This window comes from Tubulanus polymorphus, chromosome 6, assembly GCF_964204645.1.
Source record: "Tubulanus polymorphus chromosome 6, tnTubPoly1.2, whole genome shotgun sequence".
In the NCBI taxonomy this organism is placed as follows: domain Eukaryota; kingdom Metazoa; phylum Nemertea; class Palaeonemertea; order Tubulaniformes; family Tubulanidae; genus Tubulanus; species Tubulanus polymorphus.
In genome coordinates this window covers 7,736,139-7,808,227 of record NC_134030.1, presented here as the reverse complement: position 1 = coordinate 7,808,227, position 72,089 = coordinate 7,736,139, and the positions used below count along the sequence as shown (strand labels likewise).

Here is a 72,089-nt window from a genome sequence, read left to right as displayed (position 1 = left end):
TTGGATATCTATATTACAAGGTTAACTTTTTTTTCTGCCTATTCTATTACATCTAGATTTTAGATATCTATATAACAAGGTTAATTTTTTTTTACTACCTATTTTATTACATCGAGATTTTGGATATCTATATTACAAGATTAACTTTTTTTTCTACCTTATTTATTACATCGAGATTTTGGATATCTATATTACAAGGTTACCTTTTTTTTCTGCCTATTTTATTACATCGAGATTTTGATTATCTATATTACAAGGTTACCTTTTTTTCTGCCTATTTTATTACATCTAGATTTTAGATATCTATATAACAAGGTTAATTTTTTTTTACTACCTATTTTATTACATCTAGATTTTGGATATCTATATTACAAGGTTAACTTTTTTTTCTACCTATTGTATTACATCGAGATTTTGGATATCTATATTACAAGGTTAACTTTTTTTTCTACCTATTTTATTACATCGAGATTTTGGATATCTATATTACAAGATTAACTTTTTTTTCTACCTATTTTATTACATCAAGATTTTGGATATCTATATTACAAGGTTAACTTTTTTTCTGCCTATTTCATTACATCTAGATTTTGGATATCTATATTACAAGGTTAACTTTTTTTCTACCTAATTTATTACATCGAGATTTTGGATATCTATATTACAAGGTTAACTTTTTTTTCTACCTATTTTATTACATCGAGATTTTGGATATCTATATTACAAGATTAACTTTTTTTTCTACCTATTTTATTACATCGAGATCTTGGATATCTATATTACAAGGTTAGCTTTTTTTCTACCTATTTTATTACATCGAGATTTTGGATATCTATAATACAAGGTTAGCTTTTTTCTACCTATTTTATTACATCGAGATTTTGGATATCTATATTACAAGGTTAACTTTTTTTTCTGCCTATTCTATTACATCTAGATTTTAGATATCTATATAACAAGGTTAATTTTTTTACTACCTATTTTATTACATCGAGATTTTGGATATCTATATTACAAGGTTAACTTTTTTTTCTACCTATTTTATTACATCGAGATTTTGGATATCTATATTACAAGGTTAACTTTTTTTCTACCTAATTTATTACATCGAGATTTTGGATATCAATATTACAAGGTTAACTTTTTTTTCTGCCTATTTCATTACATCTAGATTTTGGATATCTATATTACAAGGTTAGCTTTTTTTTCTACCTATTTTATCACATCGAGATTTTGGATATCTATATTACAAGGTTAACTTTTTTTTCTGCCTATTCTATTACATCTAGATTTTAGATATCTATATAACAAGGTTAATTTTTTTACTACCTATTTTATTACATCGAGATTTTGGATATCTATATTACAAGGTTAACTTTTTTTTCTACCTATTTTATTACATCGAGATTTTGGATATCTATATTACAAGGTTAACTTTTTTTCTACCTATTTCATTACATCGAGATTTTAGATATCTATATTACAAGGTTAACTTTTTTTTCTGCCTATTTCATTACATCTAGATTTTGGATATCTATATTACAAGGTTAGCTTTTTTTCTACCTATTTTATCACATCGAGATTTTGGATATTTATATTACAAGGTTAATTTTTTTTACTACCTATTCTATTACATCTAGATTTTGGATATCTATATTACAAGGTTGACTTTTTTTTCTACTTATTTTATTACATCGAGATTTTGGATATCTATATTACAAGGTTAACTTTTTTTTCTGTCTATTCTATTACATCTAGATTTTGGATATCTATATTACAAGGTTAGCTTTTTTTCTACCTATTTTATTACATCTAGATTTTGGATATCTATATTACAAGGTTAACTTTTTTTCTACCTAATTTATTACATCGAGATTTTGGATATCTATATTACAAGGTTAACTTTTTTTCTACCTATTTTATTACATCGAGATTTTGGATATTTATATTACAAGGTTAATTTTTTTTACTACCTATTCTATTACATCTAGATTTTGGATATCTATATTACAAGGTTGACTTTTTTTTCTACTTATTTTATTACATCGAGATTTTGGATATCTATATTACAAGGTTAACTTTTTTTTCTGTCTATTCTATTACATCTAGATTTTGGATATCTATATTACAAGGTTAGCTTTTTTTCTACCTATTTTATTACATCTAGATTTTGGATATCTATATTACAAGGTTAACTTTTTTTCTACCTAATTTATTACATCGAGATTTTGGATATCTATATTACAAGATAAACTTTTTTTTCTATCTATTTTATTACATCCAGATTTTGGATATCTATATTACAAGGTTAACTTTTTTTTCTGCCTATTTCATTACATCTAGATTTTGGATATCTATATTATAAGGTTAGCTTTTTTCTACCTATTTTATCACATCGAGATTTTGGATATCTATATTACAAGGTTAACTTTTTTTCTACCTATTTTATTACATCGAGATTTTGGATATCTATATTACAAGATAAACTTTTTTTTCTATCTATTTTATTACATCCAGATTTTGGATATCTATATTACAAGGTTAACTTTTTTTTCTGCCTATTTCATTACATCTAGATTTTGGATATCTATATTATAAGGTTAGCTTTTTTCTACCTATTTTATCACATCGAGATTTTGGATATCTATATTACAAGGTTAACTTTTTTTTCTGCCTATTCTATTACATCTAGATTTTAGATATCTATATAACAAGGTTAATTTTTTTACTACCTATTTTATTACATCAAGATTTTGGATATCTATATAACAAGAATAACTTTTTTTTTCTACCTAATTTATTACATCGAGATTTTGGATATCTATATTACAAGGTTAACTTTTTTTTCTACCTATTTTATTACATCGAGATTTTGGATATCTATATTATAAGGTTAACTTTTTTTCTACATATTTCATTACATCGAGATTTTGGATATCTATATTACAAGGTTAACTTTTTTTCTACCTATTTTATTACATCGACATTTTGGATATCTATATTACAAGGTTAATTTTTTTCTACCTATTTTATTACATCGAGATTTTGGATATCTATATTACAAGATTAACTTTTTTTCTACCTATTTTATTACATCGAGATTTTGGATATCTATATTACAAGGTTAACTTTCTTCTGCCTATCTTATTACATCGAGATTTTGGATATCTATATTACAAGGTTAAATTTTTTTCTACCTAATTTATTACATCGAGATTTTGGATATCTATATTACAAGGTTAACTTTTTTTCTACCTATTTTATTACATCGAGATTTTGGATATCTATATTACAAGATTAACTTTTTTTTCTACCTATTTTATTACATCAAGATTTTGGATATCTATATTACAAGGTTAACTTTTTTTTCTGCCTATTTCATTACATCTAGATTTTGGATATCTATATTACAAGGTTAGCTTTTTTTCTACCTATCTTATTACATCGAGATTTTGGATATCTATATTACAAGGTTAGCTTTTTTTCTACCTATTTTATTACATCGAGATCTTGGATATCTATATTACAAGGTTAGCTTTTTTTCTACCTATTTTATTACATCGAGATTTTGGATATCTATATTACAAGGTTAGCTTTTTTCTACCTATTTTATTACATCGAGATTTTGGATATCTATATTACAAGGATAACTTTTTTTTCTGCCTATTCTATTACATCTAGATTTTAGATATCTATATAACAAGGTTAATTTTTTTTTACTACCTATTTTATTACATCGAGATTTTGGATATCTATATTACAAGATTAACTTTTTTTTCTACCTTATTTATTACATCGAGATTTTGGATATCTATATTACAAGGTTACCTTTTTTTTCTACCTATTTTATTACATCGAGATTTTGGATATCTATATTACAAGGTTACCTTTTTTTTCTGCCTATTTTATTACATCTAGATTTTAGATATCTATATTACAAGGTTAACTTTTTTTTCTACCTATTTTATTACATCGAGATTTTGGATATCTATATTACAAGGTTAACTTTTTTTTCTACCTAATTTATTACATCGAGATTTTGGATATCTATATTACAAGGTTAACTTTTTTTCTACCTATTTTATTACATCGAGATTTTGGATATCTATATTACAAGATTAACTTTTTTTTCTATCTATTTTATTACATCCAGATTTTGGATATCTATATTACAAGGTTAACTTTTTTTTCTGCCTATTTCATTACATCTAGATTTTGGATATCTATATTACAAGGTTAACTTTTTTTTCTGTCTATTCTATTACATCTAGATTTTGGATATCTATATTACAAGGTTAGCTTTTTTTCTACCTATTTTATTACATCGAGATTTTGGATATCTATATTACAAGGTTAACTTTTTTTCTACCTAATTTATTACATCGAGATTTTGGATATCTATATTACAAGGTTAACTTTTTTTCTACCTATTTTATTACATCGAGATTTTGGATATCTATATTACAAGATAAACTTTTTTTTCTATCTATTTTATTACATCAAGATTTTGGATATCTATATTACAAGGTTAACTTTTTTTCTGCCTATTTCATTACATCTAGATTTTGGATATCTATATTATAAGGTTAGCTTTTTTCTACCTATTTTATCACATCGAGATTTTGGATATCTATATTACAAGGTTAACTTTTTTTTCTGCCTATTCTATTACATCTAGATTTTAGATATCTATATAACAAGGTTAATTTTTTTACTACCTATTTTATTACATCAAGATTTTGGATATCTATATAACAAGAATAACTTTTTTTTTCTACCTAATTTATTACATCGAGATTTTGGATATCTATATTACAAGGTTAACTTTTTTTTCTACCTATTTTATTACATCGAGATTTTGGATATCTATATTATAAGGTTAACTTTTTTTCTACATATTTCATTACATCGAGATTTTGGATATCTATATTACAAGGTTAACTTTTTTTCTACCTATTTTATTACATCGAGATTTTGGATATCTATATTACAAGGTTAATTTTTTTCTACCTATTTTATTACATCGAGATTTTGGATATCTATATTACAAGATTAACTTTTTTTCTACCTATTTTATTACATCGAGATTTTGGATATCTATATTACAAGGTTAACTTTCTTCTGCCTATCTTATTACATCGAGATTTTGGATATCTATATTACAAGGTTAAATTTTTTTCTACCTAATTTATTACATCGAGATTTTGGATATCTATATTACAAGGTTAACTTTTTTTCTACCTATTTTATTACATCGAGATTTTGGATATCTATATTACAAGATTAACTTTTTTTTCTACCTATTTTATTACATCAAGATTTTGGATATCTATATTACAAGGTTAACTTTTTTTTCTGCCTATTTCATTACATCTAGATTTTGGATATCTATATTACAAGGTTAGCTTTTTTTCTACCTATCTTATTACATCGAGATTTTGGATATCTATATTACAAGGTTAGCTTTTTTTTTCTGCCTATTTCATTACATCGAGATTTTGGATATCTATATTACAAGGTTAGCTTTTTTTCTACCTATTTTATTACATCGAGATTTTGGATATCTATATTACAAGGTTAGCTTTTTTCTACCTATTTTATTACATCGAGATTTTGGATTTCTATATTACAAGGATAACTTTTTTTTCTGCCTATTCTATTACATCTAGATTTTAGATATCTATATAACAAGGTTAATTTTTTTTTACTACCTATTTTATTACATCGAGATTTTGGATATCTATATTACAAGATTAACTTTTTTTTCTACCTTATTTATTACATCGAGATTTTGGATATCTATATTACAAGGTTACCTTTTTTTTCTACCTATTTTATTACATCGAGATTTTGGATATCTATATTACAAGGTTACCTTTTTTTTCTGCCTATTTTATTACATCTAGATTTTAGATATCTATATTACAAGGTTAACTTTTTTTTCTACCTATTTTATTACATCGAGATTTTGGATATCTATATTACAAGGTTAACTTTTTTTTCTACCTAATTTATTACATCGAGATTTTGGATATCTATATCACAAGGTTAACTTTTTTTCTACCTATTTTATTACATCGAGATTTTGGATATCTATATTACAAGGTTAACTTTTTTTTCTACCTATTTTATTACATCGAGATTTTGGATATCTATATTACAAGGTTAATTTTTTTCTACCTATTTTATTACATCGAGATTTTGGATATCTATATTACAAGATTAACTTTTTTTCTACCTATTTTATCACATCGAGATTTTGGATATCTATATTACAAGGTTAATTTTTTTTTACTACCTATTCTATTACATCTAGATTTTGGATATCTATATTACAAGGTTGACTTTTTTTTTCTACCTATTTTATTACATCGAGATTTTGGATATCTATATCACAAGGTTAACTTTTTTTTCTGCCTATTCTATTACATCTAGATTTTGGATATCTATATTACAAGGTTAGCTTTTTTTCTACCTATTTTATTACATCGAGATTTTGGATATCTATATTACAAGGTTAACTTTTTTTCTACCTAATTTATTACATCGAGATTTTGGATATCTATATTACAAGGTTAACTTTTTTTCTACCTATTTTATTACATCGAGATTTTGGATATCTATATTACAAGATAAACTTTTTTTTCTATCTATTTTATTACATCCAGATTTTGGATATCAATATTACAAGGTTAACTTTTTTTTCTGCCTATTTCATTACATCTAGATTTTGGATATCTATATTACAAGGTTAGCTTTTTTTTCTACCTATTTTATCACATCGAGATTTTGGATATCTATATTACAAGGTTAACTTTTTTTTCTGCCTATTCTATTACATCTAGATTTTAGATATCTATATAACAAGGTTAATTTTTTTACTACCTATTTTATTACATCGAGATTTTGGATATCTATATTACAAGGTTAACTTTTTTTTCTACCTATTTTATTACATCGAGATTTTGGATATCTATATTACAAGGTTAACTTTTTTTCTACCTATTTCATTACATCGAGATTTTGGATATCTATATTACAAGGTTAACTTTTTTTTCTGCCTATTTCATTACATCTAGATTTTGGATATCTATATTACAAGGTTAGCTTTTTTTCTACCTATTTTATCACATCGAGATTTTGGATATTTATATTACAAGGTTAATTTTTTTTTACTACCTATTCTATTACATCTAGATTTTGGATATCTATATTACAAGGTTGACTTTTTTTTCTACTTATTTTATTACATCGAGATTTTGGATATCTATATTACAAGGTTAACTTTTTTTTCTGTCTATTCTATTACATCTAGATTTTGGATATCTATATTACAAGGTTAGCTTTTTTTCTACCTATTTTATTACATCGAGATTTTGGATATCTATATTACAAGGTTAACTTTTTTTCTACCTAATTTATTACATCGAGATTTTGGATATCTATATTACAAGGTTAACTTTTTTTCTACCTATTTTATTACATCGAGATTTTGGATATCTATATTACAAGATAAACTTTTTTTTCTATCTATTTTATTACATCCAGATTTTGGATATCTATATTACAAGGTTAACTTTTTTTTCTGCCTATTTCATTACATCTAGATTTTGGATATCTATATTATAAGGTTAGCTTTTTTCTACCTATTTTATCACATCGAGATTTTGGATATCTATATTACAAGGTTAACTTTTTTTTCTGCCTATTCTATTACATCTAGATTTTAGATATCTATATAACAAGGTTAATTTTTTTACTACCTATTTTATTACATCAAGATTTTGGATATCTATATAACAAGAATAACTTTTTTTTTCTACCTAATTTATTACATCGAGATTTTGGATATCTATATTACAAGGTTAACTTTTTTTTCTACCTATTTTATTACATCGAGATTTTGGATATCTATATTATAAGGTTAACTTTTTTTCTACATATTTCATTACATCGAGATTTTGGATATCTATATTACAAGGTTAACTTTTTTTTCTACCTATTTTATTACATCGAGATTTTGGATATCTATATTACAAGGTTAATTTTTTTCTACCTATTTTATTACATCGAGATTTTGGATATCTATATTACAAGATTAACTTTTTTTCTACCTATTTTATTACATCGAGATTTTGGATATCTATATTACAAGGTTAACTTTCTTCTGCCTATCTTATTACATCGAGATTTTGGATATCTATCTATACGAAATTCAACTCATTAGATATCTAAGCAACGGTTCATTATTATGGTTTGACAACAATTCAACTATATCTAAAACACCTCATCGTCTAAAACACATCATAGTCATCTTCAGGAATACCAGAGATACAACAAATTTATTAATGCATAATCTTATCAAATTGTTCTTGTATGACTTTCTCTCCCCTCTTCGGAAATTCTTGATGTTTTTCCTTATTGGTTGCTAAACATCCAGTGGCACGTAGGCTTTTATTCAAACCCTGGCTAGTAATATTGGCCTATATACATGTTTATTGTTGACTAACCTATATTCGTATTATCAAATTAACTTCATCATCAATTAATTAACTATATATAGAGATGATTTCTACCCATAGATGGTGACATCTGTGCCCAGTAAATGGTATTCTAATCCATTTCAGTAATTCTAAATTTTGCTCCTAATATATACAATGATCTGATAATCATAATGATACAACTAAAGAGTGTGCTGCCAGCATTGAGCACACTGGTCCTATAAACAACATGGTTCTACAGATTTATGAAACCTTGAATCATTCCCACACCTTGAAAAATCCAGAATTCTGCAAAGCCTTAAAGATTCAATAAATCCCTCGCACAAGATACACCCTATTATTTAGATATCAACCAATATTAAATTATATAGTTGTCTTATCAACCTCTACGGTTTAGATCTGAGCACTTTTACCTTATATGAAGATGCTGAATTAATCTTCATCTTAGATACCTAATCAATCAATTAATGTCCTAGCTATAATTAAAATTGACAATATTTTATATGGGGCTCCAAATTTCTACACAAAAAGAATTTTAGATCCGATACAAATTTGGATTGATCACTATTTCAAACTGCTAATTTTGCATCAGAGCTTTTGATATATAGTTTGACGAATCCAGAATTCCCCAAAACCTAACTGATTTAACAGATCCCACATACAAGTGACCCAATTAGACGCAGACAACATTGCACAATATAAGTTGCCTCATCCACTGCGCTATTTTTTTTAAATAGGTTTCACTTATATTCATTATACTGAATTGATTTTAATTAATCTTCTAGATATCTAAGTGATCCACTAATTAGTAATCATACTAGCTGCATTTTAATTGTCAGTTGAACAATATTAATATGGAGCCTGAAAATCTACATGAGTAGAAATTCAGATCTGGTGAATTCATCACTATTTGAAATCATCAGAACTTAATATAAAAGCACATCTTTAGTGGTAAATTAGAAATTCCCTTACCCGAATTGCTATATAATCTTTATTTCCCTCTTACAGTACACCGTGCATAAAGACCGAAAGACCTTGTTATGACTGGACCTCCCTGGTGCGGTGCAAGACATGATGCTGGAATATAGTTTGAAGGAGAGGGGTTAGTAAGAGAGCTACGTATTAGCAAGAGGAATAAGAATTAAGTTTAGGATATCCTGTCAGAATAAGGCTCTCAATCTGACATACACAGTGAAACTGAAATATTTCACCCTCCAAATTCAGGAATGTATTTATGCATGTACAGATTTTGTTTATCCCCCTTCGATCAGAAGTTCAATGATTTTGGCAATATGTATCAAACTAATCAGCTGTATGAAGACACAATAGGTTCACTTAGATACAGATAATTAAATGTGCTCAGATACGCATGAATCAGCTACATTTTAAATGTCAATGGACCTGAATTAAAAATAATTTCACATAATAATTGAATTAACCTTAATTGTTGATATCTAAGTAATACGTTAATGAGTTATTCATCTTAGCTATATTCTAATTGTCAGTTAAACAATATCTATCATGCGCCACATGGCACACAGTATGGCTCTTAGATATTAATTGAATCAGTTAGGTTTTGGTAAATTTTGGCAATATTGAAGTACATGACCACTTGTCATAAGCACAGCAATTGGAGATGCAAATACTGATCAGGCGTTGAGACTGATTCACTAATAGATGCGCTCTCGTTTACATATATCAGCTCTATTTCAGTTGTCAGTTTAATGATATTCATAATATGGTTCTGTATTAAATATAAATAGTTTTTAATCCAACATAAAATATTCATCTTAATTGCAGATATCTAAACCATTTGACCTAGCTATAGCTAGTTGTCAGTTAAACTATAATTATTATGCGTCACCCAAAACAAGACACAGAGTACGGCTTACGGGAATGATTTGAATCAATTAAAGCTTTGGTTTATTCTAGATTTGTCAAAGCGTTGAGACCAAATCACAGTTTCTAGAAGACCTGAAGTCGGCCCACGTAGCCCATAGTTTTCCCCAGATCTGGATACAGTCCTAGAAACTATCTTATGCACACATCTTTCCGCAGAGAAGTTCAAGATATATTATTTGTAAGAAAATCTATTAACTGACCTTAAAGTTTGATTGATTATATATCTTAAGTAAAGCCAGCCTTAATAGGGCCCTGAAATAGCTACACCAGAAGAATTTCTTCCCAAATATTAAAAAGATATTGAATAATTGCTAATAATGTCTTGTTTCATGCGATTGACCACCGGACTACAAGAGTTGTGACTTGGTTGGGTCACGCTTCATTTGTTACCGGTTGAACTTGGTGTTCAGACCTAAAGAAGCATCGGTTAATATTATAACTTACATATAACGGATCGGTTCATCTTAGTTAGTTTATTCGTGGTGGCAGATCCAAATTTCGTGTCTTCCACACAGTCTCCAGATGTTATTGGAACGTCCAAGGGTGCCATCGCATTCTGTATGGTGCTATCACCAGACTTCTCCCCGTCAGAGTTTGACTTCTGGCTTTTGAAACGACAAGGGAAAGAGAGCATATTACATACTAAGTCAAGATGTTTGTCATAGACTGACCACTGCTGTTTGAGAAAGTTTCAATTATCTCATAACCATCCCTATCATTAATAGTATTAACTATAATTGTGCCAGCTCCGTTTGTGTCTGGGTTAGGTACATGTACAGCCAAACCATGTACCTCTTCCCCACACGATAAGCCAGGTTTTTTGAGAATGGAATGTCTGTGTTTTTTTTTGCCTTAGAGCTAGTAAGAAATTAACACCAACAGGCTTTTTTTCTGAGAATCAAACACCTGTATTTTGGAATTAGAAAAAAATGAACCCCTGATATCCCACTATTGCCCCAAGTGGGCTAAATAAAATTAAGCTGGAATTAAAAAGTACATAATCATTAATTAACAAGATGATGATATGAGGGAAAAGATGAAAGGCTAGGATGAGGGGTCTGAATGAGAAATCGAAGCTACAGAGTTAACGATGTAATTTGAAGTACACAAAAGATGTTCGAGATTACAGAGTTCACGAATACAATATAGACATTATCATCCTCTGCGACAAGAAAAATTGGGAAAGATTTTGATGGAAGGGGAAAGAACCTTGGATAAAAAATTAAACTTCCAGAGTTTTACGGCTTAAATTGAAGTACAACCATATAGACGCTGGTAATACATAGTTTTAACGGCTTTACATCATATTTGATCTAACCTGAGAAAGAGAAAGAAGTCAGCACAGAACTACTGGCTGATAACAGCAAAGTCTTAGTTCTCGGGGTTCCAACTGGCAGCGGCAGAGTCGGAGTTCCCTAACGTGGCCTCATCCCAGCTAGTGGTGGGTAGCTGACGACACGGGTGTTACTACGGAGGACCCGCAATCAGAGTAAGAAGGGAAGCGACAAACATCTTCGGCTTCGGGGGATATCCGATCTTCAAGCATCAACACCAAAAGACAACCGGCACCCAGATGACAGAGAAAAACTGGGTGAACGGGGAACCCAATCGGCAAGATGCCAATGGGTAGCCTTAGGCGAAGAAACCAGCCGATTCAGACCAGAATGGACCAAACTAGGGACCCAATTGAGCACACCACCTATGACAACCGACACCCAGATGACAGAGAAAAACTGGGTGAACGGGGAGCCCAATCAGCAAGATGCCAATGGGTAGCCTTTTAGGCAATGAACCAGCCGATTCAGACTAGAATGGACCAAACTGGGGACCTAAAGATCCAACAGCCCCCAAAGTCGAAGATTGCTACCGCCCCCATCTTATTCTGATCGCAGGTACCCCGTAGTAACATCCGCATCACCGCACTCCACCATTAGCTGGGCCGAGGCCACACTAGAGAACTCCGACTCCGCCGCTGCCAGTTGAAACCCTGAGATTGAGAGGGCGGGGAGAGGGACGAATGAAATGAAAGAAAAAAATATGAAAAAACAAAAATATATAGAAAAATAATGAAAAAAATAAGATATAAAATATACCACACATTCATACGACACATATAAACTCCATTCACTCCACTTGCACACACCACGCACACAACTCCATCCACCGCGCACATAACTCCATCCACCGCACACATAAATCCATCCACCGCACACATAAATCCATCCACCGGCGCCACGCCACCACTCCGAAATACTCCGCGCCACAAGATCGCCAGGAAACACAGCAAAAGCTGAAGAGCTCGAGAAAACGCCATCTGATCGTGTCAAAGACTAGTACTCGATTGAAAGATTGTGGAGAAATTCCGCCCCGAGCTACGATCAAATGCAAACCCAAATGTAGATATTTTATTGACCGGAATTGATTATCAGTCCACGTCAGTTGAAAACCCATTTTGATCGATGTTTTATTGTTTATTTTAAATATAAATTGGATTTAATACCTACGGTTATTGACTAATATCTAATTTTGAGAATTAGATAAAAGGATCGCGGTTGAATTTCATGCTCGCATGCCACAGCTCTGTCGAATCTCAATCGTCTAGTGCTGCCTCTAAATACTGTGGCGAATACATAAACTAATCGATGTTCTCTACCCGTATTTGTACACAAGGCCTACAGTTTACTTATCTAGCTTAATTTACGTTGTTCGTGTCTTGTACCGGTATCCTAAGACTATAAATCATATTGGATCCATTTTTAACGGTAGAGCTAGATAATCAAATGATAATCATCCGAACAGTAGATTGTTCTATTTTTTTAAAACTTTCTCCACGTCAAAGTTAATAGTTCAAATTTTCAAAATACAAATTATGTTCAAATCCAGATTTCACAAACAACAATTCGTTGGCCCACTGAAAGATAGCAGTGATGCAATCATCGGGTAATAAATGTTAGAAAAGAATTAGGTTATCCTTTCAGGGCCTGTTAATTGTACGTCACCGGTAATGGAAAAAATAAGGCAAGCAGGAAAGGTAGGCCTACCTTAGTCAGTAGCCTAACCTGACTGTGGTTTAGTTTCACGATCGGATATTTTCACAAGCTCACACCACGAGGATCACAGATGTAGGCAAATATATCCGAATTTCAATTGCTATCCTTTAGGGTATGGTCGAATGGGAGAGTAACATCTCAGGGAATGTCTAGAAGTTCAAATGACACTGAGCGTAGATTGTTCACGTCAGGAGTCATCAAACTCAAACAGTCCCATAAAAATGAGCACCTGAAGTCTACATCAAGGACAGGGTGGCCATTTTATCAGAATATCAATGGGAAGAAATCCGTCGAGGAAGCGATGGATAAAGGCAAATACACCTGATTAAAAAAAACATGTTTTGAACATTAGTTTCCATAATATTGAAAGTATGCCTAGTTTACAATATTTCTCATTAAAAAACCCAAACCGACCCTGAAAGATATATTCATTCTGCAAGGTTGGTCTGCAATTTAGGTGGTAAATTATTGGAGATTTGGCTGTGGAAGGTATGAATCACATATGTTTCATTCAGTAGCCTATGTCGTAATACATTGACGCGATTGTGTGTCAGATTTCACATGGTCACAGTCGAATGATCGTGGGTGGGTATCTCAGGGAATTCACTATACGTTCAATTACGTCTATTCACGCTCGTAACACAAACTAAGGCCCGTTCTATTATTATACGTACGGTCAACCCTGTGTTTATGGGCCCTGGTTGTTTATTAAGATTTTTGATGACTGCGGTCTTTCGTCTTAGACTGTTGTTTGGTCATGTTCGGAAGGTTGACCAAATTTCATCTGGGTTTGCATGCAGACTTTTCTAATTTGTCTGCCCAGGCTTTCTTAGCGTTTTGAATGCTTAATTGGGCCTCAACAGGGCGCAAGGAGATTGTCGATGGAGTTTCTTTGTTTTTGTTTCTCTCGCTGCATAAGTAAATATAATATAAATTCTACCAACAACTTCATTGCGCTTACCACTCAAAATTTGAAAAACCCAAATTTCTTTCTTTAATTTTGATACTGGATTAAACGGTATCATCATGTAAATCTAGGTAAGTCCATATTAAGAATTTCGTTTCTTGTTTTCAAATGATAGTATCTCTTTTTTCCAAAGTATTTTAATGGCGTTAATATGTAAATGTTTTTTTATGGATGAGATTGGTAAGGGAAACAAATTTATTTGAACCTATTCAGTTTTCGAAAACTGAATAGGTAGGCCTACTCAAGCAAGCAAGCAAAGCTAGCAAACAAGAAGCATTTGGCAACTGGCAACTGGCAATGTCGTCTCAGGGCTTCCATACTTTATGACCTCCGAAGTCTCCGTCCGAAATCTCCGGTTGGCTCCACACAAAATCCGAATCACACCACCTCGACAGAAAGGAGGTTTCGGAGACTCAAAAAGTGACCAATAAAAGAGTATGATTGGAGGCAAACGGATTCTCCGATCTGATAAAAGAGTTCGCCCTCCGTAAAAATAAACAGTTTACCAAGTAAATCGCGCATTTTCTCAAGGCCGTTGCGCCCTTATTTTGGATTTGACAGTTCTCTCAAATGACGAAATGTTGACAACGAAAATGACGCTTTTCGGCCTAAACATCCTAGTTGGTGCGGTGCTGTTACTCTCTCGCTGTTATGGATCTAATCAGGGTACAGAATTCGAAGCGAACGTTTCAGAACTTAATGGCGAATGGATTCTGGAAAACCAAAATAAGTGTACGTTTTTGGAAAATGTAGGGGGGGGTCTTTTTTGGCTGGGTCCGGACTAGTCAGTAACCTGTCCGTGGTTTAGTTTCACGATCGGATATTTTCACAAACCACATAATTGGTATAAGCCCATCCGATTATAAAAAGCTTACCACCATCGATTAGGTAACTACTAGTAACTAGGTCCGGACCTCTGCCTTCCTATTGAGATTGCCCTTCTCGTCAATTCAAAGATCGTGAAAACCTGATCCTTCCGGAAATTGCGTATTAATATGTTCTGATCTATTTCTTAAAAAAGTATCTAGGGCCTATCACCAAAGTAGTAGCAAATGACAGCTGCTTTTTATCTGAATAATGCCTTTTCTTTTCTCCTGGACCCGGCCATCCAATTTTCCTAGATCCACCCCTGAAATGTCACTATCTGTACGATTAAATTATGCAAATTCAATTCATTTCTTTATCAAGTTTCCAACATTGGCCGCTTTAGGGCTTTAAACGAATTTTCATGGCTTTGTTTTTATTTCTTTCATCCCTTTGCAGCGATCAAAGTTTTGGGCAAAGTTCCGGGGAGTGTATTCACTGATCTGATGAACCATGGTATCATCGGTGATCCGTATTACCGCTTCAATGACAATCTATACCAGTGGGTCGCCACGGATAACTGGACCTACACCCGTAATTTTTTAGGTAAATCCTTTGGTGAAAGATTTTTATGAATTGCCCAATTTTGCTAGCTTTCCTGTAGCTGTAGTGGTAATCGTCGATAGTTAGGCCTAGTATTTCCATAAAATCTCCCACTCCCATGGCTTATCACTGATCGATATATATTCAAGCGTACTTTGATTGCATTATGATCTAGAAGGATGATCTGAGAAGGATGCCTTAGTAGCTTATTATAATTTACTTTGTAAAAACTGGCCCCTGATTTTGGGTATAACATCAGGTATACTCTGCATATTTCAGTGAAAAAACAGCAGTCCGATTCTATTTTACTGGTTTGTGATGGCATTGATACAGTCGCCAACATCTCCATCAATGATCGACAAATCGCGGCCAATTTAAACAATATGTTTATCAGACGAGTCTTCGAGATCAAATCAGACTTGATAAATGATGGTTGGTAGATTTACCTGGGCAAGTCTAACTAAAAGATAACGATTCCATACGATAGGCTTTGCCGCTTCATAGAAAAAAATAGGGACTTGATGATTAGTTGGTTAGCTATAGTAGTTTCGACAAAAACTTTAGTTGTAACTATTTCTAACCAGATTTAAATTTTTAAAAAGATTTGATGAGTGATAGCAGAAGTCATATAAGAATACAATCGACTAGGCTAGGTAACGCGTATGATAAACTGATGACTATTTCATGCGAATATTTTATCAGGTTTGAACACAATTACTATCAGATTCGAGTCCGCGATTACGTACGCCGCCCGTATGTGGCGTGAATCGTCATATGACATTCCACCCGATTGTACGCTACCCGATCACCAGGGGGCGTGCCACGTTAACTTCATTCGCAAGATGCCAAGTTCGTTTGGATGGGATTGGGGTCCGTCGTTGCCTTCTCAGGGAATATGGTAAGTTGCGAAGCACTAGTTTATGTATAGGCCTAATGAACCTATACAGAGATGTCACTATTCAGTTTGATGTGCTTCTATTTCAGGAAGAACATTAGTTTGGTTCTCTTCAGTCGTTTTTGGCTCGATTCGTCTTCCGTATCTGTTATACATTCCAAGAATCATGGTATAGTATATATAACTTCTTTGTGAAAGTTCTAAAGAAAAGCGAAGTATTGACCTAGTGGTTTCAGCCATTGGTTATTCACTGGTTTCATCAAGCGGGGGTTCCAACTCTGGTAGTGGCAGAGGGCCTAGATTGATTGTTCTTCTATGGCCTCTCCCCCATTAGAAGGAAAATGATACGATGAACCCACTAATGCCCACCAACTGCCTTAAGCTTTGCTTAGTTGAGCGCAAATCAAATATTTAAATGTAATAACCTCAAACATCTTGATATGTATGGTGAAACTGGTAAAACGTGTATTTTACAGATATGAATTCATGGATGTTGCAATTAACATTGAACTTTCATCACATCAGTCTGAAGTCAACATTGTTTATCTACAGTCTGAAGATCCCTAAATTCAATTTTGTTTACAGTGATTCATTTGAATTGCGGCCCGGACAGTCGACTTATAAGATGAATATTTCTCTACCCAAACAGCAGGTATGGCTTATTGGCAGTTGAAATTTATTTTTCGAAAAATCACCTTCTATAGTTTTAATCATCTTTTACATTGGTGTATAGGTGGAGATGATAGAATTATGGTGGCCTAATGGGTACGGGAAACAAGCTCTATATGACCTAATTCTCTATAATGGACAGAAAAAGGTGAAAACGTTCAAAATTGGCTTCCGCACTGTTGAACTAATTCAAGAACCTATACCAAATTCATCAGGTATGGCATATGTCTGAATAGAAGCGTTTTCAACCAAGATAGAACTCTACATCTCGTATGAGAGAGCACATTTAACCAGCATTGTAAGACACCTATGTTAAGCTAAATTTGACTTGAGCTAATTTGCTCCACTGCAAAATACAGTCGAAATTAGTTCATTCACAATGTTTTAAACCTTAAGTCAAATTATGCACAAGAACTATAGAATTGGATTTTGCGTACTAGTGATAAAAAGGCTGTACAATAAATGACCAGTGTAATATGATGCTCATTCTGATGATATTATGTTTTTCAGGCCTCAGTTTCTACTTCAAGATCAACGACCGTCCAATATTCATGAAAGGCTCGAATTGGATTCCCGCCGATAGTTTCCTGGAGCGAGTTACCGCACGTCGACTTCGCAATTACCTCCAATCGGCTGCCGATGCTCACATCAACATGCTGAGAGTTTGGGGAGGTGGAGTAAGCTTTATTATATCATTTTATCTATTATATCACTGCCGATAAAAGCATCTCGTTATTGTTTCACTAAATGATGAAAAGATGAAAATCAACTGCAATGTGAGTTCACGGCAGATGGTTTTTAATATGGGCCTGATTGTGAAAATGCTTTAACCTTAATTATCTACTGTAGACTCGTTCCCCTCAAGTTAGATTCGATCAACTTGTTTAACTCAAATTTTTGTTGAAATATATGAATTATATGCCACCAACTCGAATATTGTACAAGACGACAAATTTCCACGTTCCAAAAAAGATCCACCTTGAGAGGAGGATTCTATTGTATTCCTGCTTTATTCTAAAGAGAGCTATATTCACTTTCCACTGAATATTCAGGCATTTAATTTATTTTCAGGTGTATGAATCGGAGGAGTTCTATGAACTGGCCTCTGAATATGGAATCCTGATTTGGCAGGATATGATGTTTGCCTGCGCCATGTATCCAACAACATCACAATTTCTGAGGTCAGTGACGGAAGAAATCAAACAACAGGTAAAATGCCCTCTTACTTTTTAAATAATGAAATATCACTGTATTTAGATATTAAACAATCTGTAACAGACAAAGATAGCTGCCTAACTATGACTATGTCAAGACAAGAATACCTCTGCGTGTGGTGGTAATACTGATTATGTTATTAAATATTGAATATTTGAAACAGAACAAAACCACCAGTCCGATTAAGTATAAAGCTGACTGTCTCTCTTGGTAGATTCAGCGTTTATCACATCATCCGGCCATCGCTCTTTGGAGTGGAAACAATGAAAATGAAGCCGCATTAGCTGATAACTGGTGCGTATATTCAATGACTGGTATAAAATGTCTTCAAATTAGTAAAGCCTTGAGCTCTCTTGTTAAGCCAGAAGGCTACAGTACAGCAGGCTGTAGATTTCTTTGTATATCTACTTCTACATTTATCTGTTAACTAGAATCAGAGTTACAATTGAATGGTAACTATATCAGAGGGGTTTGTGGAAAAGTCACTCTGCGCATGACAATGAAATTCTATGATATCTGTGATCTATTCCCGACAGGTATGGAACTTCTAGAAACTACAGTTTGTTCTACGCAGATTACGTTAAACTGTACGTCGACACGATTAGAGATGTCGTTACGAAGGAAGACGCTTCCAATCGACCTTTCGTCGTTTCCAGTCCGAGCAACGGAATACTCGAACAGACCAGGAAGAATTGGGTTCAGAAAAACCCCTACGACGAAGCATTCGGAGATGGTAAGTAGAATCTTACCAACTACGTGTATATTACCATGATGCAACGAGTTGAAAGGTTATCGTATTCTATGAAATGCATTGATGTAGATCAAGGATGTTACTAAACAGTACAGTTTCAAATAACAGGAGCGAGAGATGTAAGGGCATATTCGATCTCCAAAAAAGCCAGTACCAGTGGCTTGTGCCAAAATTGAAAAGATAAGGGATCCCAGAAAATCCGAGTCATATCTTTTACATTAAAAGGGATTTATTGTTGATTTGAAGATTGAGTTGAAAATGCCTTATATGGGGGAAAGAAAATTTTCATTATCCAATGTGGCAAATATGTTCTGTATTCGACACTGAAACTCATGGAATGATAGTTTTGAATTTTCTCAAAACGTTTAGCTGAAACGTTGTTACTAACGAGAAGCTGATTCCATTTTTCAGATCATTTCTATGTATACAGAGGACAGCTATGGGATTGGAAAGCATATCCGAGAGCGCGGTTCGTTTCCGAATATGGATTTCAGTCGTTACCCTCGTTCGAAACTTTAAAGAAAGTCTCCGCGAGAGAAGATTGGTATTATGACAGTAAATTCTTACAACATCGACAACATCACGCTAATGGTCAGTAATCGCTACTTAATCACTGATATTTTTCATTATTTGATATTCAGTATTGTTGGATGAAGAATTTGTATGATAAACTTTTCAGGAAATAAACAAAACCTTGATGTGCTCTCTGTGAATCTGAACATTCCGAAGACGCCTAATGCAACCAATGACTTTTTACAAATAATTTACTTATTACAGGCAAGTATTGGTTAAAGTCCTTTTCTGTCAGAGCGACAGTAAGGGCTTTATTAGTTCAGTTCTTTGGTCCTTTTTCTATAGCAGAAAAGCTATCAACCAATGATTTCATCAGCCATCAGGGGCCAGGTTGCTCAATAGTTGGTTAAAGATAACCAGGGGATAAGTACCATACTAACAATGAACTTATAATTGCCACTGTCAACTATCGACTGGTTAACTCTAACCAACATTCGCGCAACTGGTCCCCATATTGTTTTCCATAGCTGGCTTGCGAAAATTTCACCCATTTTCGTATTTTGCAGATTAATCAAGCGATGATAATCAAAACAGAGACTGAACATTATCGCCGATTGCAGAATAACTTAATGGACGGCCACGGAATGACGATGGGCGCCCTCTACTGGCAATTACAGGATATATGGCCAGCACCTAGTTGGTCATCAATTGGTATGTATCTCAACATTAACAACCGGAGCAATATTCACTGAACTTGCATTGATTTTAGTAGTCTCAGATGTGGAGAATTGATGATAAGATGAACGACTATCGAACAGTTATTGAGAATTAGAATTAAAAGACATAAGATTTCAGACTTGCCATAGACCAACAGCTTATATAGTTTCAATCTTATTGAATTTATTGTATTCGAATATCTCCAATCAAAGGACACATAAATTTGACCAACTGGAAAAATTGCTTGCCCTGTTACGGAAGGTGCCTTAGATCTTTCTATCTCATCATATGTCTGCCAACACCATGCAACAATTAGTTATGAAATATGACAGTCTCAATGTCTGGGACACCTAGTAAACAGCAGCACACTTTGTTGACCTAAACCAAACTTAATCAATCAACAGCATAATTTAAGGAAAGCGTGTCTTTGAATACTTAACTAGTATACAAACATTGCTAATTAGTGCATAACAGACTATTTTGTTCAGTTCAGGCTTCAGTTGATAATTAACATTTTTGCAAACAGCAAATTGTCTAGCACACAACAAAGAATGGCATTGTTAATTAGTAGAGAAAGCCAATTAAAAACTTGCTTTGTGGAGACTATATAGACTACAGGTATATGACTTGTACTCACTTGCTGTGCACATCTCACACAGTTAATTGCTCATCATCAATATGGGAAATCGTATATCTACAATGTTGTACGGATGTATCGACACCGTTGATATGGACTCAACAACATTTCTACATGGAATTGGCTCTCTAGCCATACGTCGGAAATACTACGAAATCGAGCGACGATTTCGCGCTGCCTGCCGCGCCATCAAGCACTTCGATCATCGGCTGAAACGATTGGACGCATGGTACAATCGCGCCAACGACGACGGAATCTTGTCGCATCGGAAAAATCGTCAGTTACAGCTGGTGACGTTGGAAGGAGTGCGATATGTTTACTACGAATACGCGAGACGGAAAATGAACGAAATGAAAGAACTGCATCGTATTTGTCTTGAACACCGAGTTTCCCTGATCGATGCGAACAATTGACTTGAGACGCTTGTGATAGACTTACGCAGAAACTAAAACTAGGGTCCTGTGCTCTTCAAAACCCATAGAACTTTCAGGAGTTTCTCTAAGATATTGCATTAGTTTGTTGACTTAGATTGGATACTTCTGGCTTTTGTGATATAAGCATATTATATAATCATATACTACTCTACTCTGACTATGCGTGGAATGATGTATTATTTCAGAATCCACTGGAAAGTGGAAGATGCTGCATTATTACGTTAAAAACTTCTTCGCGAAACAGTTGATTTCACCATTTATCGAAGCAGATGGTCAAACACTGAATATTCATTACATACACGATGCCTTTGTGTTCTCATCATCGCCACCAATGAACGAAACTCTTTACTATAGACCGTTAGAGCTAGGGCTGAAGTGTCTTGTCACAGTTTGGTCCTTGATCGCTGGAAAACCATTGCCGGGAGTTGATAGTTTTGGTTTCTATAAGGTATGGATAAATAAATGATGAAACGTGGTCAGATAAGATTCAGTAAAAACTTCATACGATGAATATGTCACTTCTTTTCTTTTAGCCAAACCTCGCGTCAGTTAACGTACGAACACTCAACTTGACCTCATTCCTTCCATATGCCGGGTGTAAAAATGAAAAGGACTGTTTTCTGTATTTTACGCTGTATGAGTGGCATGAGTCTGGCCGGTGGATCGAGACTGCACACAATTTTCTATTTCTGGCTCCACTGAAACACGCTGCAGCTGTTGCCAAGTCTAGAGTCGATGTGAGTACCCTTGTGCGGCTTTTAGATGTCATATAATGATATTATAGATAGATGTGACATTTCCCAAACATGTGAAAGAGTTAAAACCCACTTTAATATGCAAAGTTTAAAAGATTGAAAGCAAATTCTGTTTATCAAAATCAAAACCAAGACACAACATTTCGAATTCTCACTAGAGGTCAACATCAGGTGTCTAGTGAAAGTTTGTAACGTTGTAGTCTTTTTATTTTGGGCTTTTAGACTTTGTTTATCGTGGATTTTAAACTTATTATCTGTACTCCAAAACAGACTGTGGCTATTCTACTATCACCATAAATGCTACTAGTACGCTACTATAATCTTGGAATTAACTTTTCAAACCTAGAACCAAATGAAATGGTCCATTTATATTAGAATTGCAGAATAATGCAGATTAATACGTTGCCATACATAAACAATTCTGCTTAACCCTGATTTTGATCTTATACGGATATTATTAACACTCCTTACACAAAGATGCATGTAAAATATGATGTTTTATCAGGATTTCTCGTAAAGCGGATTTATTGATCCCTTATTGTCCAACTAAGCAGGGGTTTCCATATTTAAATTCTGTTTGATCGGGAATGAATGTCCCGAGAAGATTGAACTATTGCAATGATAGTTAATATCATACTTTCAGGTAGTGGATGTTAAATACAGTACAGAAGAGAATACGTGTTGTGATATAACATTGAGACAAACCGGTCAAATGGCCTTGTTCGTGTGGATAGAAGCGATCGCGATTTCCGGCCGATTTTCCGACAACGGATTTCATATGGTGACCGATGAAATGACGATTCGATTTTACCCGTGGATTGAAACGATATCGGTGTTCGAACTTCGAAATGCATTAACTGTGAAATGGTTGAACGATTAACAGAATTTATTGACTCTGAAACTGTCCGCAAAATCAGTTTATGTATTTTTATATATACATTTGTTGTAAATTAAATTCCGTCTATGAGTATACCCATTAAGTTGTTCTGTTGTGAATTGATTTAGTGTGGTATTACACAGTCGAGGATACTTGATCACACGTGCTCAAAGGAGTCCTTGGTATTGGAGCTGGGTGACTTTGGATTGAGTGCAAGGTAAATGCGACACAGTTGAAACCCCATTTAAGACATGTTTACGCTAGCTTTTGTTGAGCCTGGGTTTCAATATATGCGGGTTCGATGAAAACCTGCGTCTGCAGTGAGTAGCGCCTATACTTAATTCGGCTTCGATAGTACGAATCTACATGTCTCTAGTTCAGGTTCAAGTGTGGCACCCAGAAGCTGCATTGAACACGGGTTTCCCATCTACACTAGAGAAAATGCAGAGTTTTACACAAACGCGGGTTCTTTTTGAAGGATTTCTAAATCTGGGTTTTGCAGAAAACTCTGCTGTACCCTCGTTTTGAGCGTAGAAGCGTAACCCGGGTACAAGAAGCAAGTGTAGATGTAGCTATAACAATAAGGTTCTCCACAATTTGTGACTACCAGTGGATTCGACATACCATAGCACTGGTTACCTCAAATAATCACATGCCGCAGATATCAAAAATGTTTCTATCAAGATTCAAGTGATGATGACCCATTATTGCTTTGGCTACCTCAGAATTCGCTTACCTTATTAGAATTTAATGGTTCAGCCAAATCTGAGGAAGATGCAGCAAATTTTCATTCGAAATGCTCTCTCTCTAAAGCCAATATTTTAATGGGAAAAAATATGCATGTACAGTAGACTTCACCTTAATGGCCAACTCAGTCTTTTGACTAAAACAAATCATTTTTGTGAACTCAGATTTTGCTTACTTGGACCAGTTTTGTCATTCCCAGTTATAAATATGAAAATATTCTTTAAACCACATTAAAATGAAGCCTAAAAAGCAATATAGAATACTTAACTTTATCAATTACTCTATTGGTATCCGAGTTCCCCTAACATAGGTATTTGTGTTGTAGTTCCATAGACTATTGGTGGTTATGTGAATATAATAATCCTCACTCCTGTCCCAGTTATCACCACATCCATGACCAATACTTTTATACTATAAGGAAATAACAAATCCTTTTGCCACATACCATTGTTAAGTTACCACTCCATGGTTCAAATCCAAGTAAGAATACTGAAGACAAGACATTATTTTTAATAACAAAATTTTATTATCCTGTGAAATAGTCATTTTTTTGTACATTAGGATTAAATGTTCATAGTAATATTCACCTCTCATTGCCTCATTGTTTGTGATCGTTATTATTGCTACATTGAGAATCGGAAAAATTCATATTTGAAAAGGTAAAAGTGTTTTAAGAGATTCACAGACACGAACATACATAGTTAAAGTACATAATTTCGAAGAGACGATTAAACGTACACAGAATATTTGGTAGCTAGTCATCGTTGGAATGATATTGGCACATCCACGGAATGCCACCCGTTTTTTTTTGTTGTTGTAATAAACAGGACCTGCAACAAAATATCTCTAGTAGTTTAAGCGACGAGAACCAAAATAGGAGACAAGATTTTAGTACGGACATGCAAACACACGTATTTTCACTTATTTGATCACGAGGAAACATATATATGGCGATATTTAAAACAATTCAATAGAATCGAAACAAGAACTGAACAAATTTCTTCTTCATATCATTCTATATAAATGATATTGGAATGAAATGCTGATACATACATATATGTATACCTATATTTCTTTATTACTATTTACAAGCCTAACTAAGAAGATAGCTATTTTTCATGCACCTATGTACACCTATGACGACTATGACCCAGCTAAATATTGAGAGATATGACAACTAAAAGACACTATCTTCTTCCACCCATAGCTGCTGGAAGCATTTTTTTTTCTTGATTGTTAATGGGAATATAAGACAACATAATTGCCACCTCTGAATTATTGAGACACCCACTAATAGGGCTCTGATACTATTATGACTCGATATACATATTGCACTCTGGAAGACTGAGTTTTCTTTTGTAAACTGTAAAATTGCACATTTTCGAGCACGTTGAAAAATACATTTTCGTTGACCAGTATGATTAATTGCACTTTGACAACATGATTGAATTATACTTTCGTTAATACGCGTAGCACCTGAATAACTCTTCTCAAGGCCAAGACGAGTAAAATATTTCAACCGTCCGAATAAAGGGGTAAGCTTCGATGTAACGCCACGCAACGCCGACAAAAGCATAATGATTGACTACAAGTAAAGAAACCTGTACACCATGTACAAACAAATCAATATACAATTTATATATAACGATAAAATATTACTACTAAGTAATTAATACTGATAATTCGCATATGAAAATGCTCCTACATCATTAATAATATACATACAAAGTAAAGGCAGCTCTTAAAAACGAATTCTCTGCATTTTAGAAATCCACGAACTCAGTTTTTACGTAGTATTAAGTAAAAGACGAACAAAGGAGCACGAAACGAAGACTACTTTGCTGTTACAGTTCAGTACTACTATCGCCACCTATACTAAGAATTGGAAGACACGATTTTGCACATATCCGGCCTGCCCGCAAGTCACTAAAGCTATGACCAAGGATAAACTCGAGATTATTAATAATCGTAATATTCAATACGACCTATACAATAATAATAATAATAATGATAATAATAATAATAATAATAATAATAATACTTTACTTTTTAATATATTCATCGGCAGTGTGAAAGTAACAGCAGTGGAATATCCCCACACCAGGAAGACTCAAGTAAATTCGAGAAATGCACGAAATTTTTATGTTAAAAAAAAGTTAAATATAGGTACCCGCCGTGGCCCCCTACATTCTTTGAAATTTGGAATAAACTTTTCACAATCACCTGTTCTGCCCTTGGATTCAATAATAGAATATATATGAAATGTTGAAAAAAGACATTTCTAATCTACTACTAAAGAAGCTTTTGCTAGCAGCCTCGTTGGCCTATACACAATTTAAGTACAATATCGCAGGATTAAGGTTTGCCTCAAACATCATTAAGACATCGCAATACCTATCAACTGTCTTTTTTTCATAAGTACAATATCGCAGGAAAAGGTTACCTTTTTGATTTCTCTTATCTTTACAAATTTTAAGTACAAGTGCAGGAGATGCAATTTTTTCTATTCAAAATTCAGCGACTGGTGAAAATATCATATTCAATTTTCTCTCTAGCCAATAAGCTTTCTGTTGCCCGTCGTTCCCAAAGATACGTGTAAATAGTTTATACAGAGTAGACATGAACTTGGAAACGAATTCTTAACGAAAAATAAGTACACATTATTACATTACACCAATGATGCCCCGTTATATCAACCATGCAGTAAATACGATCTGACCAGACAGAAAGAATGTATATTCTAAATGCAAATTGTAAAATACACTATTACATAAAGGCAGTGATATCAGAACATGAGAATATACGCGGTATATCATATTATATACATGATTTTAGAAGTGACTAGGAAGTACCACGTCATCCCGATCTGCTTTTGGAGTCCTACCACGCAAAGCCTTCTAGGGCACATGAAAAGTTCCATTTGGATGCAGTCCCCATCTTTTATTGACTGTCCATTCTACGCGAGTTGGCAACCTACGTAAATTCCCCACAGTAACTAGTTGTTTTCATTAGAACGTAAGAAAGTGTTTAATCTTAATCAGAAATAAAAAATATATGTAAAATATATAAAGCCATGTATGATGTTTCACATTTCACTATATATCGAACAGCATTTTTTTCAGTCAAAAATAGTTCATCAACCCAAGAGACTTCGCGTGTAGAACTCAACGCAGACATGAGAACTTTTTCACTCTGTAATTCAACAGGAAGCTCGGCAATAGCAATCACGTTGAATGTGTCACATACAAATTTAGACTCAATACATTCGGTAGAACAGTGATTGTATTTTATGGATAAGGAAGCGCATACGCTATACAATATATGAATTTCGGAAGCACTAAACTGTACACATACCACTATCATTCTTAGTTAAAAATGTGTGTACATTGTAAATATATCTATCATACGATCATAATTATCATAATATAAATGATTACGAAGAAGCGTCATGAATATAATTATGAACGAGTGTTGCGATGCACTTGCGCAGTGCGTGCGGCGCTAGTAGTTTTTTATTTTGCATATCCTAACAAGTGATCCAGTGCACCAGTGTGTACGCATGTATGAATACAAAACTTCAAAACGTCATACCTTTTTTTTAACCTGTACAGAATTTCTATCATCTAGAGAACATCGAATTTCTACTACCGTGCCCTATAATTCTGACCGATATGACATTTCTTTTGTTCATTGACCGATCCAACCGTTTCACAAGATATTTCAAATCTTTTTTGCCATGATTCGGGCAGATGAGAATACTAGTCAGAAATGTGAAAATGCATTAGACTTTAATAATGAATACTTATACATATACGGGGTATTTAAAAAAACAATTTTCAAAGAGACTTGTCTCCATCCTATACCGGAGAATGCATAGCCTTTACAATTCATTTATAATTACATCATAACATTGTTGAAAGAAAACAACCATTACATTGAGACATGAATTTGCTCGGAAGATAATCTGATTTTCGTACACGGATATTTATCGGAAGACATTAAAAATTCACGTTCCGTCGGAAAACTGCTTTAGAAGCAAAAATGAATCATCCAAGATTTTTCATCCGACTTTCAAGTTGTCGATGATTTTTCGTAATCTGACAGATGTTAAAAATTTTGTTAGAATACACAATTGACAACTGCGGTTACCTTGGCTTTGCAGATTTGATATAGTGAGGCATTGGCTTAAGTCGGCCAATGCGGCTAGTACAGAAGAAATTTCCAAACCAGATACTATTGATAATTCGATAATAAGATCTATTTTACATCATTGGAATGCAGTGTATATAAGAGAGAAAGGCAAGCGCAGATCACCGTTGAGATTTTCGGCAATGTACTTGCCGCGCTCTCAAGTAGGCTCAAAGACGCCCGCCTTCTTCGCTTCGTTTAATTGGTACTGTTCTGGAATGGTCATGAAATAACATTGGAATTGTATCGTTTGGAATGCGTAACGACATTCGGCTGCACGCGGCAGCCAAGACTGACATCATGAAACCGGTCAAAATATTTCTAAAAAGTCTAGAATTTGAGAAAACAACATACAATTCTGTTGCCTTCATTCATAATCTTAGTGTGTGAAAATCTTCTTATTTTTACACCATCACCAAAGCGACTTCTTACATGAATTCTAACTAGCAGCCGTCTGCGCGACTATCAATTTATTGTCAAGCTTTGGAACGTCTATGATTGGCAGTTTGACGTCGGTGAATTGCATGAGCTTCGACGATGAAGATGATTCGTTGTAAAGCGACTCGGTGACGCCCGCCTCGAATATCTCCGATACGGGTTCATCGTCGTCGGACTTCTGTGGTTTACAGTATTTGTATCGATGGTTCATGTGTTGACTGTACGAGCCCGAGTGACTGAAGCGTTTGCCGCATTTTTTACACTGGAACGGTTTTTCGCCGCTGTGCAAGCGTTTGTGCTCCGTTAGGTGGTGTTTGTGTTTGAACGCTTTGCCGCAGATATCACAACCAAATGGACGTGCTCCTGAAATCAAGATCGAATACGTTTCGTTAGTTCTGATCTGACAGATACGCAAGAATATTTGGAAAGAAATTCAATTGTAAAATGTGCATCGAATGTTCCACTCACCTGAGTGTTCATATTTATGTCTCGCCAAAGAACTTTGTTTGCTGAACATTTTGTCACACTGATCGCAAGCGTACATGCCCTCATCCATGTCGACCTTATGATGTTTCCACGAACGACGTTTCTTACGATTCGGTTGGTCGTCGTCTCCCGTCAAACTGTCCACGTAATCCAGCTGTATATCGTCGTCCACCTGCAGAAGAAAACATCATCTATGTATCATACCTTTATCTGCGCAAAACGAAAGCAAGTGAACGTAGAAAAGCGGAGTGAACTTACCATACTGAATGGTCTTTTTTTCATGAGCCCGAGTCCATGTTCAGCGAAATCGGCCATGGAGCCTAAACTTCTCATCGTGTCGATCATACTTCCCGACGTCGACGAATAGCTACTGTCCAGCAACATATCTTTCGAAGAGTTTGACAAGCTGTCCTCATCATCGCTATAATTGCTAACTTTGTGTGATGACGCAGACGATGAGAGTATTTGGTCGATGCTCAGTGGAGATTTTTGGCTATTGCTGCCACAGAAGTTGCCATTACGGTCGATGCAGCTGCTCGGCGATTTCATTTGAGTGTTCAATTGGGAGTTCGTCCGCGTGCTCAGATTCAGTATGTATCCATCTGCCGTGCTGCCAGGCGTCGAACAGCTACTGCTCGGGCTGCTGTGCGCTGGTAACGGTTGTTTCTTAACGCTCAAATCTAAAGGTTCTCTCTGTTGCTGCACGAGATCGGGAAACTGAGGCTGTAATGAGTTCATGTAGACACCACCGGCGGCGCCACCGTCATGAGCAGTCGGCGGCGCGATCGCCGTCGTCGTCGAGCGACTAAACTGCGGAACGATCGGAATGAACGGCGATCGTGAAATTATTTCATCGTCGCGGCGATTGTTGATGCTGCGCGCCATATTCGGAAAATACGGCACTTGTTTGCCGCGTTTGCGATCGCGCGCGCGCATGTTCTGAAACCAAACTTGGACGACGCGTTTTGTGAAACCGATCTCGTTGCCGATGCGCATGAGTTCGTACTTTTTCGGACGCGGGTTTATTTTGTAATACGCTTTCAGCTTCGCGAGCTGTTCGTCGTTGATCATCGACCGCACGCGACAACGCGTCTTATCTTTGTCGTCGTTGTCGCCATCTTCCGTGTCGCAATCGTCGTCGGAATTGTGATCGCTATCGGCGTTCGGCGATCCGGCTGTAAATACGGAATCGCATTCCGTCGTGAACAACGACGTATTTTTTTTGCACAAATATCGTTCGTGTTGGTGGTGCTCAACTGCGCTGTTGAATTCTTCTAAACAGTACTGACATTTCAGTTCGGTAATTTCCGGGCTATTCGCATCGGTTTTCGCAATGGCCAGACGTGGTTCCGGTTTTATAACGGTCGTCTTTTTCTTCCAATCGGATGTTGAGATTGTTAAGTTAGCGTTTTTGCTGCATAGGTAACGTTCATGTTGATGTAATTCGACGGGACTGGCAAATTCTTCGTGGCAGAACTGACAATTATTTTGACTATCACCAGCATCGCAAGGTTCATCTTTGATCTCGATTTTAATGTCTGTTTTACCGTCTTTAACTTCCTCATTGTCTTTAGCAATCTTCGAAATATCATCAGTTTGTTCCCCTTTTTTACAACTAATTGTAGAGTCTTCGGTATCTTTACCATTGTTCGCTCCTTGGTCCCCACCATCAGCATTTTTCACCACTTCACCTTTCTCTTTCTTATCGTCGTGCTCTTCACTGACATCCACATCTGAAATTCTCGAATCACTATTTTCGGATTTTTCTGGTTTGTCCTTATCACAGCTTTCCGACGTTTTATCACTTTCACGTGTTGCATCATCGCATATCTTATCGGGTAATTTTTCACGTGTATCTTTCACGGGACTAGCGCTCGCCGTGCGGCTTTTCTCTTCTTGATCGAAGTCGAATTTTCGTATCAGCGCCGAATTTCTGTCCGTTATGTCGACGAGTTTTTGTTCTAAGCTGCTGAGATGCGATCGATAGAAATCCGTATGGAATTGCGGAATTGGACTGGATAGTCCGTGTAGCAGTGGACTGAGCATGTGTCCAGCGGGACTGTGGTACGGCTGAAACGGTACGAACCCGTTCAGACCTAACGGCAGAAACGGATGAGGTAGGGCGTGCGCCGGTAAAAACGGTCGCGTGTAACTCGCAAACGGATGCGGTGAACGCATATCTGCCATCGTCGGCACGTTATCCGCTTTCTGTGGCGAAGTTAACCCCTTACGCTCCGTCGGTATACGCCGGCTACCGGCCATGTTCATTGCCCAGCATTTTTTTGATGTCATATGACTGCTGTATGAACCGGAATGACTGAAACGTTTGGCGCAATTCGGACATTCGAATGGCTTCTCGCCGGAATGTATGCGTATGTGCTCTTTCAAGTGATGCTTGAACTTAAATGCCTTGCCGCACTCCGGACACTTGAACTTACGCAAGTCCGAACTTTCGTCGTGGCTGATCATGTGACGTTGCAGACGGTAAATGTTCGCGAATGTTTTGTGACAGACCTTGCACGCTTGCGACGTCACCGAGTGTAACGCCATGTGCTTCTCTAGTGAATGTTTACTCGGGAACGATTCGCTACATTTCAAGCACATGAACGGCGGAGAACGAGCGCCGTTTGGCAGCGGCGGCGGCGTGTGGTACTGTCGTACGTGCTCGTCTAAGATGTACTGACGTGGAAATGTCTTATCACATTCGGAGCACTTCAACACCTGAGTTTCGCTGCTGTGGTTCGTGGCAACTGAAAATATGAAGAAATTCGGAAAATCAAGAAAATGCTAAATATAATAACGAACATATTTAAATGAGATGATTTTTTGATACTACTTTGGTATCATTTCATCTAATACAAAGATTGACCGAAAAATAGCTGTTTTAGTATATCATTACATTGGAAGCTTTATTTTTCATAATAATGTGTGCATAAATATCACAAAAATTGTTCGATAGAGATGAATAATAACTTAAGGGAACATTTGACATTTGAATTTGGTGCCTATTGTAAAAGTTTGCAGGCATCTAGCAAGTGCTGCCACTGCACGGGTTATAATGGAATTAACTATGAAGAGAGAGACCAGCTGTCACTTGATTGCAGTGTATGACTGATAGATATAATACATTGTTAGACAACAATGAAATAGACAATTCCATCAAAAGAAATAGAAAACAAAATCTCAGCGATATTTGTATCGATGCTGTGAATGATCTTAGATCTGAAATCTTTACTATAAAAGCAGTTCTTTTGAGAGAAAAAAACTTTATGAATGAGACCTAAAAGTCGACTTGTTAAACTTGTGCGCAATATCTTTGAAACTATAAAGAGGCCGTTGAATGCCGTTGTTCAGGTCCCCAGTAACTCAAGTATATATCGCCTCTAACACCTGATAATGCACTTATAACCCTCACGAACCTGAAGTGCCCCGATTGTAAATATTTCTGTTTTTCCCGATAACGAACTTTGTTGCTATCTGATAGAGATGGCTTTACACGTTGAATCCCATTATAATATGCCACACCTGTAACATCTGAGCTCGAAGCAAAGAAATTGAAAATTATTGTAATTATCTTTATAGTAAAATGTTCAACGTAATAATATAACTTCATGATGTATGAAATCCTTTTGATGAAACTTCATGATGAATGAAACACCATTACGAACGAAATCAGCGCTTAGAATGTAACTTCGGCCTACATTATCTACGACTGATATTGACTGCGTTACAGAAAGATAACCGATTTTATTGATTATGTATGCATCGCTTCTAAGGCGGCACTACGAATAGAAGAGAGAGGTAGCTAGTATCAGCATGGGAGATTATGAAATGTCATTTCTCCTCCTCCTCCTCCTCCTCCTCCTCGAAAAACCTGATGTAACATTTGAACACTAATCAAAGGACATAATAAAACATAACAAGCAAATGTTATGTTTACAAACAGATAAACCTGGGAAAATGCGGGTGATGCAAAGTCAGGAATGCAGCCAGGGTCATGGGAAAGGAAATTATAGGGGGATTGTGGAAATGACTCACAGGAGACCACCTGATGCAGCGGCGGGCAGGATGTCATCATCAGCATCATCGCAGGAGTAACCATCACCTGAAGCCCTTAGCAATAACCCAAATATCTCGGATCTCGGAACGTTCTAGTTTTGACTGTGTGGGAATTTCACCTGGGAGTAATCATACACCACATGTTCAAATAAACTATTTCCAAGCCTGAGAAAACTGTAAGGAGTCAATCGTAACCTAAATGATATCTCACAGATATTAATCTCGGGTTACCTATCTATTTCAAACAATTCTGCTCGAAACTAAACTTTCGATAAAGGGCTAAAAAAATTATACCTTGTTTTACCTAATCGGCAGGGTCACTCTTGTAAACGTAAAATAAATCTATAGTTAATAGTACATTTGCTGTAAGGTCTGTTATGGTTAGATGGATTATGACTTTTTTAAGAAGTAATGTACATGATAGGTAGGTGGAGCGCCGGATCAACAATCAGGATCAGCAGAAATGAGAAACATCAATTACTTAGCCTGTACTTTCATTATCAAAGAGGGTCTCATTATCTCTCCGAAGCAATAAAAAACAGTCATTCAAAAATATCAATATTTCAATTAAGAATGAATCAGAAAATCTGTATAGTCAAATTATTTACAAGTCACAGCAATTTACAAGTCATAGTTACATCAAAATCTTGAAAATAAATGATGGAACCAGGTGAGTCAGGTTGCAACAGGATAGAACTGGAAACTCCAGAAAGAGCATGAGAAAATGATGAATCACATTCCCAGAATTCAGGATTCCGGATTCTTACGAATGATAATTTTCCCCAGTCGAAGAACAGCTGCCCGTCCGACCGCCTATTACAAAAACAGGACGTCATTGTCAAACGGAGAAAATAATCGTCATGTTCACCTCATGAGCACTTACCAAATAAAGGTAGTTTAAGCCAATTTTCCCATTGAAAGCTGTCCCCCCATTGAACGCGTATAAATAGCCCGCTTAAAAATGCAGGTATTTATCAATTTCGAAAATTTATGGAAATCGCTACAATAGGCTGAATGTTTACACACAGTTCATCTACTCGATCACCTGGTCATGCCGACGCGGCCCGGTCATCCAAACCGCTCCGAATCACTGAGCACCCCCGATGACCTGGTGTATCAATAGACTCGGCCAGCTGCCGACATGGGCTCTTTTATGGCGCGTGGCAGTGTTTCTCTATATAGCTAGGTTTGATCGGAGAGGATACAATATGAAACAAAAGACAACCGACCGGTGTTTCGTTTTGAGCCGAAAACGCCTTTCGCCAAATTAATTTGGACCACGGTTTTGTGTGTATCGCATAGCAATTTAGAAATCATTAGATACAACACAATTGGCCATCGGAGTGGGTTCGAAATTTGACACTATCAATTCCGACGTTGTATACAATACATGTATATATCATATTGATGCATATCAGTATTTCTGCCCACGACATTTCTCTAGACATACATGACTCTAAAAGGTTTTAATTACCACTGCTCCGATTCTCTTTATCATCATCATCATCATCATCATCATCATCATCATAGTATGACCTTTCTTGAGATATTTCTTTCTAGTACAAGGAACATAAATTTTGGTGTACATCTATGGATATACATCCCGATTTCCGAAGTTAAATGCTAAATCGTAATGAATAACAGCTGGCTTTCACACCATTTCATAACAATTGTTTCTGAATAAATTCCTTCTAAGTGAACAAGTAACCATTATATATTTTTTCGTATCAGTTTAACCAGTTCCTCTTGAAGAAAAAAAGAATAACCATACGGATTTCTCTATACCGATGAAAAGTTAAAAAATGCCGGATATTTTTTGTAAATCATAGCATCCATCCCTCATCGTACCGTAGGCCTACTAAGGTTTACAAAAAAATAAACATATCAATAAAGGAAATCTTACATCAAGTAGTATTCAATATTTTCGCGTTTTTTACATGATAAGTATCAAGAGTTACTCGGTGCAACGCGTTTCACTCTCAGCCAAGAGACAGGTGAAAATACTTGACAACAAGCAAGCCAGCATCACTGCTCTGCAAGTCAGTCTGTACATTCAATGCGACCGAATGCGAAAGTGAAAAATTCATCAGTACCTTTATTGTACAAAATACCAGATAAAAAGTGACTACTGCATCGTTCAAGCTGCTATATTGATCAGTACATATTCAATAAATATTCTATCGCGGACTAAAAAAAAAATCTATCATAAAAAAAAGAATTATTCACAATGAATATTCAACCGAATAAGTAAGTTTAAACGCGAGTTTGATTAAATTATCCTTATTTCGCAATAGAACGGAAAAAATTTGTGTTCTATTTCTAAACTTAAGAAAATAACCACCTGCTTCAGTCATAGATTATCATTCTAACTCTTTTTAAATCTTCTTTTTAAAAGTTATTTCACCTAGCGATATCTAAACCGAATCTGTAATAAATTCTCACTTACATTGAGTCATTTTGCTGTCGGTGTCAATGATATCTAAGACAGCTGAAGGTTCATCGTCGACGAAGGGAACATCCTTATTATCCAAACTATTACATACTCCGAGTGACTGATAATCCACATGCGCCGGCATCACTGCTTACACTAAAGACAACCTGCTACACGAATGAAACATACCACAACTTAGGTATGAGATCTAGCGAGTGCCACCGTGCGGATACGACCAATCACAGCTTGCCTTCAACCTGCGATACGATGACTGAGGTAGTCGACGCAGACAACGCCGGCCAACCAATCGCGGCACACGTAGCTTACCTTCGCATGTACCATTAGCATAACAAGCCCTGCCTACTTCAACATGAACGACTCAAATACTATTGAATGCCGGCTGCTAGCGCGTGCTGCCGCCAGTGTACTGGATAAGAACTATAGCGCAGCGCAAACCGATTGAGCCATCGGCTCGGAAACCGGTCACATTTTCAACATTCGTTCCGAGTGTTTCCTGAATTTTTGTGCCGCCGAAAACGGATAAAACGACGTCGTCGACGAAAAAAGAAACGATAAGGAAGTATCAATACGCACAGGGCCACGTGTGCGCGCTGCAGAATTGAGCCAGCGTGTGACCCAACAATAGGGCTATTATTCCATTACAGGTTTAGATCGCTATTATAAAGTGTTCGACAATCGGTATTGTTCGTACAATAGCGCCAACGAGCAAGCGATCTCACCGTAAACTGGTTATAATAATTACTCAGTCAACGCATCAAAATGACGGATACACTTTTACCTCCATTACACGTACATGAACGTGTGCCGAGTTTCCATAGCCAATAACGAACACCTCTGACATGAAATTCTTATTTTTTGCAAATTTACGTGAATAATAATTGCCTATAGACCTATCCACAGGTGTGACTTAAAGAGTCTGAAACGCGATCATAAAAATGTCGAGCACACATGTGATAATATCTTTATAGAGGTTCCTAAATTGACCAATTTTACCGATGATGATGATGATGATGATGATGATGATGATAATAACGCTCTCGGACTCATTGTGAACGTACAAATTACCCAGGTCAAATCATCAAGATATAATAACTGTCCGAACACCTGCCTTCCGTAATAAGAACAGGGACCAGCATCATAACCACTTTTTACTCATTGTTCTATATATTTTTCGACGACTGGTTGGAACACCGATGACATATTCGAAAAACGTCAGAGATAAATGGTCGAGTAATTGACGTTGGAATTCATGTATTTTCCAAAACCTTTCGAACTAAAACGGTGAAATACTCGAATGATAAACCACTAGTTTAGTAAGATATGTCTTAATTATGTCTCAATTGCTATGCGTCATTTTTTTAAAGTGGCAAATATTAATTACACCATAATGACTCCATAACGACTTCTATAGTTGTTAGAAACTTTTCCATTTTCGATATTTTCATTGGTATATAGTAAAAATGAATTGAGGCGTGCGTAATTTATGCCTATGTACCTATGACATCATGCTGTGAACTAACGAATATTCGAAGGTACGGCGGTCACAGGTGGATCACGGGCGGACATCTGTGACCGGTCAGTGTGCCTGGAAACCAGCCATGCGAAATGAAACCATTGGGCAACACCTTGTATCGAATGAATCCGATTTGAACCTTTTTTAAGCTGTGCTTCCAGACCATATTTGCTGCGAGGGACAAATAATCATTTTCAATCCACTAATCAGGAACGCCTCAACACCTAGCCTCGACTCATTTTAACATTGAGTTTCAGGTACTGTAGTAGAGAACAAATGTACGGTACTTGTCATTGAGAAAAATAATACTTTGGATTTGTCCATAATCGGGGTTATCATATCTAATCGACAAACTACACATCGAGCTTCAGGTACTGTAGTAGAGAACAAATGTACAGATTTACTTGTCATTGAGAATAATAATACTATGGATTTGTCCATAATTATGCTTATCACATCTAATCGACAAACTACACGATGAATATCTAATGCAAATAAAATTTCTATAGGTACTTTTCACTATTTTCCTATTTCGCTCGTTTATTGTTATAAAAGTTATATAGTGTATTTGTCTATTATCTAAATAGATATGTAGATGGTATTTCCCTCATCCATCACCAGCCAAAAATACGTTTGACTCATACAGATACACAAATAGACAGATTGGCGATTACGGATTTAAATACTATTCCAAAATACTTTCCAAATCTGGTTTCAATGGAATCTCGTCTCTCGGTGAAGATGAGTCACACGTGTAATTTAAAAAATTCAGGCGATTTAGTCGTAGTCTCGTCGGTATCTTTGAATTAATCGTGGGCGTCCATGTTTGGCTGACTCCGCTGAGTAACGATAATATTTTGCATCGATATACGAACTATGGATATCAAACGACTCATTGACAATGACGATGATGTTATGAAAACAGCACTCAGTAAACCACAGGAGTCGAAACCGCTGAAGAATAATACATACCAGCAGCGTTAACAAGTGGGATAAACACCCTCTGACGTGCTACAAGCCCCCTTCGTTAAAGATGGCCGCTTCCATATATCACCTATGACATCATCACATTGCCTACTCTACTAGTAAATGGATCTGACAGCCACATTGTCTGTCAAAGTTGATGTTGTCATAAGGGCCCAGTTCCATAGTCATGGCTTAGACTTAAGACCAATTTAAGACCATCTTAGTTCTATAGTTCTATAACCAATCTAATTACAACCAGTATTAAGATTTAAGATCATCTTTGACTTAAGACTTAAGTCTAAACTAAGGAACCAGCCCAAGGAGATTTAGGCTCCATAGCCAGTTTATGGAAGCATAAGGAGCGTCATGCTCTTACCGTCATCATTTTCATCATCATCCGTAGCTCTATCATCATCCTCCTCTTCGCTGACGGCCTCGGGATAAACGATCGCGGTGTCTGCCCGGGCAAGGTATTTCTTAATTTCTTCCTCATCAATGGACCGGTCATCTGAAAGCATAAAATGAATCATTTGTTTTATGATGCCATACAAACTATTATTGTCACATATTATCAAAGTTACAAAACATATCAGTAAAACCAAGATTATTTTTAGGTCAATCATTAGTTGAATTTGTAGACAAGAAGATCATAATCATTGTTATCATCATCATTTTCATCTATAAGCATTTCCTCATCGGCATCATCCGTCGGGTACATCGGGGTCTTTACGCATGAATCACTGATTCCAAAACGCAGCAATCATTAAGACACCGATTTGAAATCCCCAATTTGTCAGAATTTTACAAGACCGATGGAATTTTAATCCGCGCGCGCATAAATAACATAATAATGACCATCATCGAGACGGATTCCATTTCGACAATCGATTCGTTCAACTTGATTTGAACTTCTAATAAACTAAAGACGAATACGTACACAACGCCATCACAGATATAATTGCATTTCTCTAATTTCCGTAATGGTTCTTAGACAACTGTTGACTGAGCCGGAGTTGAAACAATAATTTAATGGGTTCAATTTCGCAAAAACGTGAAAAAATCTATGACTCAAAACTAAATAGATCCGACGACTCAGATCGCGATTTTCTTCTTTACACTCGTAAAATAGTCGAATGAAATTGCTGACCGACTTGTATTAAGACTTTTAAAAACATTTTGGATTTCATGAATGAAGAGCGATCGAGCAGTTAGTTCAGTAGTTCAATGGACAACAGTTGATACTACAACCTGCGACCAACGATCATTAGAAACGGCGGAGCCACGTGGCCATCGGTTGTTCTGCTTCGCGTAACACCCGTGGTCTGAATTACACCCGTGGTCCAAGCTGACCCCACGACCACAAGGTATCGCTGAAGAACTAATCGGTGACATGTGCTATAAACCGACATCTGCAACTCTGCGTTGTAGTCGTCAGAGGCGATCTACAGGTGTTCAATATGAAACCATCAGTGCCTAGCAGGAGCAAGGAGCACATATTGCCGTATATAATTCACCTGACAACGGGTGGCTTTTAACATTACATTTCACTCATTACGTGCATTCGTTAAAAATTTGTACTTGTTCAACTTTTCACATTTCTCTCTCTCTACTCTATAGAAATGGCCACAGCTGGCTGGTTATAAATCCCTGAAATTATCTATCACATCGATAAACATCTTGACATTCATCAAACTGAAATTACAATCATCGCCAGAGAGAACTTCCTTACTTTTAAAAAGTTCAGTTATAGATATAGATATTTGCCTGTATACAGTATAATATACACATTATATAGGATTTTTTTTAGGATTCAAACATTCATTTTGCCTAGATGTAGTATAGTTGGCGCGAAGAGCTGTTAGGATACAAAAAATCACCTCGAAGAAGGTAGCAGCGCGATCGAGGATCTAGTGTTACGAAAGACTGACTTAATTTAGTGACCTTGTTTAATGTCAGAACTGTGGAACGTAATCTCGTTTCGAATTTGTAGTCGCGTAAACGTTAGTTGAATGAAGACGCATTAAACAAATGCATAAATCAGAATTAATAAGTGTACGAGAATAACAAGCCGGATGGACTGACTGTGTATTCATTTTTTTTTAAACTTCCTGCACAGAGTTTGTCATCTGCATCCTCGTTGGTTATATAATCAGACGGAAGGATGACGACGATAATGGCAGCCGGAGCATGATTAACTTTATGTATGACAGTCGCTAATCCGTACTCACTGGATCACCGGGGCAATTAATCCGGCTTTAATCCAGCTCCGCTGAACCTACCTGCCTAGATTAATGCGATGTGATTACACTAGCCGTGCGTAACGTTAACCCTCGCCACTCCGCATACCGGCGTTTCGCACAATCACGTACAACTCAATTAGAGATTTTCTGACACCGTAAAAACAATAATGTTTATAAACATTGATACCTAGTAAAGGTTCTGTATGTACAAAACGTCGTCAATGTCAGGGGTTTCAAAATGACAATTACAATTGTGAATTCCGTAAAAATGTTTTATAATATTTCATTATTTTATTTTGATAATCTTTTTAAGAGGATGTGCACTACATCATCAATATATCGGGGCTAGACTGGTTGCCAGTCAATTCAATTCAATGATCGATATATTCAAATAACTTTATTGATCCGTAATATCATATAATTTATACTACATTAGTAATTGTCGATAATATTACGCAATATTTATGCTATTTTTCAAGGCTTTCAAGCCTTAGTTAGAAGCTATGGAAACTTTTGAAATACTTCTGTGTTTCTGGAGAGTTCGGGTAGTGTGGTGTGTAAATTCTTCGATAACTTTGCCGGTCAAGATGTCTCAAAATTATAGATGATAGATTATACAAGAGGTCAAAAATCAAAACGATGAGCTTTGATTTACCTATCGGCGGTGCAAAAAACAGCTTGAAAACATCAGAGAACAGAACATTATATACTTTCTTTACGAACAAAAGGAAAGAAAAGCAAAGAGAACCTTTCTGTAAACAAAATCCAGGTAATATTCCTTTAACTTCTGGCAAAATGAATGCTACTGAATACTACACTAGAAAAAAAATAAGTTTCATTAGATTTAATCGCGATACACCTCAGCGATGAAGAAATATTCCGGGAATACGGTAAAAAAACAGGTGCAAACATAGCAACTCTGGTACAGAATCCAGCGCACACAAAAACCTTATATAAATATTGGATACTTTTCTTGGTTAATGCGGGGCCGTTTCATATGTTTTTAAGTTAATTTAGCTTCGTTTGCAGTTGACTTTTTAGCTCGAACTGTTCGAAGCAGGTCAAGAATACTCGCTACCAAATTAAGGTTAGTGACTGGAACAACAGAGGTCGGTTACTGACTCCGTATATGATCTCAATGAATAGCGACAGGACGCCGTTCATTTTCGCAGAATTTAAAATTTTCACTGAAATGGACCCCGATTATATCGAAAGAATGAGAACAAGTTCGGTATGTTACACCTGAAATGAATCGCTTGTTTTTCCCCCAAGACCGCGAAGCGCAGTGTTTTCATAAATGAAGAAGAGGTGACTTTTCGTAAACATCGTAAATGAGGATAACTGGCATACTGAGTTAACACCTGCGATTCGAAAACATTCCTCACGAGGGAATAGAAAAAGAAGGAAGTGAGCAGAAGAATTCGATAGCATATTCTTATTAAATATAATCTGATATCAGGCAGCAATGACAAAACTATCAGTATATAATGACCATGTGTATGCAAAAATCAGTAATGGGAAAATTATGGATTTTGAAGTATCCTGAATCTCATTGAATGCAGCGAAAAATGACTTAAAGTGGTGGTAGACATGACTTAAAGTGGTGGTAGACAGGTCGTATCTGGAAGACAGGCATATTATATAGGCATATATAGTAGGCCTTGCCAGTGACTTGCTGCTGCAACACGACTTTCTACAAACTAGCAAACCTACATACCCTCACAACCTAGTAATACCTAGTCACAACCTTGCTCTTCTTGGTGCAACCAACAGACAATGCTCTTGCCACTGACAGAGACTAGTCGCACACCATCACCGACCATGGCATCGTGACCTGCACGCCTATTAGTTATGACCAGTCGCAACCGATCGTGTTGCAAGTGATTTACACCCGCCTTTATATTCTTTTGTTTGGTTACATACAGTTTTATCAGCTACGCCAGTAATGATAAAGCAACGCTTGTATCACTGGGATGCTTGTAAAGCGTTCATGTCATGTTGCAAGTTGACCTACACCCGCCTTTAGATTCATTATTTTGGTTACTGTTTTATCAGCTACGCCGGTGAAGATAAAACGACGCTTGTAGCACTGGCACGGGCACCAGCGTCGTCATCGCTGCTGCGGCGGAGGAGGACATTCATTCGTTTTAATAAAACGTTGAATATACCTGTCCGAGCAAAGACCGCCGTGCGGATAGGTGCGCATTACAGCATCGAATTACCAATATACGACGAAACGAGCTGTCATCTCGATAGTAATACAAACATATAAACGTCCAACGAGAAATACACCGGTTATGAGAGAGAGCTCGGCGGCAACGATGAATATTGGTCGCAGTATTCACAGGAAACTCGTGTTCGGAAACAAAGCCGTGAAAACTAATTAAAGGTAAAAAATACCTCTTACCCGCACACTTGACTCGCGCTCGTCAAGAAGCTGCGAGGTACTGCGATCACACACACACGCACACACAACGTTCATTGATTATTTTCTAGAAAATGAACATTTTCTCATAACGTATTCTCAAAAAAGAAAATTCACGAGCGCTGCTGGCAGAATCAAGATATCGGTCGAAAACAAGTTCTGTGAATAACATGTGTTACGTGTAGTAGTAGTTATTGGATGAAAATGATCTTAACTTAGGCATAGCTAAAGTCTGTTCTGACTTAAACCAGGTTACATTTCAAGTCCAATGCACATGATGTATAGGGAAACATGTTCGATTCCATGTTTCTGTGTTTCCCTACGTAGCACAACTAGGGGTATAATCCATGACAAACCCAAACATTTTTTGAAAATTCACTGCTTTTTGTGCAAGGACACGAAACGTTCATGACGGCAGCGTATGCCTTTGGTGCAACCATCTGAATCCGTGCCTGCATTGGGCTTGACAAACAATAAAAAAATCTACGTTTTTTTCAACTGAATCTGCCCAATTCTTGAAACACTTTTAACTAAGAGATTTCCAAACTGACCCACGAACAACAGTATCTACTGTAGTTGTTATCAGTGAGACATTAGAAATCAACTCGCGGACGCACCATAAATTAGTAGTAATGATCTTTTCGAGCAGGTACAGTCCAGTATAGTAATAAACAACAGCCGTCAGACTTGCAGATTTCTCCCAAGCACACGTCACTTAATAAGGATCTACGCTGTTTGAACTGCCTGAAGTCGATACATATGGCCGCGATCGCGCAAGCGATTTAGATGGGTCCGTGACTGTATGAAATGTGGACCAGAATTTGGTCGCACCAAAAAAACCGGATCAGGCCTGTGCCAAATTTTAGCACGGTTAATCACTCCAGTGAAAATGCTTGCTGGTTCTGGAAGTGACTCGCCTCACTCACCACAGCCACAACAGCGTTTTAATAGCACAGTACTATGAGTGACTGATAAGACATGGTTCCCACAGTTATATGAATTCAAAATTCCCAAGTTTTTCTCCAGTACTTCATGGATGATTTTCCCAAATGCAAATGAACACATATCGTCATGCAACAGTCAACATTTTAGCGGTGACTGGTTGAGAAAGGTGATTTTCAAGGGAAATTGCTGAAGAAAATTGCCCTTGGCAAATGCAATATGTGAAATGTAATGAATAACCCAAATATTTCCCTGATATGAGGAAAATTTTTCAAATTCCCAAATATTTCCAAACCGGGATTTATTATTTCAAAATTCCCAAGTTTTTCCCAATTTCCCTGTTCCGTGGGAACCAAGGATAAGAGTGAAAATGCTCTCTAATCGCGCACGGACGAAATCTGATTCTGATCTGGGCCAGTTTGACCCGGGCCAAATGGTCTCCCTCGCAGGTTATTTATCATTCCTATTTCACCAAACGTGGCAATTATAGGCCTGTAAAAAGTCCGCAGACGTTTAAATCTTAATGAAGTCACCAGCAGCGATGAAAATTCACAGCCAATCGAATTAAAGTCTTGACTGAAATTGAGTTACGCCGGTCAAAGTTCAAACCGGTTTACAACCAGACCTCGCTATTCAAAACGGATCAACTTCGTCCTATCGACAAAAACAAGCGGAGAACATCGATTCAATACCATCAATCAAAGCCGAACGTATTTGACCACTGGACGGAAAAACTCAATTAGACGTACTCCGATTCTGAAAAAATACCTCATTTCTCCGTGATTCAATAACGGCGGCCATTTCATACACGGAGGTATAAAATGAGAGTAAAATTGATGGACGAACCGAGGAATAAACGAACCAATCACGACGGCAAATCAGGTTTACCTACCGACAAACAACCGGTTCGTCGGCGAGATCGGACCTGATATTGTCCCGGTACGAATGTGAGTTTGATGAATGCGATTACGCGAATTCTACGGGAATTTATTCGCGTTTTGTCCCCGCCGGACGATCGAGTTATAAGTCATCGGGCAAATGAAAAAATACGCGTGTCGTACGCCGCATTGATAGATAATTGAACTGCGTAAAGAGATCGACCGTCACAGAGCAAAGGGCAAATAACCACACCAGTAACAACTAGCCGATCTATACTAGTTCATTTAGAAGTAGTTCGGCGACTTACATTCAAAAGTTTGGTACTTTTATTTAGAAGAAATTTGGTACATTCATAAGAGTTTGGTACATTCATTTTGAAAAAATTTGGTTCTTTCATTTAGATTTTTGGTAGTTTCCTTTCGAAGAAATTTGGCTCTTTTATTTAGAAGTTCGATGCCTTCATTTAGAAGGTTCTTTCGTTTATTAGCTAGGTACTTTCATTTGGTACATTCGACTAATTTGGAAAGTTTAATAATGAAAATAAACATTCATCTACATCTAGAAGTATGACATTTTCATTCAAAAGATGCCCTTCTTACATTTTATCAAGAATTAAGGCATTTTCTTTTGGAAGAAGTTTGGTAGTTTCATCCGGAAGAACTGTCAAAAGTTCAGGATTTTCATTAAGTATAAGGCTCTTTTTAACACCAAACAGGATCCAGTTTCTCCGAGTTAGAGTTAGTAGTGTTAAAATTAGTTCATTTTCAATGAGTTAACTCAGAGTCAATTCTTAACTCAGAACTGTGGAACTGGGTCCTGGGGATTAAGTATTGCATATCTATCCACCAACTGCGTCCTGGACATTCCATAACTGTTTACGCCGCATCGATAATATATAGAATGTTATAATTCATTAATTACTTTATATCATGGATTAATGAGCGCTGCTCATCGATGAACCAATGATCAGATAATATTGATTTTGCGAGTGAACATCTCGCTTCGCATTTTCGTTATAAAATACTCGCCGAGAATCGAGAGAACGCGAGATGATGTATTTATACACTGACTAATAACTATAAATGCGTGCTTTGAAGACCGGCGTAACGGGTCCCATCGGACGGCGATGAGCGCAATTCAAGCGGATTATAAATCTTAAATTTTGAGACAAGACGTCGACTAATTCGCGTTAAAGATGGTCTCGTGTCCGGCGACGAAGGCCATAAACGGACAATACGCGCACTTGTAATCAGGCAACTGTAATTACTTGTATGAATGCTGGCCGGAGAATTAACGCAAAACGCGAATACTAATTCCGCGCTAATTCAGGTTGTCTCAGATCCCAACGGGCACGGGGAGTAAATTGCCGATTTACGTCCTACCGACATTCAATTAGAACGAGTTATACATCATCGTCGTCGTGTACAAACTGAGAGAGAGAGAGAGAGAGAGAGAGAGAGAGAGAGAGGGGGAGTTCGATAGATCGAAGGTCCACGGGTCTCCGGCGATAAATTTCGACTACGGCGAAGAAGACGATGGACGAATGACATTATCCCATAGAAAGACAAATGAACATTAATGGCTGGTCATTTAGAACGAAGAGGTGATAGAGGAAGTACGAGTTCATTAGCTCGGGGAATCAACGCTATGAGCGACCATGTCTCCGGTAATACCATCGCCGACACTTGCAACGTCTTCATATACAGAGAATGATCAAATGTCGATGCATGACATAGAAGATGGAAAAAATGAACAACTGGAATCAAGACCATACAAATCATAATTATCCCGGACTGTTTCGAATGTAGAATTCCCAATAGCGACATATTCGTAGATATTTATGGCAGCAACACCACGTACAAATGTGTAATGATTGAATTCGTCTCCGGTGACAAATAGCCGAATCGCATGTAAGAACTTTGTGGACGCGACGAAATTTATCGAAAAAGTTCGTGCGCGAAAGTAGAAATTTTACGGCGAGCCGCGAAAACGACGCCGAGACGAAGTTAATAAATACCCATCAATTCAAACACTCGGCCGGCAGCGGAAGTTTTAAGACGCAAACATTTCGGCGTGTTAATTCAAATCCTACGTGCGAGAAAAGCGTTCGTACGCCAAAAAAGCACGATCGTAAAATGTAAATGCGAGGAGTTATCGGTGACAGGAGAACTGTCCCCGGTGACCGTTGGCGTCTCCGCTCCCGCACCAGCCAGCCACACGATTAAGACCGCCCGGTTATGTATTCGTAGTCGCCATCAATGACGACGCTTATGATATTTATACAACATGGATGTACACACACGGAAATCTTGCCGAGTGGAATTACTATTTCCTCGGCACATAAAAAAACAACACGATATAAGGCAAAAAAAAATATATTCTGTTTCTGGTCAGGCCCTTCTGCACAAAATGATGCGTTTTTTTTTTAATGTTCCTACATTTGACTATCCAGTGTGATGGATTAGTCCGACCGGACGTATAGTAGCCCGCCCTTTCAAAATTGACAACGATATCAACATGCTTTTAGTTTTCATCAACAATCAGACAATAGCAATGAAAAGATAGATGGACTAAACTTCCGCGTTTGACGAAATCGGCGATTAGTTGGCGCTAGCGCACGGTGCGCGAATTTTGGAGCCGACTTTTGTTTCCGAAAAAAAATTTTGACACGGGGGTTCTAGATCGACGCGCGCTGACCAGAAACAGAATACATTTTTTGTTTGGCCCTATGTAAGGAATTTGAAGAAGAATACTATTTACTGATTACTGAAAAAAGTAACAAAACCATGTCGGTCGTCTTTAAAAAACAAACAATATAATGTAACTTGAAGAATACCTGATTACTGAAAAGTTACAAAACCATGCCAGTTGTCATTAAAAAACATTAACCCTTTCATTGCCTATCCCTATCTCAGGTGAGCTGATCATCTAAATAACCCAATGATATCTAGTATCATCAGTAGGCCCTATGAGCAATCATCCAAAGATCATTGAGATGATTGCTCATCAGTAGGACCTTGGAGTAATCAGTCTGATTACTCCAAGGTAAGAGGTAATACACGGATATTGTATTGTTCACTTGCATCATATTGGGCATACTTAAAGGCAATGAACAGTGACCTTTTACTTCAGTTAACGGCTTGGGCTTGATATCCAATATGACGCGCTCTGATATTACATATAGGAGACTATTGTACTAAACTATATGCGTAGATGTTTTCATCGGGCAAAACTCTCAAACTCTATTCATCATCGAACCGAAATGATAACATTTGATCATCTCCTTTTTTAAGATGTATTTTTGAATACCTGGAGTCGGGAGTCGACTGTGAGTCTGTATCGCGTGTATCATAGATACATCCATCATCTACAACGTTGTCATCTTAACATCATCTGATTTATGGCATCTTTATTCCGCTAAAGTCGTACCTTTGATGACTTCACGATACGCATCTGAATAACGACGTTTTCATGCGACATGTAGCAAATTGCACAACAATGGCCGCCCGGGCTGTGATTTACACCCGTGTCTTTGCTTCGTAAAAATATACGCGTTTATTCACCAACAATGAACAACCTCAGCCATATGAACAACGACGCTACTTGGGGGGGGGGTGTATTTAGACGACGAGATGAAATCAGAATTTTGCAACTGCTACTGATCAAGGAGAAACAACTAATCCCATCGTTGACAAAAAAATGCAACTTCACTGAAACATCTAATAAAATTTCAATAATTAAAACGAAAACAAAAAAATAGACTCAGCCTTACATATGAAGAGCCATCAAGGGTACAGATAATGGAAAATCCAGATGTTTCGTTCAAATTAAGAACTTTGAGAAACTTTACGATCCTTTATTCGATATGCGTGTAAGAAACAAATTACACGCAGAAAAAACTTTCAACGCAAATGATAGAACTTTGACCACTGACAAATGTCATACGACTTTACCGGGATAGCACTGCGGACCACGATAGGGGATTTACCATACATAGTTTGCCGAATCCATTGATGGCATCTTTGAAAGAATACCGGATTCATCAGAAATCCCCTCTGATACAGCCGTCCGACTGGCGCAGTCCATAAACTACGTCGCTCAGTGATTTGCTCATCAATTTAACAGTACACAATAACGTCAAACATTGATCCCTTACAAGAGGTATATCAATCGAGACTGGTGCCTGGGGACAGCTTTACTCGCTATTTGGACCGGTCCCTTGGGACCGCCACGACGGATTACGCGAGGTGAGTCAATTCAATTTAAACTCGGCCTCATCCCTCGTTCGCGTTCAGCTTGTGATGGACGACGATTTAAACGAGCAGCGAGTAAATACCATCTCAAATGCGCAATCGGCCAAAAGTGGCCGAACTTCCCGCGTATTCAATTCAGTAAAGTAGTGGCTGGCTGGCTGGTACAGCCATCAGAATAATTGAAATACGACAAAATATTTATCGGTCATGAATATGGCCCAGAATTGTCGAAAATAGTAAAACGATCGAAAATGCGAAAAAATCTTAATTTTTTCGTGCAGATGCAGATGAAATACAGAGTGATAATGGGATAGGCAAATTCTAGCGAGGCACCTCCTCGCTGAAAACTGCTATTTGCCATCGACGAGTAGAGGAAATTCCAGCGCTGCAGCCACACAAATCGATATTAATTTTTTTCACAGCCCCGATATTGTTGATGTATGTAGATATTGTAGATATTAAGCGCGTAACAATGGAATCACAGCCGGTCGCAGTAGACAATCCTTTGAGATGGGTAACAAGCCCATTAACGTCAAAAATGACTCAATTCATTTAAGACGTCACCCATTAAGAGTGTATTACAACGACAATTTCAGACCGGTTATCAACAATTGGCAATCAGGCCCCAGCAGCATGCGTTTTATCTAATATCGAATCAATGTTCGTTGTTCGTATACGCATCAGGCAATCAACTGCCGCGAGATTTTGTGGGTCGTTTTCCCGTCGTCCCTTGACAACCGATCTCGGGGAAAATCATAAGACATGTGAACCTGCAATTAATGCCCTGTGAATCATACAATAGCGCCGGAATGTCATCTTCCAACTTTGATATCAACCCTTTAGTAGCCGGAGACATTTTTTAGGCGTAGGTCAACTTGTGACACGATTAGTTGCTACAGGTCGCAAATCAGTGTTTAGGGCTATTGTGAAAGTATGCGACTTGTGTATGTGTATGTAGCAAGGGCAGCCTAGCTAAGTTACAACAAGAGAAGATGGTCGCATCAGATAACAGAAAGGGGAACAAGTGTGACGCGATCGTTGCTGGTGGTCGCTGGAGTCGCTGACAGTCGCAAGGCCGACCTATGCCCAGCTTTAAGCGTATATATCTATATTACTAACTTAAACGTTTTTCGTAGTTGAAGTCCTCTTTCTTTGAAATTCAATAGTGACAACTATACATCATATTGTAATGTGTATGTAGATCTATAAGCCATCTTTGCAACTTCTTATTACATATGCTTGCGTCATAGATCTAGGTACAGTTGAGCAACCGATAGCAAAACTTAGTTTTATTTTTGAGTAATCATTCAGATTTTTCTCTCGAAGGATCGACGTCCAAGCTGCAATCGCACAAGCATTATGGAACCTTGGGTTGACAGGAGCCGGACTTGGTCGCACTAAGCCCGTAACTCTAGCACGGTTCAAATCAATCCCAGCGAAAGCTAACTGGTTCGTGAAGTGACTCACCTCACTCGCGCAGCATTGTTTTGATAGATTATACTTATAAGTGAGTGATATCTGTGAAAGTGCTCTCCCAATAAGCACATTTGGGTCTGTCTGGGCCAGTTTGACCGCAAGCCAAATCATCTCCATGTGCTCGTGGATCTAGCTCATGGTTTATGTCCATCTTCTCTAGGACAGGCCTTGTTTTATACCAGGGCTCAATCTTTGCCACCGCTCACATTTTTTTGATTGATTGATTCATTTACATTGAGTATAATTACATATCATAATAACATTATTAATATATATAATGATGTTAATATAATACATTACTATGATGATTTCTCTTACAAAATACCAAGACGAACTATGAAGGGCCTGAAGGCTGTAGCTCTGTGCATTTCACCAAGTGTTACCTCATCGTTTCCCGTTAATTATGCCGAGAACGAAATTACGACCTCGACCGATACGAAAACGTCAGTAATTTGTCGTGAGCGCCGCGACAGCCACTGCGTTAAGTTCGCCCGGCGCGCGTTTATTCGATCGTTCAACACTTATTCATCATGTCATAATTGCAAATTTATGAATTCATAACATTATCCACCCTGGGCCGAGCAGATTGGATGAAATTCTGTCTTTGAAAACTCAGTCAGTTTAGTGTAAGGTACCTTCATTGCCACCAGCAGCATCCATGTATATTGTGTGCCTGATTTAAAAAAAAAAATAATCATATTTTCCACTGTCTTTTGATAAACTTATCAACGAGCGATATTGATAGTAGATATCAATGAGTTTCGAGGGGACAATCAGAAGTTGTGAACTACGCAAGAAATCTGATGACATTCAAACTAAAGTCCTTTGAACACCAACATCATCCTGATTTTATTCACCTATTTTAAATCGGTTTTCATTTTCCTATTCACAAAACTCTTTTCAGATGTAATTTTCTACATACGCGCATAAACAATAAGTGCACCTTGATATAAATAAGCCGAGGCAAATGGACCAAAACTATTAGAAAAGCAGCACGTAGGGGAATGAGAATCGGTTCGGAAAAACCGGAGATAACCTCAGAGGACGTTCCGATGAATTGGCTAATCACGTATTCAGCGCGAATAAAACCATTAATACGTTACATCACATGAGTCTAAATCGTTTTTCAACTCCATTACGTCGTTATATTCATTACAAATGAAAAATCATTCCAGTTGTACTACGGAATTTCTCCCGTCAGCTGCGTCAGAGTGTAAACCATGAAATTATACTTTTGATACAATTTCGCCCGTCTCTGATGGCTCATCAACCACCAGTTTCCCTAAATGGAATTAGTAAGTAAGTCCATTGACTTTTTTCGAGTAGAAAAAAAAAAAAAACTTTTAAATATATGGTGGCATCATCGCACTAAATGAGTCAGGAGTCAGTTGTCTAACAGCGTGTTCATAAAAACTTCCTTTGTTTTTTGTCATTTCTGAATAGGGAATACATCATCCAACCGTTTAATGATTGTCATTCATCCATATGAGGATTCATATATCGCGGCAGCGAAATGGAGACCAGACAGGAAGTATCATTGTTACACATTGTTACTGTGTGAAGTGTACTTGTTGAACCCAAGTAATATAAGGGCTAGAGACCACTGCAGTACTCCATTGTCAAGTGTACAAATGCGGTAGTAGCAATAAATCACAGTTACTCTTGTTTATAACATGGGCCCGTTATCAGACCAGCAACAAATTTGTCCTGTTACAGAGCGCTTACACACGCAAAACACTAAATACTTTTAATAACGCTTCGACATAGCCTAACAAGTCACTTCCTGGACCAGTAAGCATTCAAACGCAATGATCTGACCTTTGCTTAAATTTGGCACTGGGCTGGTCGGACCAAATTTGGCCCTGGGTTGATTGAGCACGGGCCCGTTGGGCATCGGCGAGAACGGTTGGCCCGGGCCAAAAACGTTCACGTGATCGCAGCTTTTATCTGATTTTCAGGGCAATTCGATTTTACCACAATAAGAAGCCCCGCAATCATCATGACGGACAGTTACATCGGGTCGTTCATCAGAAATAGGTTAATGAAAAATTACTCAGCTCACTCGGTTCAGGGGGCTTCGATCGGGGAAGCGAGGTTAATCAAAACATTCGCCCAACAACAAAATATCATCTCATAGAGGTGTAATTAATAGACACACGAAAAACCCTCCAGTTCTGGATGGCGATGATTTCGTAGCCGGATATTTTGTGTGGGAATTACGCAGTTTTGCAATTACACGACGACGACGGCGTCTCTTCACGCTGGTCGCAGCTCGGGTGACTCGAGATGGTATCTCCCGCGGCACCACTCAAACGATGATTATTTTAATTGTTATCGGAATGACGAAGATGTGACCGCAGACCTTTTAATTAACGCGTTCACCTGCCTGTTTCACATGCCATCCGAGTGATGCCTCATCTTTTAGTTTTTTTTTTCCGGCGCCCAGTGTTCAAAAGGATAAGACGTTAAGAACGATATTGTTTCTTGTTTTGAAAAATTGAAAATCATGTGACGTCGATGATAACTATAAAAACCTCATTTTCTAATGATTATTACTCATTAGAAAATGAGGTTTTTATTTTTATCGCTTCTATGGTTATTCGGATACTTGAACTCTCTACCCAAGATCGATGATAACTCCTCTCGAAATCTAAATGTAACAAAAACACTTCAATGCATCATACAACGCAGGGAAACAGAAAAACACAGAATCAAACATTTTTCACCTCGGAAACTTTTGTTTCTTAGAACCATGTTTCTCATAAACGAACAACACTCCGAAATGCCCAGAAATATAATTTCTGCCTCCTGTTTCCGTGTTTCCCTGCGTCTTATGAAAACATTCATACGTAGTAACCTCCTTAGATCATTTCGTAATGTCACCAAAGGTCTCATTCGACGAGCTCGAAAGACATTTTTTTCGCAAATAAGACCGGTTCTAGTTTACCGTCGAGGCCGGGTTTCTTTATGTCGTGTCGGATTATGACAAACGAGATGACCGAGGACTGTAAATTTACTCTCTCGTCGGTGGAAGCCAGGAATAGAAGAGTCGCGGATGTGTACGCGACCAAACGAAACTGTAGGTTCGTGTGTGTACCGACCATTGTCGGACGAACGACTGTCGAAGTAAATCACTTTCATAATTCATCTACCTAGCTTACGACATCGCAGCGTCGACGTCGCCGTCGTCATCGGCCGAGCTGTGCGGCGGCGGCGAACGCGCCGAATTCGCGCGCAGTGTAAATATCATTTCGCCGAGTAGCAAGAAACATAAAGAAAGTGGAAACGTTCGATTACGTTGATAGATCCGGGGACAATGGCCGACAGTCTTATTAATGTATCTTCTTCATTAAGTCGGCGTATTTGAGCGCGGGGAGAGAGACGCGTCCTCGTATCGAGACGGCAGACAATAGCGTCATGCTCATATCGTTATGATTTCATCAAACTAACTATGTTTGCCTAATAATACGCATTGACACAGGCGCATCCAAGACGAAATTTCATTATAAATTTGCATAGGTGATGTCTTATTATATGATCTACGAAGCGCACGGATATACGTGTACGATACCTCAGTCCAAGTCGACTTCAGATTCGATGTTGCAGACGTGCGCGCGCGGCATATAACTTCATCATCGGACACAAATAAATGAATTTATCTTATCGCGTCAACATTGATTATCAACGATTTCAATGAAGATTATCGAAACAAAGTACGTATTCAAGGATGACGTAACGCTTTATGAAAAATTAAAAATCGACCGCTTCTTCCACGTTGGCCAGAAAATACGAAGCCTTCTGCAAAGACAGCTACCTTTTAAATCCCCTGAGACATCATCAAACTGCCTACCATTAATTCGATATATCTCATCGATTAAACATGGCTGAAGAGAACCAATACCCAGTAGGCAATATCATGATATCATAGGGAGAATAAACCATCTCTACGGCACTATGAGGCAGGTAGACATCCCGAGGGAGTCAGAACCGCTGTTGTATTCCTAGTTCTCATTGGTTGGTACGCTAGAATTACTCATCTATGAGCCAATCATAGTGAGTTTAAAATAAAAACACAATAAACTATTAGATAAACTATATCTTCATTACGACCATTTTAGGTTCTTCGATTGGGCTGTCAAATTGTACTCCTCAATGAAACCTCGGGCCGTTTCCATAGTCAAGACTTTAGACCGAAAGTGGTCTTAAATCTTATGACTGGTTGATAGATTGGCTGCAGAACTAAGTTGGTCTTAGAACGGTCTTAAGTCTAAGCCCTCACTATGGAACCGGCCCCGGGTTAAAAAATTCTTCAAGAAATCTTTGCAATTCGAATCAAAGTTTTGTGTGAAAATTACATCTCGGGTCGCGACTACATGTCAATTTACCGTACTGCACTGATAACAGAATCACTCGAGAAAAAAATAACAACACTAATTCGCGCTCAACGCCTCGGGTAGTTTTTTTTTTACATAACGCACAAAGTTTTACGTTACCATTTCGACCGTAACAAAACTAAACCCAATATTTCCCAGGTGAACGCCAATCGGTAATCGTATTAGAAATTTCACCGTTGTCGTCTTTCCAGTCGTTTCGGTTCGGATAGAGTTACCATCGTGGAAGATTTCGTTACGTAAAAGAAGAAGGAACGACTTTCGCAGCCGAATGGCTTAAAAGTAGACGTGACGAAAAACCATAAAAATCACTATCGACACTAAAAAGTTGAAAATATTCTTCATTGAGGAACTGCCCCATTATTTGAACTGTAAATGTTTTAAACATAAGAGATAAAAGATATTAAAACGAAAATCGGATTACCGCTTAATGCAAGGGATTCCGCTTTAAGAAGATGATAGCGGTTCTAACAAATTCCTAATTCTTACTTCTTTTTACATATACTTGCTCTCTGTAGGTATCATTACCAGAATAATCGATACACTATTGTTGTATGGAACAAGGATAATCTAAGCGAGATAAGACATTTCAAATTTCGTTGGAAACTTCCATCGCGAATATTCAATCAGTTCTCATTCGGATGCGTTACAACAGAAACCGAGAGTTGTTATTTGGTATTTTGGGAATTGTAGTCGACAGTTGAAGTAACATCATCATTGCCCTCCAGCATCTATACGGTATCTTTTGCGGATATATAACATGTACACGTACAATGATAGAGTAGCCGGTATTCAGATCACCTGAATGCCTGAGAGCGTGAAGAGACAGAGTGAGATGGGTCGACTGTATATGATGAATCGCTGTGACAGTTTATAGCTCCTGTACCTGAAGTGTCGGCCACGGATAGAATTCTAATTAACGCCGGATTTCTCCATGCATAATTGTATGGATATATCGCGTTATGAAATGTGAAAGGAAGATCAACGCTGGCTTAACACGTTCTGACAGCTTTATATACCTGAATAGTGCACGTATGAACGCAGACGCAAGCAATTTACCAAACAGCGGAACGCACTTATTATACATACATACTCATAACCGAGCCAGACTTAAGTCATTGATCCGGTACGGGACAAAGCGACCTCAGAATTTTGAAATGTTACTGATCTTCGCGAGGTTTTGTATAATGCGGCGGCCATATTGGAAATGGCAACATGCTTTAAGTAGAAGGAGTGGATCCAGTGGCGAATTTTGAAGGACTTGCCCAAAAGGGCACTTAAAATGTTCAAAAAGGCAATGTAAGGTGAATTTTGAAGGACTTGTCACACCTCCCAAAATGATTATTTGATGTCCAAAAAAGCGATTTTAGGTGTACTTCCACACAAAGGGGATAACTTTGTTGGAAAGATTTGTCAAGTCATTAAAGGGACTTCGATGTCCAAAGAGGCAATATTAGGCGCACTGAAATGAATCAATTGTCTTTGTTGACAAAATGAAAAAGGACACTCAGAAAAATTTGATGTACAAGTCTCATAAGTCCCCCATGATCCGCGCCAGCACCCTTGATTGAACCATATCAGGCTCAACAACCGGTCCAGTCTTTGAAAGTGGGACTAACCTCAGTGAGCCACAATTAGATTTCTTCCGACAAGAATGATAATTCATAAGTATTCTAGAGGGCCTATGTGCAGCTATAATAGTCGATTTCAGCGAAAAATATCAATATTGGGTATATGAAATTCAGGTATCGACTGATGAGATATCTACAAATTGTTATTCGTCGGTATGAATTTCATCGGCTGACGACGACTCACACGGCGAAGTTAAGCGCGCACGCCATTTATAAATTGCATTGATATCGAAGTTATTATAGAAGATTTGCACTGTGTAACTTAGTTAATTATAAACGGTATTCCCGGTGGACGTTTGATGCTCCCATCAAACCTATCGATAGGGCGATCTCTCAATCGTTGTCGTTGATACTCCGAGAGTGACGCATCCGAAGACAATTCCGGTTAGCTGCTATACCTGCGCACTGATATACATAATACACAGAGATCTATTTCCGATAAGCGATGTTTATTGGCTGCCGTTACTTCGAACTCAATGACACAATCGCGTTATTTTACGAGCTTCGAGATTTGTGTATCTATCTTCTCCCGGAAAAAGTCTATATATACCCAACACGAACCCCGTAACGCAAAATGAGGGCTGAAATTTAAGGCCAATATCGCAAATCAACCGACTCCGGAGTCGAATTCATCCGACAGCTGCGGAAATAAATCCAGAAGTCAGAAATTCGACTTCGAACTCACTGAATCCAGAGAAAAATTGCATATATCAACGACTCCTCTGAATCAGTACCGCGGTTACTCGAAATCAAAGTCATCAAACGAACTGATATCTGATCAACTAACAGGTCTGACTACGATTTCATAGACAGTTGCGAACAATACCAATTATATATGGCGTACTAAGAGTTTATCAGCAAAGCGAGTTAAAATCAGTTACAGGGGGACAGTTGGCGGCGGGCGACATATGTCGGACACGCTGCGTGTTCGAGAGATTTTCACCGATCTGATAACTCGGAAATCGATGCTCGAATCAAGTAACAATAAAAACCACCGCGGTATTAACAGGTACTATAACACTTCTGCGGAGAACAACCGACCTAAAAACCACCTAGCGCCGCAGCGCGCGCGGGCGCACGCCGCATAAAACTGCCATTAGTTTTGTCAGGAATCAAGTGTGCACCAAGTACTCATCGTTTGCGATACGCGCGCATATTAATTTCAGCAGCGAGTATTTACACTGATAACTTACAAGTACCTTCGCGCCGAGTCAAATTTAATCGAGTTCGAGCGAAAGTGTGCCCCGTACTTCTCTTCAATAAATTAGAAACTTAGAATATACATGTACGCATATATACGCGCGATGGTATCTACTAACGTCCGTCTTCAGTCGTGAATCAGTTACCGATATCGAATGAAATCAGCTTTGATCATCGTGAATCCGACGTTTCCAAAATTTCGGTCAAAATGTTAATTAAACCGCATTAGGGGATAGATAACTCACAAGGACTGATGTTTGACAGTGTATAAAGATTGGTTGAGTCTTACTAATAATTCAATTCCTTTCCCAAAATTTCAGCTATTTATCATAACGAAAGTGAGCCCAGTTCATAAAACTTGACTTGGTGATGTTAGGTAAACTGGAGCATTTTTTGCCTGGGGTTACTGTTTACACAGGTACCAAATGGGCCCGCCCCTGTTTGGCCTGGGCCAAATTATTAGCCTGACCAAAAACGTCGGACCAGGCCGAGCCGACCCGGGCCTGATCTGTGCCAATTTTGCTCGGGCCAAATTGTCTCTATGTGATCACTGCTAAACTGTGGAATGGGGAGTTGTTTCTATAGACTGGTATCATCTTTAAACTGGGATATCGACTCAATTGAAAATGAATTCAAAAGTTAGCACCAGTTCATAGAACCGGCCCCAGGGGTGTTAGGTAACTCGAAGGGTATTAGGTCTCCGATCGAGTAAGAATAATGATCTTAGCAAAATTCATATTCCTATAAATGTTTTCTTAATCCGCTACTTGACTCGATAAGTCGGGTGAAGCAATGACGCAGCTAATCAGCGTGCGCTACTACTTTTTGATAAGTGAGTTTAGAGAAGAAGCCGATACTTACTTCTTCAAACGGCAGATGAGTCAATTGGGCTAAAACCTCTGTTGCTGTCGCAAATCCCGTAGTGAAGGTTTTGCACGATTACTGGCCGACAGGGGCTTATAATTCACAATCAGAAATTCATAAATCTAGTCCCTTTCGAGTCGAAAACTTTTCCCCGTCGAAAAATCTCGCACGCTTGCGCAGTAATTGATAGCACGGTGTCGTCATCGTTTTTGACGAATGGCGTAAAGCGGTCCGTTTCAGAAGTTAAGATCGGTTATCGTGGTCGGACTGATGGACGGTCTCGGCTCGGTGAATCAGCCCCTCATCGTATACAATGGATAGATACCCGGCGATTGCAGTCGTCGTCGCCGTCGACGCCGCGTCAAATTGTTCATTAACGTCGATTTTTAAAGCTGGGTCGTCTGAATCACCGGACGCGAAACGATACCCGGTTAATTTCACTGTCGGATTAGACACCGGATCGCGCAACGACGATCACAACGACGATCAGATACCGACTGCCGAATCAGCAAATATTCACAACTGTTGTAAAAACCGATGAGCGACAGTGATAGCAATTGTTTATTGCGGAATAAGAATTACAGTCGAGTCCACCATTTTTTTTTTAAAGCTACACTTCTAAATGTCTCATTTTCAGGTCCGGGGACGGTTCAAGGATAGAGTAGGCAACCGAAAAAGGGTGGTATTACTTACAAACAGTTAAGATACTGGTCAGGGGTGAAACCATTTTCTTTTCTTGAAAACATCCGCACTTCAACAGGGTGGCCACTTTTATTTGACTTGCTTTTTCCCTAACATGCACATTGTTTCCCTGCCTTGATCTGCTAGGAATCAAATCATGTAAGAACTACAAGCAATATTGCTCGTAGGTAAGATATAGACGGAAACTTTATGATTTTTGCGATCTAGCCTACTCAGGATCTTTCCTCGACTTTAAGGTTTTTTACAAAATTCCCCGACTATTCCCCGATTTCCAGGTAAGTAGCCACCCTGAAATAGTGAAGCAATACTGGTCAGGTGAGCATATTTTTTTCTGGAAAAAGTCTGTACTGCGTTATTAGTCTAAAAAACGAAAGAGAAAGTGAATTGTGAAAATCGTGTAACGGCTACATATTACTGGCAAATCTTTGTTCTGCGATATTTCCAACTGATTGTTCATCTCTCCCCGTAACTTCATTGAAGTGTAGTTGTTAAACACGCCGACTGGCAGAACACGAAATTGTTTCACTTCGAACGAAAGCGTTTTTACACGCGACGAAAACGGTAACAGATAATCAAAAGAACGGAACGTTGATGTTTCGCGACGTGTTTGGTTTATTAATGTTTACTTCGGTGAGAATATCGCGCGCCGAAAATCGCCTCGATCCAAACTTTCCGGGCGCGCGCGTCCGTCTGATCTTCTTCAAGAGAGAGATGACGGGCGAGAAATTCGTCGAAGATCGAAAAATAAATCAATATCCGTCCGACGTTCGTCGACACCTTCAGTTAAAGACATCGGCAACAGGAAATGAGAAGCACGTTTCGTTTCGTACCTCAGCGAAAGTCGGGCGAACGACGACGACGTTTATGACCGCGGGCCAATCGTCGACGAGCAAGACGCAATATGATATCGCGCGTTTACACGTTTTTCGCCACAAAAGTTTTCCGATTGTAACACGGTCCTTACACGGAAATTTTCGATGAAAATTGTAGCGACATCAGTTTTTTTTTTCATCAGAGGAGCTTCTGAATTCAATTATTTTCGTTACCTGAAATGTGTATATATATATATATATATATATATATATATATATATATATATATATATATATATATATATATACATACAGTGTTGGAAAGCTGAGAAGCTCAACATATGCATCGTGAACGTTTTTTTGCGATGAACTCAAAAACAGACATCATCTACAATGGCTGGCAAGGTGATTCAACGCCTGGCCTTGAGTTTGTAATTGATTTTTTATTTTTTATTTTGGTCGTCCTTATATTGTTAAAACAGATGGCAGAATGGTTCGACTGCCTCTAGAGAAAAAGTTACACGAATTCTGTCCAAATTCAGGCTAGAATTTCCAAATCAAGACAAAAAAGAGCATAAAATGACACAGCTTTTTTTCAAACTCGCCGGCCAGAATTTCCATATCCGAACAAAAAAAAAACATGAAATGAGAGGACTTTCGGGTCAGAATTTCTAAATCACGATTAAAAACTAAACATTCTATGAAAAAGTACACGAAGCAAGACTTCTTCATCGAAATCAATTTACTGCAGGAGCCAATCGATAAATGTGCCGCGCGATTCAATCGACTAATATAAATGCAATGTAATTGGTCAAATTCCGCGGTGAATACTGTAAATACAATATAAAACTAGCAATTTCTAGTCGACTTCACGTTAATAGGTAGTCAAGTACCAGCCCCCAGAGGGCGCCTTAGCCGGCCTCGCGAGATCGGGCAGACGTAATTGGCAGCAATTCGACGTCGAGTCCCTATAAACCAGCCCGACGTCGATGCGATCGTTATCCGCCCACCGATCTACGCCGCAAAGTAATTGCCATTTTTCCGCGGCGAAGAAGATGACTTTCGTTCGTCGCCGGCCCGAAATAACAAGCGCGCGCTTATCTGCGCCGTTTCACGTACGGCGCGAAGACGACGGAGCGCGCCGCGCCGGGACCGGTCGCGCTAAAAACACAAACATTTAAAATACCTGCTTCGGGGAACGAGTTAATTTCTTCGGGGACGTTTTATCTGTTCGCCGGATCAATAGGAAGGATTGTGTAGCGCAGTTTATGACCGTTATTCGCCGGTTTAAATCATACAGCCGTCATGCAAAGGTAATACGCTACCCGGGCGAGATATCGACCTGCAGAATATGAGATAGCTAAAACTAACAATGTCGCTCGCTGGCGCTCAACTCGGACGACGAGGGAGAGAGCCAAACGACACAAATCATACAAACATCAGAACGTCACATCTCGGCTTGTATGAACAAAACTAAACACAGTATTATCAATTTAATCCCAGCATCGATATTTCAAGGACTGTTCAATTCAAAAACAGCACGGATCTAGGGGGTGCTTAGGGTGCAAGGGCACCCCCATTGGAAAATTTCCTTTGTATGATGTACTTCCAGTTTTTCAATGCTAAATTTCAAAGCACACAGTACATTCTGACTAATATGAGATGTGAGATCAAGCAGTGCTCCCTTAAAATGCTCAGAATGCGTGAAAAACAAATTTTTCAAATATTTCTAGGGGATGACCAGAACAGTCCCTCTTTGAAAATCCTGGACTCCCGCTCCCGAAAAAGTTTTTGGAATTCTCAAAATAAATTCTTATATTATGCACAGCGCGAAGAAAGCTTTCAATTCTGGTATATCTTCAGGTAAAAAGAAAATTGCTGATGTCATGGATCAACATCGATACAATCATTTTAGTAAGATTCTGGTACAGGCACTTGCGCACGTACCATTGCAGCATCTTGTACCATTCAAACTACATTCACCATCTAAATCAATCAATTCATGAAGATGTCCAGTGGTGTTTCAGTTCATTTGTTTGTTTATTATCAGCTAAATCTTGTAGTATGTCTCAGATGAAAATGAAATAGAAATTGGTGTTCTAATGCTTGGTGCAGGACCCTTGCTGCAGATTGATACCTGAGCGCCAGCGACTGTCTCAGTGCATACATAGCAAGCGCATTACTACTATAAAGTCATTAATATCGGGATCATCATTAGATGGAGAAGATTTGTTAATAGAGTATGTGTCAAGTCAAATGATAAATGAACTTGCCGAGGAGTAAAATTCAATAGCTCTCCCGTTAAAATGGGAAACAGCAGTTTCCAGTAGGCATTTAAGGTTCAGAAATGTCGCTGTAATATACATTCAATGTTAAATGTGAAGAAATGATTAAAATTCCAAGGTAGACCTCTGAAAAAGGGAGAAACTAGCAGAAAAACTAGCAGAAACATTGTCAAAAAGTCTGAATATGCAGACCATCCATCAAGTTATACAAAGATATTCATAACTATAGTCACGATGCTGCACTTTCATAAATCTATTAACCCTTAACTTGCCGCAGGCAACTGTAGTCAGCTGCTATCACTGGCCCAGCTAGACACAACACTGTATTTGACTTTTCTACTCAGAGGTCCTTCCTAAAATTTAGAATGGACCTGCATCAGCTCTTTTGGTTGGCCTATATTGCACCATTCTAAAACAGCACAGACCAATTTAGAACAGACTTTTCACTAGAGTGTTACGATTTAGAACGGACTAAATTTTGACTGTTGTAACTAATGTAGTTCAGTGAACCCAGCTTATTTTAGAGCAAACAGAAGCATGACAAACTACAACACTGTGCATATTGTAGTCTAACCTGACAAATACTCTAACAATTCATAACTCCCCAAAGATCTAAAACCTCATGACTGTATTTTATAAGATGATCAAAACAAGACTTTTAACAAACTTTCTCCTTCAATCCTCCAAGCAGTTAAGAAGTTTTTTCAGTTGAAGTCAGACGGCACCTTTCGTCGCACAATTATACAAATTGCTACGAAATGCCGCTCGGAATAAAATCATCTAATGATGCGCAGCTTACGCACGGTGGAATTTAGGCACGAATTACTGAAGAATTTTGATCGGCTACACTTCCTCAATCAGCCGAGCGGATATGGGACCGTGTGCGCGCGATTGTCAGCTCGCAGGAAGACGACCGCCGACAGACAATAGGCGTTCGCGCGAATTAACGTAACGCTAATGGCCGCCGCGTCGACGAAATCGCCGGCAAAATATGCGCGTAACAGAATACGGGATTACGCAGAGCAGACCGAATCGAGTTATTATGTACATTCTCGCGATCGTAATTTTCATCCGTTCGAAGATGATGACTTATTTCATCGGCAAACATTTTGACACGTTCAATGTCTGATCGTGTCGCTACGTAATAACGCGACTGCGACCAATAACAACAAAACCCGACCGCGTAATTAGACGTCGGAAAATCGTCATTAGTTTTCACGCAAACGGCAACTCGCGTAACGGCGTCTAGAAACTTCAGGAGAATTGATGAAGGTATCAAGCCGGGTACTCCCCGTATATCTGAGGGGTGGTTCTAGATTTGGATCGATACCGGTACATAAAGTGTCATTCGTAGAAGCAAAGATAAGTATAAGAGAAACCATCTGAAAGTATCAAAATTTCAAAATCCTAAAGGGGAGGCCCCACAGACTCCCCCCGTTCTCTGAGGCAGCAGAGCCACTTATTGGGTCCGTCCCTATGACAAATTTCTTTTTTATAGAAAGTCCACCACAGTTATGCCCACCTATATTTGTATTTATGAATACACACTTCTATATGCATATTTTCTGTGCACTTAACAACAATTAACTAATTACAATACGGATGTTATTTCATCGAGTGTGATAACATTTGATTAAAAGTAATGGGGTCCTCGTGATGTAACATGTTGGAATTTCAAATTCAAGCACAGAACACACCCGCCTCCTTGAAATTATGAGTTTGGGATGGAGGTATATCATCCCATACCTTGCTTATCTCTATGACCAGCATCCTCTGGCTTATCAAGGCTCACAGGATACGCTACAGCCTGATACAGGAAGCCGGTTAGTGGCTGACCCTATCGATACGAGTTCAAAGGAAACCAACGCTCTCAGATCCAGTAACGAGTTACCACCTCCTTCTAATGATAGAGGTCAAAATACATGTTGACAACTCTCTATCAATACATAAGCCTTGATCACAGAGACAATTTGGCCCGAGCAAATCGGCACGGATCAGGCCAGAGTCAAACTTTGCCTAATTTGGCTCGTGTGATCGCAGGTATCATTGGCTTCTATTTGGATAGATATATTGAACATCCATTGCAACTAGTGTGAAGCAAAACCATTACTTGCTATCTAATGGAAGTAGAACTAGGCATCAATTGGGTTTGTAGGATTGGTATATTGAAAATACATCGCATTTTTGTTAGCAAACACATTGATAAAGTGATTTCTTATTGAATTTAACAACAGGGCTGGTGGAAGCAATTTGGGTCGACCAGAGGATTAGTGGAACCTTTTTCTTAAGGTCGGAGGTGACAATTTTTCAAAACTAAATGCTCATAGATGCTCATTTTCCTGGCATTTCAACCATACAATAGCTAACTTAATGAAAATATTTTTTTGGGGAAAAATTGGAAATTATGAATTCGGCTGGAACGGATTCGGAAAATTATTTGTCCATCCTACACAGGCCGACCTAGAACAAACTACACGTTATCCACGCTATGTTGTTGCATCATTTACCGCTATCGAGGATAATGACTAAACAAAAATGCTTACATTTCAATCATATAATTATACGACCTTATCGGCGGTGAGTCACCCTCTCGCACGGTGCGGATCAAACACGGTGATTTTCATTGAAACAAATGAAATTTCCATCGGAACGCTGAAGTTTTATCAGTTTAATTCGATTGCGCTATTGTCTCCGATACACCTAATGATCTCGTATCGTCGGCAGTTTGACTCAAAGTCATGATCAACGTCGTGTGCGTCGAATTCTTAAATAGCGATTGGGAGATAGGTGCACGCTCGTCATTCCGGTATCACCTAGACGCTTAGATAAGTCTGAACGTAGAAGTTTTTCAAAAAATTTTGATGTTTTTTAGCATAGTGGGCTTAATTGTTTTCTGTTCCAAATAGTCCAACAACAGTCTCAATATTTGAAGATGCTAATGAGAAAAGCCAACAAAAACTAAATTCAGAGCAAGGATTTCTGTCTTTTTCAACATATAGGCCTACTCAAATAACCAACATAGTTCTGTATCAAGTGAGAAAAAAAAAACAATGAAAGGAACCCAATAAAGTCATCATACAAGTGAAATCGATAACATTTTTCACAGGGATCCCAATAATAGAATTTGGAAACTCGACAGATTTAGCATACCAGCAAACAGTTTCAGCGATATTGTCGTTTAAGCACCCGCCAGACTTCCAGTTTGATTATAAGAGCTGTCCAGCGTTAATGTTTTCAAATAAACGCCACTAGATTGATTTGAAAAGAAATGCCGGTCATTGTCGAGCCATTAGCGAAGGTGTAACAGCCAATTTCAGACAATCAGTCTCGCATACCACAGCAAAATTACACCTTCAAATTGGCTGTAACAGTGATAAACCGAATACAACCATCAGCAGAGACGGCCACTTCCAGCCTAGCAACTGCCGTTATTGTTTTTGGACCCTAATTCGCATTCTTTCGAAGGTAATTCAAACTGTAGTAAAAACATTCCAACTCTCTTGTGTCATTTCAGTCAAGAGGATGCTTAGTCGAGTATTTTTTTCTTCGTTTTGGAATGTTTTCACCTTTCGAACGTGAACTACAACCATGATGCAGCTACACCTGTGACAATAGTTACATGATCCATGCTAGGTACGTCTATTTTCTTAACCAACCACACCTGAAGTGACTTAACTCAAACTAACTTCACTGCATAGTATTCACCATAGATTGGCTTTATGCACATTTTTCCCAGTATATGAGGGGGTACAATTTTTTCATAGAACGTAGACCTATCCCTTGTTGATGGTATGGATTGTGATTTTCCCGATAGTATTTTAGAAAATGATGACAACAAGAAAAATGATTAAATATCAATGATTAGGCGCCACTAGGGCGTTAGTTTGTGCCCACATTCAGCAAGTAAAAAGATGGATAAGCACTGACCATTGCCAAAATAATGAGGTCTTCATCGGGATCATATGGGTACATAAAACTCCATCAGAAAATTGACACGAAACGATTCTCAAACAAAGAAGAGTATAGGTGAAGGCCGATAGCAAATACACTGGTGTCCTTGCTTAGTTAATGATATATTTATAACAATGATGCCGCGCCATAAAATTGCATCAACAAATTTGATAAGAGCTTTTTGCAAGACGGCCGATAAACGCATATACGTAGGTTTAATGGCCGAGTCGGCGACTGTCCAGATAAATGTTTCGTCTTTATAACCGTATCAACCCCGCGTCGAGGGACGCATCAGTACACGAAGACTCGTACATCAGGTACAGTTATGAGTGTACCTTTTGTCCCGATCAAAACACTCCCCGGATTTCTTATGACGATGATCACGCTGATGATAATGATGAGTCAGGCGAAACCGTCATTAGGTACATATTTTCATGGGTAACGACTAGGACCGAAATTTTCACCGCCGGGTCGTTCGTCGGCGCAATACACGCGTATACGACCCATACGAAAAAGGAAACTTCGGCGCCTCGCGACGCGAATTCCGAAAACGCGAAATGACTTTTTTTTAACCGATTTCGTGCGTCAAACAACGCGTGTCTTCGGGGCGAAAACGTCGAAATTTACGTTCACGATGACTGTCATCTCTTATACGTCTTATGATGAATATTGACTCGGCGATGCGTGCACACACATTTTACTTATGAACGTCGCGCGTCGCGATTCCCGAAGGTATCGTACCTCCGTCGGTTCGTTATTGTTCGCGGCGCCGCGCGAAGAGCCGCCGACAAACAAGGTAGCGTCGTAAGTTTGTTGACACACGACGACTGACGGTCGACGTCGTCGAGTGGTAAAGTTTTCGCGACGTAATGAACGCCCTCAACGGAAGGTACGTGGCCGATGGGCAAAGGTGCATCCTGGGTAATATCCGGTGAGAGCGGCGATCATCGACCCCGGCGTAATTAATAGAAAATACCGCCCTAAGTAATCGGCAGACCTCCGGTAACCGTACATCACGACGAAATTACCCCATGCCAGAAAAAATTCTCCACACGTTACGGTCTCTTCCTACTGAAAATTGATGTTAAGATCCTGTGTTATTAATAAACCGATCATGATCTGACATCCTAAGCCACGATCGCACAAGTGTTTTAGGCCCGTGCCAAATTAGGCCTGGAACAACCATTCACGAGGGTGCCAAATGGGCCTGGGCCTGTGCCTGTCTTGCCCGGGTCAAATCCGGCCCAACCAAAAACGTCGGACCAGGCCGAGCCAAATTTTAGCACAGGTCAAACAATCGTTGTGTCCAAACATTTTTCTGACAGAGTTAGATGACAATCCTTAAGTCAGACAACTTGAACTGAGTGATTTGTATACTGGTAACAAAAATTAGGTCTTATTGAATACGAAAATAGTATTGAATTCTAATGGCAGATGCAACAAAATCCGGCAAGGCCCAAAGTAAAGATCCCAAATGTTCAGTTGAAAATGTTACGTCGGTCAATCTGTAAAAAGATGGAAATTCTAACCACCAATATTTTTCTGCTTCAATACTCTTTTTACCCAAGTATACACCCATTGCACCCCTCCGTGCGCACCCATGCGAATTCGCGGAAAGAAAATACCGATACTACTATGAGACGGTACTTGCTGTAAAGCCCTCGATCGGATGACTACGACTAGAGACGAGATAAGATGATCGTTATTGTACGTCAATGTGTATTAGCGACGCGGCTACCTTGAGCTGACGTAAATGAACCGTTCAGGTAAATCTCCTTAAACCGATGCCGCGAATGATTTATTTGTTCAATTCACCGTGTATAAGATAAGACTCAGCGGGCTTATCGTGCCGCGTTTCATGACTTCATCAATAGTGCGCCCGGCGTTCGCTCGTTCGCCGCCATCGTCGTCTCGTCGTTGGCGGCGCTCAGGTACGTATATACCAATGGCGCACGTACCACGCGCGCCCGGCGCCGTAGATCGACGTGCCGTAAATTGTACACGGCGCGAAAATAAACGATATACTCGACGATCGAGGAAAAAAAAAACGCTTCAATAAAAACGACAGCCGCGTAACGTCGATCACCGCGGCGATAAAAAACAATGACGAACGCCCGCGATCACCGGCGCAGATAAACTACAATGAATAAGGTGTATTCTACACAATTGAACCGCCGCGCAGCAGTTCGTTATTATCTTTAGGAGAATTTTATTCTGCTCGAGCTGACAACGGAGAGGATGCTACCGGAATAAGCCGCATCAGGTTATAGATTTATCTTGCGTTATCGTCAGCGACATTGATTTCCGCATCGGGCGATACGTAACAAAAAAACATCGTTCGCCCGCCTCATCTATTTCAGGTAAATAGGCAGTTTTATCTATAGCGCCGATGGTATGCGCGCGTAGCATTAACAATGCTCCGGGCAGCGATGAAGAAACGAACATGGTGTCGTTGCATTTATTTTCTATAAGTTACAAAGTTTCGTCAATATACAAGTTTACTTATGGAACGCATCCAATTAAAATCTGAAGTTACTTTAAAAAACACATTAGATCCTATATTTTTACATATTTCTATGGCTACTAATAAACTTGACAGGACATAACTGAAAGCATAACTAACCCTTGGTACCTTCACTTCAGAACCAGACACAGATCCTCATAGCCATTCTAATGACTCCTAATTAAAAAAATTTTCAGGAAATGAAGACTATTAAAATCGATCCATATTTGTTTAAATTATTGCCAAAATGATCAACGCTTCCAAGTTTACGATTCAATATTGCTTACAAACGAAGGTTTTTTTGTGTGTCAACTAAAAATGAGTCAGGTGCAATAAACATTAATCAGTGTCCTGACCACTTGATTCGTGTGATTAAGTTTGCTGCCACTCCGGTGAGGACAAAGACAATATCATCAATTCAGCCAGTCGACAGAATACAAGTGAAACCTACTCAGGCTGCAAGGCAGCCGCGTACAATTACATTTTATTAGGGATATACCTGAGTGGCCATTGACTGAGTGTACACATCGTTGAGATTTAATCACAGTAGATGAAGGTAATTAATTAAACCAGTACTAAGAGTCAGTCCACTACATACAGCTCTCTCTCTCTCCCTCTCCCTCTCCCCTCTCTGCAGGGGTTTGTAGCTGATGGTGGTACGAGATGGCTATACACTAAACTCATAACATAATGGACATGGGCAACATACCGCAGTACCAAGTTATTTCCAATTGCAGTAGTTTTCACTAAAAACAGACATGAAGAACAGTAGTATATTTGAAATTGTACTAGAGATTATTCTTATTTTGAGAGTATTCTATTTTTAGTAGTTGAGCCCTTAACCCTTTCAGTGCGTCTACACCGCAGTGCGGTGTATAAATCAGTGATGGATTTTGCTAGTACACCGCACTGCGGTGTATTGATGTAATTAGTAATTTGTAATTATCTCTATTGAAAAATGGCAGCAAGTGTCAAACATAGTGAAATACTAGTAACTAACGATACACCGCACTGCGGTGTAGACGCACTATAGTGGTATTCCCATTGTTCAACACACTAGGGTGGAATTTTTTAGAATTTTCAAATTTTCTCCAGCACTATAGGGTATTAATTAGTCAGCACTGAAAGGGTTAAAAGAATAGAAACTACTAGTCAGGACTGAGGAGATTTAAACTCTAATCCAGGCGAATTCAAACGATTAATTTCAATTCGCGCTTATTCATGCAGCATCACTAAACAAAAATGTATACAGGCACATTTGGCGTGATAGGACAGGAAAGGACAGAGCTGGGTTCTGTACATGGCTTGAATTCCTGGCAAGGATGAGAATGCTGTAAACGTTATTTATTATTTATTATGAGGCGAGCGCAGTATAATGCTTACATAATGATGTATGAGACACGAAATAAACACACCACCCACTGTAATGAAAATTTCCCAAAAGGAACTCTTAGATACAGTGGAACCTCATAACAACGAACTTTGCGGCACCAGAAAAAAGTGTTCGTTACAACTGATAGTTTGTTATATGCAGTATGAAGATAATTAAATTCTCTTACTTAGGATGAAATTCTATATTTGTTATATCCGATGAATCGTCATATCCGAGTTTGTTTAGGGCTGGATGTACGACGGAAAGTATTTTTTTGCTTTTTTCAAACTGATCGATTGTTGTGAAATTGGAGTCGATTCTAAAAGTTCCACTGTACAGACCGACTCCTACAGATAAATATACTGCGAACTATAATAAGGCATAAAAACCAGTAAAATATAGAGATTACTTATTCATGCATCTTCGCAGACATGAGGAAATTTCGATACCCGAGGGCATCACCGTATAAACCCTGACTATAAATTTCATGATTTTATGGAACAGAGAACTTTTTCATATTAACTGCGCATGCAATAGAATCATTTGTGTTTCGGCGAAGGTGATACATGAAATCTGTATAAGTGTCGACTTTTCGATGAAAACGGACATGAAAAATCGTCATCTGAATCGAATCGTCGAATAAATATTCGCTGTTTCTCTTTTTTACACCGACGCTTCGGTATTTATTCATTCGTTCGTACACGATTTCTAAGGAATGTCGCCGAATAACTATGACTAAGAGGAGCATACGCAGGGCCGATCTAGGAAATTTGGATGGCCTGGGTCCAGAAAAAAATGAAAGGTATTTCTCGGATACAGCAGCCATTTCATAGGCGATTAGATCTTCGTTATTAGATATTCTTTAAGAAATACATACATAAATATGCAATTTCTGAAAGGATAAATATCAATTTGGCAGGTTTTAACGATCTTTGAATAGGTGCCTCAATGGGAGGGCAGGGTTCCAGACCCCCCGAGACCACCCCCTAAATGGAAAATTTCTTATAAGTTGAATACTCAAATAGAAGTGAACTATAAATTCATATACTCAGAGAACTCTGAGAATGGAAAACTTTGCTGAATGTAAATATTGTCTATTAAATAAGTAAAAACAAAAAACAAAAACAAAAAACCCAGCAATACGTATATATGTGAAAATTGGTATATTCATTTATCTATTTCCCAACAGGATTTTAGCAATAGCCCGAGCTGATCGCTTTGAAACTGCAAGTCAACGTTGCTGCAGAGTCAAGGGGGAAAGGTAGGAAGGTACAAATAGAACATCAATCAATGTCTTTACAATGAAAAAAATTCCCACCACCAACTAAAAACCACCGCGATCGCTACATAGCTATCATAGTTTAACGCCCGGTATAGACTTTCACACGGATTTTCTCACCTAATAAATGTTATGTTCGACAATATTATGTTTTACAGGCAATTAGCTCTAGTTTACCTAACCGATGATATCCAGATGTACTGTATACTCACTCATCATAAAATCAATGCGTGTGAGAACTAGAGGGGAATCCCGTAGATTCAGGTCACTGGAAGGAGTTCATCTTTTGAAGGTATTTCATAAAGTGCTTTACTTTCGAAGTCCTTTATGCTATGTGTGTAGGTTTTTAACCCCGGTTTCAAGTGAATTAAATCATTCGACTCATTGAAAGCCTTATGATGAACCAAATATGGCAGTAAGCCCCTACAACATCTTTTTTGTATTCAGCCTCAGTTACACCCTTGCACTATGATTGGTACTAACTAGTAATACCCTGGATATGCCCCTATACCCCTATAGTGTCCATGATGCTGCTGCATTTAAATTCAATTTGAATCACAATCCCACACCGGGACAATAATTACATTCACCACCAGGAAACTGCTTACGTCAGGAAGCCCCTATTGAAAAATAGAAATTATGTCATTTTAGTAAGTTAACAACACCATCACTACGGCGTAAAGTAATGTCAGGTACTTCCTGGTATGGCAGTTATAAACATCCTACTATGACTTCACTTAGCAAA

At 37.8% G+C, this 72,089-nt stretch overlaps 2 protein-coding genes across 2 annotated transcripts; one reads left to right on the top strand and one right to left on the bottom strand.

Moving 5' to 3' along the window:
* Positions 1 to 14,832: 14,832 nt before the first annotated feature.
* Positions 14,833 to 23,379, top strand: LOC141906733 (beta-mannosidase-like). The gene is made up of 17 exons (XM_074796039.1): positions 14,833 to 15,152; positions 15,684 to 15,830; positions 16,107 to 16,259; positions 16,530 to 16,725; positions 16,812 to 16,891; positions 17,199 to 17,374; positions 17,456 to 17,606; positions 17,902 to 18,068; positions 18,463 to 18,600; positions 18,821 to 18,900; positions 19,143 to 19,339; positions 19,769 to 19,948; positions 20,037 to 20,134; positions 20,437 to 20,581; positions 21,844 to 22,106; positions 22,192 to 22,395; positions 23,057 to 23,379. Exons 1-17 carry the CDS (start codon positions 14,999 to 15,001, stop codon positions 23,291 to 23,293), a joined length of 2,766 nt encoding a protein of 921 aa, XP_074652140.1. The 5' UTR covers positions 14,833 to 14,998; the 3' UTR covers positions 23,294 to 23,379.
* A 2,706-nt stretch (positions 23,380 to 26,085) lies between these two features.
* LOC141907314 (zinc finger protein 1-like) lies at positions 26,086 to 71,641 on the bottom strand. The gene is made up of 5 exons (XM_074796921.1): positions 71,557 to 71,641; positions 38,516 to 38,647; positions 29,408 to 31,899; positions 29,132 to 29,321; positions 26,086 to 29,026 (listed from the first exon to the last, which is right to left on the bottom strand). Exons 1-5 carry the CDS (start codon positions 71,561 to 71,563, stop codon positions 28,665 to 28,667), a joined length of 3,183 nt encoding a protein of 1,060 aa, XP_074653022.1. The 5' UTR covers positions 71,564 to 71,641; the 3' UTR covers positions 26,086 to 28,664.
* Positions 71,642 to 72,089: the final 448 nt, after the last annotated feature.

Coding starts and splice junctions, on each gene's coding strand:
- LOC141907314 (XM_074796921.1), bottom strand. Junction 31,900..38,515: donor TGATGATGAAAATGATGACG/GTAAGAGCATGA, acceptor TCATATTTTCAG/TTGCCACGAACCACAGCAGC. Junction 29,322..29,407: donor AAAAAAGACCATTCAGTATG/GTAAGTTCACTC, acceptor TTTCTTCTGCAG/GTGGACGACGATATACAGCT.
- LOC141906733 (XM_074796039.1), top strand. CDS start 14,999: ATGTTGACAACGAAAATGACGCTTTTCGGCCTAAACATCCTAGTTGGT. Junction 16,260..16,529: donor ATCAGACTTGATAAATGATG/GTTGGTAGATTT, acceptor ATATTTTATCAG/GTTTGAACACAATTACTATC. Junction 18,069..18,462: donor TGAGAGTTTGGGGAGGTGGA/GTAAGCTTTATT, acceptor ATTTATTTTCAG/GTGTATGAATCGGAGGAGTT.